The following is a 70,595-nucleotide window of genomic DNA, read 5'->3' as shown; positions in this document are numbered from 1 at the left end:
AGAGTTTCACAGGAATACTTCTCGGGGGATAGTGGTGGTGAAGGTAGAAGAAAGAAAAAGTAAAAAGGATACGAGGATGAACAAGGTTTGGAGATAGACAGCAACCGTTCCTCGGCAACGGCGCCAGAAATGTTTGTTGGTATTTCTTAACCTCACATATAGAATGCGCAAGCTCACGGAATATATTGATGTAGCACTTCACCCGGGAGTATTCTCAAGTATTGATTTCCACAGGGAACGGGTGAGTCAACTCTAAATCAGGTTCATCCAAGGACACGAAGCTAAAGATAGGCAAAAGGATAGAGAGGTTTCACTGGTGAGAAACAGTGTCTACAAAAAGCTTAACTTTAATCCTAACATGATACTTCGGGCACTGGCAAGCTCACTGCTCCCAGATATCGCTCTATTGCGCACCCGGACAGGGAGGACTTCAGTGATATTGAGGGTTGTTACCACCTCTACACTCACCTCACACCTACTGTGGGATGCGGAGTAAACACCAGAAATTAACAACCTAGACACTGCGTCTAAGTATATATACAAAGTTTTTTTTTTAACCAGCCATCAATATGTCATTTGATGATTTTGAATGAGCACCATCGAATTAGCGAGCAAATTTTGAAAAATTGGATGACGACCATCCGAGCGCAGCAGAGATGGGAGGAGAATCAAGCCCCACTGGCCGTGCCATTTTGTTTGATGAAAACAAAATAACGAACACACAAAAAATATGGAAATCCTATATTTTATTAATCACGATTCATTAACATGAATGAATACAAATACACGAGGGCTCCTGCAAGAGTTCGCCTTTTTCCTTCGCGAGGAATGCTTAATGGACAGGTATCTTGAAGGGAAATTGCATATAGTCCGCTGATTCTCGGCGCCTAACAATGAGGCGGCCAGTGAATTACATCCATAGGACGAGCCTATGGAATACCTCCGATTAAGCTACGCTTTGTGATCATCGTCTTCAAAATTGATTGCTCGCCAAAGGTTGAGGTTGGTGCAGATTTAACAGTGAATATAGTGAATATGGAAAGGATGGCTTTGTTTCGCCAAAACCCAGTCACAGTACACTACCATCACGTCGGTGTGCGGAGGGAATTTGGTGAAGGGGGTGACCTTTGCCTCGTCGGTGCCCAGTCATGTACCCCGGCCTTCATCAAACATGGATTTTGTGGTTGCTTTTGTCTCGTCGGTGCTCAACAACGGTGTATCCAGTTCCCGTCCATTTTAGATGTGTTAATAGCATAGTGACCTAGCCTTGTCGGCTCTCCGCCATGGTTTCATCTAGCCTCGTCGGTCATAGACAGATGGAATGTGTGAATGGTTGCAACCTTGTCAGCTTTAGCCAATACGTTGCTCGGCCTCGTCGGTTTTGGATGCAACGCCTTTGTAGTTAAGTCAAGAACAGCTCCCATGCATATGCATGGGCCAAAATATATTTTAATTATGAAAACAACGTCTAGACAGTCCGATCGCCAATGAGGGCCGGACATCTAGTTTTAATCATAGAAAATATCAAATGGCACTCAGATGATCCAATCGTCAATGAGGGTCGGACCAGCCTAATAGCATTGATTATATAAATGCAGTCCGATCATAGCCGTGTTTCGACTCTCATCGATATGACTTTAATCATCGAGATAGATTAAGAACATGTAGACGTTTCGATCGCCAATGAGGGCTGGACATCTACTATGTTTAATCTAGAAAATTAGTGTTGCTCACCGTCCAACGCAAACATCCTGAACGGCGGCATGTTGTCGATAAATAAATCGACTTGATGAAGGACGCTGGCTGCGGTACGTGTTTAATTTTCTCCGTAGCGGTGCCAGTCCTGCTATCACCGGCACGCTTGGATCTTCTGATTTTCCTAATCTACCATTTGAGAGAGATGGGATGAATGAAAATCATAGTTGGGTGCCTCCTCTGGCTCCAGATGGGGTCTGCACCTTATATAGAGGCAGAGGGCTAGAGGCAACGGCGGCCTCGCCTAATCCCAGCTAATCACGTGTTAAGTCTCCGGATAAACCACGCACAGGCGTGTTAATCCACCGACCTACTGCAGATAAAGTCATGTGTGCTGCTGATTAGATGATCATGGAATTAATGGTGCTTATGACAGGTGGGTCCCATGCATCACACGCGTTTGCCGAGGTTTATCTCGTTGCATATAATAAACATGTGCTTAACTTTAGCAACAAACAAAAACAATGTACTGCATGCTACCTAGTACTAGTTCATTTCCCTCATATATAAAATCTTGGGAGAATAGCTACTTTAGTCCCTAAAGTTTCTCTATAGTATCAGTTTAGTTCCTAACCTTTTAAATGGTCTAAAGAAATCCTTAAACTTTGTCATAAGGCTTAGAATAGTCCTTTGGTCCACCAAAATCATCATACGAATATGCCATGTCATCATTCATGCAAAATCTATAATGAATTGTCCAATTTACCCATACGTATATCATAGAAAAATAAATATAAGAGGAATTAGACATAACCATAGGAAAAAAATACTTCTCCTTTATGTATATTTTTACTCTTACATATACCATATATTTTTAAAAACTTTTTCCTTTTGTTTTTTATTTTCCTATGATACATGTAAGGGTAAATTGGATAAATCATATAGATTTTGCATAGGAAGGTGACATGGCATGTCAATGTGGTAATTTTGGTGGGACCAAGGACTATATCAGCCCACATGACAAATTTAAAGGACTTTTTTGGACAATATGAAAGATTAAGGACTAAAATGATCCATGAGCGAAACTTTAGGGACCATATTGGCTATTCTCCCTAAAATCTTTGTCAGCTCACATTTTCCAAATGTCATACCAAATTTAAAATCCGTTTGAATTTATGGCCTCCTCTCAAAATGTAAAACAAAACTATTCCAATATTGATTTTATTCGGACATCGTGTGATATTGGAAATTTCGGGACCCACCCATTATAGAGACATTCCTAATGTATTTAGTAAATCTGGGCTGCAAATAATATTCTCATATAAATTAACACCCAATAATATATTATTTCCACAACTATTTTTCAAAAAGCTACAGCCCCGTGGAGGTACGCTGTCCTACCGTCAAGGCGTACTGGAGTTTTATGTAAACATTTTAAACCAGTGGTGTCTACATGTGAGAGAGATGAACTCCTCTAATCTTTCAGCCAAGCACTAAAGTTTTCAGAAATTACGTATAGGTCCTAGGGCTCCTTGTCAGTGATTGATCTTGTTTTTGTAACATGTACCTCACCTTTTCCACTAATTACTGTTTGAGGCGGCGTGGCGACGGGCTACCGAGACGGCAGAGAGCGGTGCCGGCGGCGGCAGCGCTCCGGCGAGGGTGGCCCTGAAATTGGTTGAGGGAATGAGTTTTGGGGGGCTTCTAGGTGCTTTCCGGCGCGAGGGCTAGGTCCGGAACTCACCGAGGCGGCGACTCGATGTTGAGGATATGGCGGCGGCGTCCTGGCCGACGCGGGCGGCGGTGATGGCGCGGCGTTCCACGGCGAACCAGAGGTTTTCAGGCTTCAGTTTTGGGAGTGGAGGTTGAGTGAGGTGTGGGGAGTTAGCTGGCGCGAAGGCTCGATTTATAGGTGAGGGAGGAGCGAAAGGCGGGCGCGTCGAGCACCTGCTGCGACACGTTCGGCAGGAGCACGCTGCACGGCGGCAGCGGGGAATCACGGCGGGTAGGGATTCGGCTTGACGTCAGCTTTGCAGGCGTGCTCTCAGCGGGAGACACGGTGTCAGCAGAGCAGCGAGAAGGCTGCTGCGCGGGAGCTGCAGGTGGCAGGCTTGGTCGGGCGGAGCGGTGTCGTGTTCGTGTCCAGCCGCGGGGCGGTGTCGATTGGCTGAGGCCGGCGCCCGGCGCGGCGGCGAGGCCGGCTTTGCAAGCGGACGTTGGCCTTGCAGTTTCAGCGTCAGCTTTGCAGAGAAGAGGCAGAGGGCGGTCGGGCTCGTCGTGCTCATCGGCTCAGCTTGCACGCCAAGTGCTTGTTAAAATGCCTGCATGGAGGGAGAGAGGAAACGGGGGGAGAGATGGGGCACTGGTGCTTCTGGCAATCTGGCATGTGGGGTCCAGGGCTCCTGGGCTCACCGCTCAGAAAGGTGGAGAAGAAAGAGAGGAGAGGTGATTTTCCTGAAAATTTTGGTGTCAAACACCTGTGCATAAATTACTGGGAATAGATGCGATCATGAATTTCTTCTGGTGAATTTTTGAGACTTTTGTCATGTGTACTTCTGTGAAAATTCAGAGAAGTTCACTGTTTGGTTTCAATTTGATTTGATTTCGATTGTTTTGTCATATTTAATTGACGTGCAAAACTAAGTTACAAAGTTGTCAAACTTTTCCAGAACATTATTCAAGGTGTCTACTGTTTATAAAAAATCCATATTTTTATTCCTCTTAGATTTAATACTTTCACTTTTCTGTTTTTTAATGCATGCAATGCGTTATGAGGTGCATGGAAATTTCAAGAACACAAGAAAACAAATTCAAATAACAAAGACAACAATCAAATTCGTGCTAAGTCTGTCTTTTCTTTTTTTTTTCGTTTTTCTCCTAAAATTTTAGATATGTTACACACATATCAAAATATAGTCATAAGAGATCTTGGTGCTGTTTGTTTCCGCTACTTTGTAGCAACGTACACACAGCTGCAACAACATTAGCAGCTATTGAAAATTTAACTACAGCTGCAGCAGCTGTTACGGCTGTGCTGCCACAGCTAGCACAAACGAACACTCTTTATTAAAGATTTATATCATAACAAATGCAATGGTATGATCAGAGTATAAATCACATAAGTAATTTAGAAGTAATAATCATTTTATAGTTTGTTTAAAAAGTGATTACATAAACATGATTGGAATATACATGAAGAACAGAGAAAGCGCTTTGGAAATAAAAGTAGTGCATATAGTACTTGCAGAGAAGCAGACGTGGACTAACTGATGTCATTAGATGAAGCACCCGATTTTCTTATACGGATCAGGTGACCGATTACGAGCAATCTCCAAAACTAATCCTACCTGGATGGGACAACCAGCGTTTCACTACTCTGCAGAGGCCACAAACCACATCCAATCCAATGAACCAAGAACATCTTCAGGGATACAAAACTAACAGCCAGCCTAATAGCAGAGGCAAGAAACAATTATAGAGCATCAGGCAGTATGTCGACTGGTCTCAGACTCTCGGTCGTTCGAGAATCCTTTTGCTCCATGTATCCAGGCACCTCCTCTCATCAGCAATTTGCTCCATCTCTGCAGCAAAGAAACCTTATTAGTTGGTGCTTTTGGTGGTAGGAATGTAGTTTTCTGACAAAGTCAATTACTGAATATAAAAAAAATCTGCACAGCTCTGCGTCAACAGTTGTCCAAGGGATGCATAAAAAATCTGTGCAGATTATCAGTCGTCACGCAGAAGCAGAACATCATGGTGTGCTAGGTCAGCTTCTTGCATTGGGCCATGAATCCGGTTGGTTGTTAATCTCTCCTCTCTTATTCTCTTATATTAAGATGCATAACTCTTTTATGTAGTCTAAAAAAAAATCCAGTGGATCGGATAGTAGTACGTCATGGTGCCATTAGGTACCGTTGAACCTAACAGATATTTATGCATGTGTATATATATAGCTATATAGACAAAATTGGTGCCGATTATAGACCCAAAAGCAATAGGTATATATAATATAATACAGACCACACCACCAAACTAAGAATCGATCAAATAGACAAGGCATGTCTCCAAATTGTCTTAAACTATTTCCGTAGGTTCAGCCGTTCAGGAGTCGAATCAGCCTCTGCCGGCGTTTTCTTTGCACGTACGACGGACACACATGGGCATACCATATAGCTGGTCCATGACATTAGGAGAGAGAACGTACGTGTTGACCTGTAGCTGAGATATAACAAGGTTGATTATAATATCACCAAACATGAAATCATCCAAGGATGACCCATAACTGTCACTACTATAGTACTGCATCTGGTAAAAGAAATTGTATAGACTCTATTTCGAGCACTACCACATAACGCATGCAATGTGACACCCTACCTATTCACTAATGTGCCTCTTCCCACACGCTTTCCACCCGTACTGCTCACAGCTTTAAGAACCAGAACAAATGAGTAATATTAGTGTCGGTTCATGGCTAAAACCAGCACTGATGTACATGACCACATATGTCAAATGCTGCTTCTAGGCATGACCCGCTCTTACTAATACCTACTCATCGCTAGAAGAATTTTCGGCTGATAAATTTTCAATTTAAGCAAGAGTTATCCGCGTTGGTTCATAACTCAAACTGATGGCCCCAACCATATTAGTGCAAATTTCACATATGATCATAACCTTTTCATATGAAATCGGATCGAGATGAACTTTATATAAACATTGTAGCTGTCGATGATACCTACAATTTTATAGTTCACAACCTTTTTATTTCAAGTCATTTAAATGCCCAAATAGGTGTTTCAAATCTCAGATAGAAATGTTCAAAAGTAAAAAAGGTCCCTATCATAACATAATTGATATGTAAGTGAGTTGGAAAAAGATAAGTACGTGTGAGAGAGATCGGGGATCAAATTCTGGTGTAATAATGTATGTATTTCAGTCATAAAAATTGGTAGCAGTAGTTGGGGCTCTGTATATATACCGGTAAGGATGGGATGGTAGTAGAATAATTCTTTTTTTGTTTTTAGTTTTTTCTGGTCCAAAATTTCAAATTTGGATCCCTTCCTTGTACCAACTAATATTAATGAGTGTTGAGGGTAGTAGAGGTGCAACTTTACCATAATCCCTCTGTTTCAGGTTATAAGACGTTTTGACTTTAAATTTGACTAAGTTTATGCGCAAATATAGTAATATTTATAATAATACATTAGTTTCATTAAATAAATAATTGAATATATTTTCATAATAAATTTGTGTTGAGTTCAAAATATTATTAATTTTTTCTACAAACTTGGTCAAACTTGAAGCAGTTTGACTTTGACAAAAGTCAAAACGTCTTATAACTTGAAACGGATGGAGTACTTTTTTTTGTGGGGACAAGTTTACAATGTTTAATAAAAGCACAATCCATCTTAATGTTTTCAAGCTGAATATTGTAAAATTCATGGATAAACCAGCTTCTAAATGTTTAACCGGGAAAATGTCGAACGACAAATTAATATTTTTAAGTGATGGGGAGTATTAATTAAGGAGTGACAACTCAACTTTCAATATCGTACTAAACTGTGGGATTTGTTTTCTAAAATTTTATACCCTGCCAATTCACGTGTTGTAGATCTTTTTTTTTTTCACTAACAGACACCAGGTATATCAATTTTATTGAATATAGCAGCAAAAAGAATGTGTTGTACTTGTAAACAAAAAGCAAACTGTACATAAAAAAAATGCACTCCTATATAATTAAGCTCATAAAGATGCTTTGCTTCATGAGGGCCCAAGTTTTGATGACCTTTTGCTTGATCTCGAAATTAAAATTTAAGTACTGTTAAGGGAGGTCACACCACACCATCAATTTTCAGCCTGAAGAAACAGTTAAACAACGACCCCGATGACCAGTCTACTGCTCTCCACATACTAGCAGCATTATTGATCACAAAAGAAACCAAAATAAAAATCAGCAGCGAGTGTGCAGAGGGAGACAAAGATGATCTGGCGTGGATAGATCTCCCCATCCATCCTCACCCGCGCTGCCCATCACTCGCCGCCGCATACTCCATCATGTGGAGAGAGGAAGACGAGGACCACAGCCAGAGCCCGGGTCGAGATGCCACCACGGCCACAACCCACGAGCCCGGCGCGACACCACCGCGCGCGCGTGAGCCAGCCACAAACGCCCGCGGATAGGCGCGCGCACGCCGGCCAATCCTACCACATCCCCGGCCTCCGCGGCTCGCGAGCGCCGCTGCCATCCGATTAGCTAGCTAGGGAGGGTGAGACCGCTGAGTTTTGGCTATTTATACGTACCGCGGGAGCCTGTGTGCAGAGCAGTGCATCTCAAGAAGTACTCGAGCAAAGAAGGAGAGAGCTTGGTGAGCTGCAGAGATGGCCCCCTCCGTGATGGCGTCGTCGGCCACCACCGTCGCTCCCTTCCAGGGGCTCAAGTCCACCGCCGGCATGCCCATCGCCCGCCGCTCCGGCAACTCCAGCTTCGGCAACGTCAGCAATGGCGGCAGGATCAGGTGCATGCAGGTAATTACCTACTGATCCAACACACATTCTTCTTCTTCTTCTTCTTCTTAACCAACATTAACCAACAACTCAATTATCGTTTATTCATTCAGGTGTGGCCGATTGAGGGCATCAAGAAGTTCGAGACCCTCTCCTACCTGCCACCGCTCACCGTGGAGGACCTCCTGAAGCAGATCGAGTACCTGCTCCGTTCCAAGTGGGTGCCCTGCCTCGAGTTCAGCAAGGTCGGATTCGTCTACCGTGAGAACCACAGGTCCCCCGGATACTACGACGGCAGGTACTGGACCATGTGGAAGCTGCCCATGTTCGGGTGCACCGACGCCACCCAGGTGCTCAAGGAGCTCGAGGAGGCCAAGAAGGCGTACCCTGATGCATTCGTCCGTATCATCGGCTTCGACAACGTCAGGCAGGTGCAGCTCATCAGCTTCATCGCCTACAAGCCCCCGGGCTGCGAGGAGTCTGGTGGCAACTAAGCCGTCATCGTCATATATAGCCTCGTTTAATTGTTCATCTCTGATTCGATGATGTCTCCCACCTTGTTTCGTGTGTTCCCAGTTTGTTCATCGTCTTTTGATTTTACCGGCCGTGCTCTGCTTTTGTTTTTGTTTCACCTGATCTCTCTCTGACTTGATGTAAGAGTGGTATCTGCTACGACTATATGTTGTTGGGTGAGGCATATGTGAATGAAATCTATGAAAGCTCCGGCTATATATATTTATACAAAGGGTATGAGATGGATGTGAATCCTAGAGCATATGTGTCCAACAATCAATTCGTCGACAATGAAATTTGATCATGGAATTAAAAAATCATGCTTCTGTTGTTCATCGGAAATGCCTTTCTGTACTGATTAGTGGATTTCCAAACTGAATCCACAAGAAAACATATATAATTGTTCTGTTCATCAATCTACTTGTTTTGATCTAATAAAAGATAATTTGACTTGGCACAAAAACAAAAATACAGTTTGAGTATTTTTTTTTTCAAGATTGTCACATGCAAATGGGCAATAATACACTCTTTTTATAACTTGTAAGTGTTTTTTTACCTTTTTTTTTGCACTACATATTAAAGACCAAAACAGTGTATCGAAAAGCAAATCTGTACGACCAAATGAATAAGTGGTGTAATTGTGTGTCAGTCCAACAGAAGGGTTGGCAGAAGACACCCCAACGGTGTTGCGCTCTCTTTTTGTCCTTAACTTTTATTTCTTTTTTTTAAAAAAAAAAACAAGCGGTTGGTTAATAAAATAATCAACTGCTTTCTAATTTTATCCCAAAAGATTACTCTCCGGTGGCAAAAACGTAAAAGCAATTCTAAGAGTACTTACGTAGTGAAGCAGATGAGTGCCTTTGCTCCAGTTCATGGGTGCCCTGCATTGAGTTCAGCAATGTCAGATTTATCTACCGTGAGAACCATAGGTCCCCCGAATACTATCACAGTAGGTACTCTACCATGTAAAAGTCGCCTATGTTTGGTGGAGCAATGCTACCTAGGAGCTCAATGAGCTCGAGGAGGCCAATAAAGCGTACCCAATGCATCTGTCCGCATCATCGGCTTTGACAACGCGAATTTTTGTGACTTTATCAATATATATAGCAAATTCCATCATCATTATTATGGGACACAGAAATTCTTTATTATGCATACCAAATCAATTCCTAGACAAATAGAATTTGATCATGAAATTAAATTCCATCTATCATTATTATGCGACACAGAAATGTCTTTGTGTGATTAACTGGATGTGGATTGGAAACTTGAAATCATAAGAAAACATTTATAATTATAGTTTTCATCAGTCCAGCTAATACAAGATTTGTACAGTTTTTCCAAGATTGTCACATATAAATACGCAATTGTATGCTCTTTTTTAACTTGTAATGGTCTGTCTACCTTTTTGGCGGTATATCTTTAAGATCAGAAAAGGTATGTGTACCAAAAAAAAATATGTATGACCAGATGGCTAAGGGGGTGTTTTAGATCCAGGGTGTAAAGTTTTGGCGTGTCACATCGGGTATTATATAGGGTGTCGTATGGGGTGCTTGGACACTAATAAAGTAGTAATTACAATATCCGTCAGTAAACCGCGAGACGAATTTATTAAGCTAATTAATCCGTCATTAGCACATGTTTACTGTAGCACCACATTATCAAATCATGGAACAGTTAGGCTTAAAAGATTCATCTCGCAAAGTAGTCGCAATTATTTTTAGCCTATATTTAATACTTCATGCAGATGTTCAAACGTTCAATGTGACAGGGTGTAAAATTTTGTGGTTGGATCTAACCATGCCCTAACAGGCTAAAGTGGTGCAATTGTGTACCTAGCCAAAACAGCAGAATTGGCAGGAAACAGACCCTTTTTTGGTCCATAATTTCTTTTTTGAAGTACATTTGGACACATGTGTACCCTGAATATTTTGTCGAAGACATCAATCAGCCCCCAACCACGGGCACCTGGATAAAATGATACCTAAATCTGATCAAAATTGTTTTTTTTTGTTCATAACTTTTGTCCCCCGGAAACCTTTTTGGATTCCAAAATAGTGAACCCCAGGATACGAGTAGAAATACCCAATACGGCAATACAGCTCATTTTGCAATTCAAATTTCAAACACCATTTGCTATTTCAGTTCAAAACCTATAATTAAAATCATATCAATTCAAACTAAAGCAGTACACACTGAATGCCGAACTTAAATTTTCAGGTGGAGGTGACATAATGCATTTTCACATTTCCATTCAAATGAGAGGATTTCTCACCTTTTAATCGCTCCAACATCATGGCAAATGGATGGTTGTGATAGCTAGCTAGAATCGTTACATTTATATCCCACTATTTAGATAAAAACTAGTATTTTCTATGCACACCAAACCCAATTCCGATATGCAGGCGCTACCTGAGACCTGGCAGCTCAAGCAGCTCATCGAACCGCGAATTCTGCTCCAACACCACACTGTCCATGTTTACAGAAGGTGAGCACTTGGACACGGGGTGCTGGATGCTGGGGACAAGCTCCCGTCCTCCCCGCTCGAGGGCAATGGCATCCTGGATCTCCTTGAGCACCTCCGACATGGATGGCCTCTGTCTGCCCGTCGGCTTCAGGCACATTATTGCCACCTCCACGACCTTCCACACTGACTGCAGATCGTAGCCAGTGTCCAACGACTGATCAATGATGGCGTGGATGTTCCCGCTCTCGATGTGTGATGTAGCCTGCCGATTCAACTATTTATGTCAGTATCAACCATCATTCACATCAACTGCAGAACTGGATATAAATAATTTACAAAAAAACATAGAAATACAGGACTCCATTATTCATTCTCCCTCGTATTCTAGGATGTGTTCTGTACTCACCTTTCCTAACTTCTACTCTTTTCTGCACGTATGCTTCCTGAACTGTTAAACGGTATGATTTTTAAAAACTTTTCTAAAAGTTGCTGTAAAAAATCATATTAATCATTTTTTTAAGTCTTTTAGCTAATACTTAATTAATCATGTGCTAATGAGCCACCCCGTTTCCCATGCATGGGGGAGAGGTTCCCAACCCCTCCTCCCGAACACATGTAATCTGAGTTATTCTCTAAATGTAAGTCGTTTTGTAACTTTTAGTCATTATTTCATCTTGCATTTCTTGTTTGCACTAAGTAAATATTCTATTGCTTGTTATTTGCAATGTACGGAGCACAAATGGAGGGCAAGAAATCATTTCAATTAGTTTCATAATTCAGGATTAATTAAAATGATTTATATTTGAAATTTGTGGGACTACGAGCTGAGGAGTATGGCAGGGCTTACCCATGCAACAATGCTACGACAGTGGGGCCCAAAGTGGTCATCTGAGATTGGCTCCTGGCCTGAGATTAGCTCCAGTAAAATGACACCAAAACTATAGATATCACTCTTCTCTGTTAGCTGCTGTGAGCCATAGTACCTAACACACACACAAAAAAACAGAATAAAACAAGTGTTTCGAGGACACTATATATCAGATATTACAAAGGTATGTAGCACTTTAGACTGAAAAAACATGCTAACAAAACATAGACATTGTATGTTTAGGGAAAAAAGGGCCTTACTCTGGGTCTAGATATCCAAATGTTCCTCGAACCATGGTTGATACATGGGAACCACTAACCACAGGTTTCGATATGCCAAAGTCTGCAACTTTGGCTCTCATGTTCTTGTCAAGGAGAATGTTACTGCTCTTGAGATCTCTATGGATGATAGTTGGGGAACATCCTGTATGGAGATACTCTATTCCTGGTATTTTCATATTTCAGGGGAATTACTTTAGTCTTTAAAATGAAGAACCAGAGGAAATTGTACACAAGAGGAAGAGGGAAAAGAATACCTTTTGCGGCATCTTCAGCTATCTCGAGACGCTTGACCCAGCTAGTTACTTTTACATAAGCAGGTCCTCCTGTGAAGGTTATTCAGTTTGTGGTATTGAAATTATCACTGGTTTCAAGCGTCTGCAGAGCATGCACACATGTGTGTGTGGTGGCGTGAATATGGCGTGTGACCGTGTGTTGATCAGTGTGCATCCAATTGTACTCACTCTAAAATGTTACTGGTTCTTTAAATTTTAATTTAAAGGTAGAAATCAGCCAAATCAGCATATAAGAAAGGAACAACTCTACTTTGTCCCTTAACTATAGTAGATTGGTTTATATTTTGTCCCTCAACTTCAACACTGGGTAGAAATCATTCCTCAAATACCAAAACCTGATTTTTTTAAAAAAAATTATGAATTAAAACCCGGCCTCTAGACCAACAAGGGTGTACACAGACAATCAAAACCCGATAGACTTTGTCCCTCCACCTGTTTGAGAGTGGTTTTGTGGACCGCAATGTCATCTAAACTGGATGATGTGGCTTGGCCTAGCCAGCGCGTCGAAGGGATATTAAATCAAAATGCATTTAACAAAGATATTGTTTCCATTTTTATCTAGGGGTATATCAGTCGATATCAGAAACAAGAAATTGGCTTATTAACCCTGAACCTGCCTGGCACTGGAACAAAGGAAAAAAAAAGCAGACCTGCTCTGCACCCCTAAATATCCCGTGTGGTTTTCCAGAATGTGGATCCTGATTTCAATATTCGAGAATAATTGAGCATGAATTTGCAAAGGTTCTCAATGGAGCAAAGTGTATTCTCTTTCATATCAGACTTGCTAGATAGACTATCTTAAGTTCCCTGTTCTTGAACAATTTTACACATAGTTCTATTTTGTAATCATATACTACTAATAGCAGTAAATAAACAGTAGGATTCTTACCTACTGTTTCTATTTTTGTTTTTCAAAAGATCTCAGATATACGAGTATTATAAACTTCAACTGTACATGGAACATTTTGCTTATAAAATTATTGTCTACATACCAACATTTTGATGTCGATTCTGCAAACTAGATTTATCATCAGTTGGAAGGGGACTTACCACGAATGTGCTCTTTTAGTGTTCCTTCATGCATGAATTCATACACAAGTATGTTTTTCCCATCTTGCTGACTGTAACCAAGGAAGCTCACCAGGTTTCTATGATGTATTTTGGAAAGCAAAGTTACCTGAGACAACAAACCAGTCAGTTGACTAAAGAATTTGACTACTCCCTCCGTTTCATATTATAATTCATTTTGATTTTTTTCCTAGTCAAACTTTTTAATGTTTGACCAAGTTTATAGAAAAATTTAGCAACATCTATAACACTAAATTAGTTTCATTAAATCTAAGATTGAATATATGTTTATTTTGTGTTGGAAATGCAAATATGTTTTTCTATAAACTTGGTCAAACTTTAAAAAGTTCAACTAGGCAAAAGTCAAAGCGTCTTATAATATGAAATGTAGGTAGTACATTCCAAGATTGCAAACCCTGAACTAGACCAGAAACATACCTCATTCAAGAATTCTCGGGTGCCCTGATAGGAGTCGTTTATGAGAAGCTTGACTGCGATTTCTCTTCCATCTGCAAGCTTTCCATAGTATACTATGCCAAATCCTCCATAACCTATTCTTCTACCAAATCTGTCAGTAGCATCTTCAATTTCAGATAAAGCAAATCTGTGCACCGATTCCGTGGTTACCTCACTCAATGGTGAACTTAACTGTTTTGCTGGCGCTGAAACAAAAACAGTTCGTGGAGATGGCAAATTAATCAATATATGCTCATACACCATACAGATTATTCAATATTCCGATTAGGCAAAGAAAACAAACCATCTGACGGTTTCTTCTTTCTGTTGTATGCAAACAAGTAACATCCAACAGCAGCAACAAGTAACACAAAGGCCCCAATCACCACACATACAATAATTATTACAGGGTGAGTAATGGTATTGTGTGCCACATGAAGGTTACTGTTCCCTGAAAAGCTGTAGACAGGTAACAGATAAGGGCAAGTTAAGCATATGATTTTTTACATTATAAATTAAGGAAGCTCTGTATGGAAAACAAAGCTATTTGATCATGGAACTTATTTACACACACACACACACATACAATGGAGCTCACAGAGCACAAGATTATGCATTAATCATCTGAAATGCATTAAGCTATATGCTTGAAAGGAAGTAATACAAACTTGAAAATAATGCCCTTTCTGAAAAGCGCCTGTGGGATTTCTCCTGACAGTTTATTATTCTGAATATACCTGCAAAGACTTGAATCAGTAAAGGTAACTCCATTGTTTCCACCATAAATGTTGCATTTATATGAGAAGAATAGAGAATCTATAGCAATATGACATACATATCACTAAATGAAGGAACATGAAAACGTACAAAAGGAAAAAGGAAGGAATATTCAATATAAATAAGGATCAGAAATCCATATTGACTGCAGCTACGACATGAAGAGCATGGAGTGGAAAGACAGTTCACAGTAGGGGATACAACTTACAACTGTTTCAGGTTAGGTAGGTCACCCAAAGAAGAAGGCAGTGCACCAGTTAATTGATTGTCCTCAAGGTGACTGCAAAACAGCAAAAAGCAGCCTAAGGACTAAGTATAAAAATAAAATGATCAAAATGCCATATCAAATAATGGGATCCTCACATATACTGCAAATCCTGGCATCCAATGAAATCAGGTATTGGACCAGAAAACGAGTTACCATCAAGCCTTCTGGATTGCAGTAATAAGTAGATCAGATAGAATTTTTTTTTAAAAAAAAAGAGATAGGGGAGAGGAAGGAATAAACTATTCTGATCTTACAATTCAACCAGCCCAGGTAGCTTTGTTAGTTCCACAGGGATACTTCCTGTTATATTCTTTCCTGATAATGTTCTGCGGAAAAGAAAATAATTCTTGTCTTTCCAAAACTCTAAACATTGTGAAGAACAACTGAAATTGAAGTCAGATGAATATTACTATCATACATTGATAATACCCTGGGCGCTTTTTCTGTACTGCATTGTATCCAGGACCATGATGCTGGTAAGCATGGGTCACCACCCTCTTGCGCCCAACTTTCCTGAGGATACCGTGATACCAAGATAGCCATATTGTTCGCTGTCCATATTACAGAAAACCAAATTAGAATATGAAATATTTTTTCATTTATTCTACAATACAGAGACAGGAATCTGGACAATAGCTAACCATCTTGGGATCCCATAGTGAGCTGTATATATTTGTAAATTTCAACTGCATTCAAGATAGGTCCCTTCGACGAATCATCCATCTTCTGAAACACAGGCTTGAAAACAAATGGAAGTGACATATTCATGTAACCTGCTTCATACGCCCGATACTTTCCCGGAGCATTTTCCTCTACATTAACAGTCGGTGTGCTGTATTCGGGCATTTCTGGAATCGCTAACTTAAATTTTCTAGTTTCATTTGGGGCTAAATCTTCGATTTCTGCAAAATAAGCGTATGCCCATGAATTTCCTGGGGTTTCATCCAAATTAAGCCTGTAGGTCAAGGATCCATTTTGGCCAACTACTGCAGTTCGCATGACTTCTTCAGGTGGTTCTTCACCATCAGTTCTGATGGATATGTGCCTTTTAGTTGATATTCTTTCCGTCCCTGGAGCAACATCAACAAGGTAATTTGCTCTCCTCACTAAATCAGATCGCCATATTCTATCAAATGGATCATCAGGGTACCTGAGAGATTAAAGAAACAAACTGCACCTTTCAGCCATTTGTTTCCAGAAGATATTATTTTGGTGATACTAATTGACATGGAGACAAAACTAGTTTCTTGCTCACTCATAGGCAAGACTTTCATAGACATCTTGTGGGATCAGGATATTCCGTACATTATTACTGCTAGGAAAAGGTCTGTTCTTTGATTAGTTTCCATCCCTCAATTTCAAAACCAGATAAAAGATGCCATTAACTCTCAAAATCAGGCAGGCTGACCCTACACACTATTTGATGGTGGCTTTGACCTAAACTAATGGTGGGGACTGTTTGTCATAGAGGATCAGGATTGGTCATATAAGATTCAGTATTCTCCAAATACACATTTGTCATATGGGCTTGCCACTTATTCTCTTTCTATCTTTCTATGGCATGCGTGATGCGCTCCCTACATGAGTCAAAAACACTATTATATAGGGCAAAGGGGCGGGTTTTGACTGGTTTAAGGGACAAAAATTAAACATGTGCAGATTTGATAGACAAGAAATAGATATTTCCATACACTTTGGCAAGTACTTCTGGTATGAATTTCTAAACTAGTTATTTCATCCAAATGTTTTGAACCCTAATTTGAAGCTATTGACAGTAAAGGAACATAATGCCATCCAGTAATACCTGACAGATGCATTACTTTCTGCACCAAAATTTATCCTTGCAGAGAGTTTAAGAAAGAACTGATTCTCATAATCAGTTTCATAGAGGGAGCCATTCAATTGCCGAAGCTCGAGAGTGGAAATAAACGGCGCCTGTCCTGTACTGGCATTTGAGAGGCAGACGCTGAGTGTTGGAGCAGAAGCCAAGATAATTGCCTCCACCACTGTTGGGGTAGTGTCATCATAAACTACAACAGTTGTCCATGGAGTTGCTCCAAGGGAGAGATCAAACTTAGGGAATATATTGCTGTTTTCGAAGTTTCCATAGAGGAAAGTAGCTCTAACTAGGTACCGTGTTCTTTCGCTGACATTCATGGTGTAGCAATACTTCCTGTCGTCTACTGGAAAATAGCGTACGGTTTTGAGTTGCTTCGGGAGATCATTCTGGACTGAGAGGTTTGCCGTCTTGCCACCATACACAAACTTGTCATCGGAAGTCCACTGGATCCCAATGTCATCTGTGAAATCACCATCTCCCCCGCAATCCAAGCTAATGAAACCTGCACAGAAGAAGCCAATTTTTAATTAGAGATCCACATATTTAGTACAAACCGTTGCATCTAAGAACATATAAAATTCGGAAACTTAATCTATTGCTTGGTACGAGTAGCATATATACATGAGTTTTTTTTTCTTTTTTTTTACCATGTATGGCCCTTTGAATCGATTATGCTGCCACCGCATAACAATGACACATGGAACATTTAGGTGAATAACAATGTAGCAACAAATAATCGAATCCCAATATGTGTGGAGAGGTAAAACTGCAATTCCTCCAGCCATGGAGTTGGCCTCCTCACTTTCCCCTCAATCACAGCGCCGCCCCTTCCCAGCACCCACTGTCCCCGGCGACCTCTCCTATCTGTGCCTGCCTGCTAGCTAGATGGAATCGTGCAGGTGCAGCGGGCCGGGAAGGGGAAGCGCTAGTGGTAGTGGAGGAGGCTAGGGCAGCGCCGGTTGGAGGAGGTAGGCGGCGTTGGAGGCTCTACGGTGACCGGTCTCCGGGGGCTAAAGGAAGCGCCTGATGGAGGCTGGGGACGACCCGGATGAGCAGCACCGGTGGCCGAGGGTGGAGGGAAGGTCGGCAGCGGTAGGGCTAGGGAAGGGCGGCGCTGGTCGCCGGAGGTGATGTTGTCTAGCGCCGGTAGCCTTGACTTGAGTGAGGATTTTGGATGGCGGCACTGGTGGTGGTCGGAGCTGGAGGGAGGGGTTGAAAATGAGAAATTTGGGATTACACCGTCGCAGTGGTTTCGCTGGAATGCCATCGCTTCAAAGTTATTCACGATAATGTTATCCTAAACTGAGTGGTGTTTACCAAAATAATATTTTCGTTCTTTTTCGTGAATAGAAATGTTTTTGCTCAATTTTATTTTTTTCCCAGACCAAAATACCCCTGACACGGCCCCATTGTCATATTCTCTCCCCCTCTCTTTCCCCTCTTCCTCCCTCTCGAGGACAGCCTCAGCTAGCGGGCGTGGCGGGCAATGGCCGATGACCGGCGGCAGGCGTGGCGGTGAGGCGGGCGATACGGTCGGGGTATGGCACGGCGGCGGCGAGCGCCCAAGCGGCGAGGTGGAGCATACATCCACAGCCACCGGAAGTGAGAGAAGGATGAGGACAACGACGATAAGGAGGAGGAGGAGGTGAGAGTCGTGGAGTGGGAGGGTGACACGGGGGGCGGTTGCGGTGGGAGGAGAGGAAGGAGGCGACGCCGCCCCCATCCGCGGCAGCCGTGGCATCATCTACGATGCACATCGCCGCCTGCAAGTTCCAAGCAGTAATACTGGAAGGCGCCACTTGTGAATTGGGAGCTGTTGTCAGTCAATATCTGATTTGGGAGCCCATATCGGCAGAATATCTCTTTGATGAACTTGACAGTGTGCTCGAATATCTCTTTGATGAACTTGATGGTGTGCTCAGCTTTAATTTCTCTTGTTGGCTTCGCTTATATCCACTTAGTGAATTTTTAATAGCCACGGATAAGAATTTTGTAGCCACCTTGTCCTCATGGAAAAGGTTCGAGGATGTCAAGCCCCTGGCACAAAAATGACCAGGACAGAGGGATGGTTTGGGCAGTTTGAGTTGGTAACTTGGTGTGTCTGCTATTAAACTAATAAGCTTCACACCGTTGTACCATGTCAGAAGTGTCTTGGGAAGCTGTTGGCCAGTAAAAACCTTGTCGGAAAACTTTCCCAACCAGTATTCGCCTGTCGGCGTGTACCTGTAGATTCCTTCATGAATGTCGAGAAACAACTCTTTGCCATCGTCAGAAGTGATGCACTTTAGCAGTACTCCATTCGTGGCCTTCTTGTAAATATCGTCCCTAATCATACAATAGGCCGTGGCTTGTCGTGAGAGTTTTTTTTTTCTGTTTCTGTGTCGTCTTCCAGTAACTTGTCAGTGTTGAGGAAATCGATAAGTGGTGTAGGCTAGTCCTGAGTAGTCTAGATGTTTGCATAGATTCCGTCAACTTGAGTAGTAGCCCCCGAGCCAACATTGGTGGTGCTATCGATATAGTCGTCTAGGAAAAACCTTAACTGATGGACTGGTTAATACTTCTAGAAATGTGCCAGGTTTCCACCAGCTCTCGTCTAGAAGCTAATCAGTCGAGGTTGTCAGTGTCAGCATTGTCTTTGCAATAGACATGGTGCACTTCGAACCCGTCAAACCTATGCTCCAACTTTCTTACTTTCTGCAAGGTACTTGGACAATTCAGGATTAGAGCATTTGTAATCCTTGCGTACTTGGTTGGTGACTAGTTCTGAGTCCCCTTTCATAATTAGTCATTTGAACCCAAGTGACGCGGCTGCTCTTAGTCCAACGAGATGTCTTTCGTACTCTGTAGTGTTGTTGGTTGCTCGGAAATCCAATTGGATCCAGCTCCTACTTCTTGACTGTTGAATGCTTCGTCGAAGGCTATTGTCCTTCACTTGCTATCTGTACAGTCAACCTTGCTGTCCTCGAGGACGATATGGTTGGCGATGAAAACCTACGGTCAACCTTGCCGTCCTTGAGGACGGTCTGGTTGGCGATGAAAACCTATGAGTACCTGAGACTTGATAGTCGTTCGTGGGACAAAATGGACATCGAATTGGCTGAGCTCGACGACACTCCGTATAATAGAGGTGAAAGGGGACTAAGAGAGAGCAAGCGTTATCTCCGTTATCCAAATTTGCATCATCCATTCATCGCTCTTCAAGGACATCCTCTGTTATTTCAAGGAAGTAAGGACATGGGACTATCTACAGAAAAAAACCGGGATCTCACCTTGGTAGGATATGGAGATGCTGGGTACCTGTTAGACCCACATACAGCCAAGTCACAGACTTGCTATGTTTTCCTATGTGGAGGAACAATAATTTCTTGGAAATCGTCAGAGCCAATTAGCAACTTCAATGAACCAGTCAGAAATCATCACACTATACAAAGTCTCTCACGAATGTGCATGGGTCCGCATGATGATTCACCACATTCAGCAATTATGTGAATTGAACACTATCTAGACCCCTACAATTATCTATGAGATAATGCAACCCGTGTTACGCAAAGTGCAAATTGGTTACGTGAAAAGCAATCTCACGAAGCATATGAAACCTAAGTTCTTTTATGCTCACGAACATCATAAGACAAATGTAATTAAAGTATTGCATACCGTGTCCTTTGATAATCTCACAGATTTATACACTATTCATTATCGTCATCCTTTTTTGAGAGATGCATCTAGGGGATCGGGATGTTGAGATGTAGAGAAGTGCAAAATTCAAGAATAGAATTTCGTTGACTCACTTCCCAAACTTAGTCTGGAATGACAAAGTTCCCAATAAGAGTAATTGGTTGGCTTGTAAACTTTTTCCCTTACATAAGTTTTCTTGTAATTTCTTATAAAGGTTTATAACGAGGTAATCCGTTATCTGTGTGTAATTTCTTATAAAGGTTTTTAACGAGGTAATCCGTTATCCGTGCAACACATAGAATGTATGCTATGTACTCTTTCTCCAAATTTTTCCCACTAGGTTTTGATGGAGTTTTAATGAGACATAAGCAATATGTGGTGAAGGATCAAGGGGGTATTGAGAAACTGAGGTTTTGGCCCATCAAGGCTAGCTCAATACACTAATTGGACGTCACCCTACTTTCTATATACTAGGTGAAACCCCACGGGTTGCTAAGAAAGTTTATTATGATAACAATAAGTAAAAATAACGTGTAAGATAGCTAGACAATATAAGCTTATGTAAGTTGATATGTTTTGTGATAATTTAAAGTTAAATAGTATATAGAATAATGATTCAAATGTAAAAGTAAGGTGATGTGGTTTTATGAGAGAAGAAAATGATGAAGATACTTTAGACCATAAATTAATCATCAAAGGGCTTAAAAATAATTGAGGTGATATGACTTAATGGGATAAAAAAAGGAGGGAGATAATTTGGATCATAAATTAATTATCTAAAGTCTAAAAACAATTTATGTGATATGGCTTAATGAGAGTAGAGAGAAATAACATTAACTAAGTGATAATGAACTATATAGGTATATAGGATATTATAATTAAAAAATGATGAAGAGATATATTGAAATATCATGTGAATTATGTGGGATAATAATTTAACATGCTTGTATTTTAAAAGCTCTAAAACTTAATAAATTATAAAATTACAGATAATATAGCATAGCATGTTGCATGATTTTTAAATATAATAATTGTTTGTCGATGATGATGTGACATATTGGCATGTTAAGCTTTAGTATTTAGTGAGTTGTAACTTCATACTAAGATAGGATAAGAATTGGCTATACGAAAAGGGAGGAGAGGAGAGGCTTTGTGTACAGTTGAAAAACGTGAAGAGTACTCCGTCCATCCTTATGTCTTTTGTTTTCACTTTTGTCTAATGTTACGCAACCCTTTTAGACTGCTATAAATATATATACCCGTGTCTCAATGGTGCACTAGCTCGTCCCAGTTCAAGCGGTGGTCGACGTAGCCCGATGCGAAGCTGCTCTTTAGACTGGAGTTTGGCGCTATGCTTCTGTGAGTAGATTCACCCCGTGATTTTACTGCTTCTTCCTTCCCTTTTTCTTGATGGGTTGCGTCTATTGTGAGAAATCGTACGTGTGATAAAAAAATAAAAAAGAAGCCTTCTGAGCACGTATTCACACCTGCAAAACTCAATGTTTAGACCAGACTATCACTGCCGGTTCAGTGATAGCTAGCATCAGCACCAATTTTATGATAGCTATTTTATGAGGTGGTGTACTGTGACTTATGACTGCATTGTTACTCTAACCGGAGAAAATGAAATTCTGCCAACACCCACTCCACTGCAGGTCCATCCAGTCTCAATTGTAAAGGCCGTTATATCGGTTCGAAAAGGAGTCCCAAGTAAATTAAGGACTGCAGAAATGAAGTAGTTTCCCTAATGGTTATATTCACTCACCATTGGCTGCATATACCGTTGTATATAGCTGAGGCCGGGTTTTATATATAAAAAAGAATCACTCACCAGGCTGAGCAGTGGAGAGCGATATCACGAGCAGCAGCTGGAGCTGGAGGAGAAGAGCGGCGGCAGAAGAGGACGGCATACTACTAGTACTGCACCTACTCGATCAACGCAGGAAGTCCTTTGGTGTGCTTATTTGCTTTGATCTATCTCTTGGGATGGGTTCGCAAATTTAAAGAGCGCAGCAACTTGAGCTTGCCTTGTGCACAAGTGGAAGAAACGTCCAAACCCATTGAACCCAAAATGAGAAGAGTTTGTCCTGCCCAACCTTATCTGTGAAAAAAAAAATATCAGCTCATTTGGTTCTCTTGGAATAAAAAATAAAGAGATCGAAGGAAAGTAGCAAATGGTGTGGTGTATAGTCGTGTGTGCATGGCTCGTAGAGTATAGCTTAGTAAATCATAGTGCCCACGAATATTATTTATATATGGGTACACTTTTAATATGATTTTTTAGGAGCTTTTAATAGTATTTTAGTGAGGCTAGAAGTTGTCGTTGATATTCTTTTTAAGTGCATGCGTTATGAGATATATTTACGGATGTGTGATCGATGTTTGTAGGCTATATATACGTATAGGAAAATTAAAAAATGGAAACAGGGGAAAATTAATTGACACATGGTTGAGCAGACTAAACAGGAACACTTGAGGGACTTAAATAGATGCTATCACGCTGAAAGCCTGAAAGGGATATAACTTAGAAGCAGCCTAGCTTCCCAAATGCTTCAATTTGTCAGACCAACAACTACTTGATGTTGCTTATCTATCAATCGGTATCACCACGACACTGTATTAACTAAGTAATCAATTTTCCCATCTGCTAACTAACTTAGCCTCCAAGGTCAGACCTAAAATAATTCAATCAGTTGGACGATGTTGATGAGGATACGTCCGTTTTTAACAAACCACGGCCAACATGTTCTGCAGGCTGCTCATGAAAATGCTGGTTACGGATGGTTTAGCGTTTTCTTCAAAACTGTCATTTGGGACAGTTTATTTTCCAAATATCCATAACATAACAAAGTATCTTAAAATAATATTAAAACATTATGAGTGTATGAGAGTTGGCTTTTCAACCATGTGCAGCACCCACCCTGACCCCAGGAATTAAGTGGGTGCATAGGCATAGCTAGGAGACAATATTTAGATCTCCGATAAAACATTTATAGTCTTGCTTGTCTAGGGCAGGTGTTTGGTAAGTTTTTGGAGGTGCTTCGGTGAGCTAGGAAATCCTTCTCGGCAGATAAGAGTGGCTTGGTTCCCCTTCGAAGACAAGATCGTTGTGCTTGAGAAATTGGAGGGCCTCTAAATCTGTGCGAGGGGACTAAGCCACGCACGTATTAGCACAATTAGCGTCATGGCCACACGCTAACACCCCCTATTTCCTTTTCTCTCTCGAATTAGACCCTTTCAATTACCTTATGTAATAAAAATCCAAACTAGTCCCATTTGAGTATCAACATATATGCCCCTTGTCTTTTTGGCAAACTTGTGAGCCAAAAAGCACTATCAGGTTTATGCATTCGATGATGACGTGAGAATAAACTTTGAGAGACCTCCTTTTGTTCATATTGTGTTTTGCTTTGCCTCACCACCTTCTTGTGTTGATTTTTTTTGTGACCGATTCTTTTTTGTCAACCAGCTATGAGATGAGCATGATTGATTACTCAAAATCGGATGATGTGGCCATTCCCATAATAGAGTATAATATGATATATAGATAGGCATCATCCACATAACATTGAAATTCAATTGTGGATACCAAGGGTAATACTGTAAAGGAGAAGTGTGTTGTTGGGATCTTTCCTCACTCGTTTCCTACCATGCTTGGTGAATGATCTTGATTCCCTTGGCCATTTCAACCTTCTCTGACTCTTTGTATCTCTTGGGACTTTTGGCTTGCTCAATTGCCCCCCGCCCCCACCCAAGCATTGAAGTCTTCAATGTGATATTCTCCTTATCATCGGGGATCTTCCTCTCTTGAAATTCAATAGTGCATACAGGGAAACATTGCTCATTTATTTGCATAGCCACAAACTCCAATCATCCTTCATGAATGGCCGGTAGGATTTGTCTTTTGGATATATTACAATCATTAGTAGCATAAGAATTTGAATTGTGTCACTTAAAATATGTTTGTTGCTTAAACTCCATACGTAGTGGTATGACATGGCCTTCGACAATTAAATTTTCTTACGCTCTAACAAGTAATCGAAAATCTGATCGCATTTGGCCACATCAAATGTGAATTTTGTTTTGCCATGTCATTTTTAGGAAGAATCGTGCTAAGGATAGAGCAAACAAAGGGTTCGGTCCTAGAGCTCCAAGTCCATTTGTTTGTATGCATGTCAATCGTCTGATCGCCCGAAGATATAACCACATTAACTATATTTTCACGAGGATGAACATGCTTAGCCTTTTCCAAGATCTTGGCATCTTTGGCTTGACTTTTTTGAGCTGGATTATTTTTAATTCTAGTATCTATGCCAAAAATGTTTTTGATAACTTCGGCAATCTCGCCACCAAGGCTTTTGGGTTTTGTACGTGTATTAGTCATAGGATTACTAGGAAACAACCGATGTAGGAGACTGTCCTAGAACACTCATCGATTATGGTCTTACCGGTATGACCCCCCAATTGGACCGGTCGTTGCTACCGGTCTGATCGACGTACTACGTCACATGGATGAATTTAGGATCTACCATATTGAGAGGAATGTAGATACTTCTGATTAGCCAATCTTGTTGTTCAGAAAATTTTGGTATATGAAAATCTGATGGAATACCATACATATGCTCCTTGTTTTAGGAAGTAGATGCACCACCTAGGAACTGGCTATCTGTAACTCACTTATGTGAGCATAGGTTTTTTTCCAAGGTAGTACTCATGATTTTCTCAAAGATGGTACTAAAAGAAGTAAAACAATTGCTTAAACTAGCAATAATAGCACCATGTACTATTTGAGCAACTTTATATGTAGGAATAGGGTCATTGCTATAATCAGTAGGTAGCTTTGATTTGTCGTCGACAGACAACGTAAATTCTTCTTGCTTGATGATGCCTTGCCTCGTCTTATAGTAACATGAAGCCATCTTTCACCGCATTTTTCAAGTTGAGCCTCAAACACCCGGAGGATCAACTTCTCACAACTCTTCATAATCTATGGTCCGAATGTTGTCTTGATCAAGATCAGTGTGATAACTCATGTTGGAGAAGTAGGATTTCGTCTATAGTAACTGAAATCATTCCCCAACGGAGTCACCAAAAAAGTGTGTTGGCACCAGATCACAACGCCACACCTTGAGCACGTTTTGTGCGACCCGCAACGGTACCCAGATATGCGCTGCCACAGGAGGACGTAGATGATGCCGAACGATCACCCGAGAGGGACCTCGACAAGGTAAGTGCGTGCCATTTGTCCTAGGCTCGGCGAGACAGCTAGGACATTCTCTAATGTCGTAGAGATGAGACACAGGAAGCAATTGAGGGATTGAGAGGTAAATAGACTTGGTACAAGTAGCAAGAAGTAGTGTGATGTAGAATCCGCCGCCGCCACCACCATCTCGTACAACCTCCTCCCCCAGCTGCTGCCACCACCACAGGTGAGTCGCCTCTTTCCATTCCTTCCCCTCCCCTCTCTCCTCTCCATATTATCCTCCTCTTTTTACAGGCTAGGGTTTCTTTTTCATATTTTGTTGCAGATTCTTGGAATTCATGAATAGTTTGCTGTGAGGGATGTGATGCCATGTATTTAATTATCTGCAATCGGATTCTTGTCAGTGCTATTAAGGTGAAATTTCCCCTGTTTTGTGATTATGTATCAGGGGAGGCTGATTCAAAATGCATACTATTTGGTAGAGGCTTCATGGCTACAAGTTACTACATATCCTTTTGGCCTAAATTATGCATATGCTTATCGTTAATATAAACCTGGGTGATGGTGTTTCATATTTTGAGACCTAATTGCAAGGATATGTGCAAAAATAGGAGTTTCAGATCCAACTTTGGGACTGGTCTAGTTTATCTAGTGACCTAAGTAAATTCTTGTGCTATATAGAAGAGTAATTTAATTTATACTATAAATAAACTTACTTGTCCTCAACTAGCATATATTTCTACTTTGTTTTTAAGTACTATACTTAGAGTTCACATCCCTGTTTCAGATTATTTACTGATTACAAGGGAACTTCTTTATGTGATACAATGGAAAGAGTTGATTCTACATCAAAAATTTCAGGTGATAATCTTCCAGTTAACCTTTCACATTGCTCGGAAAAGAAAGGGGGCTAGGGTTTGGGAGCATATCGAGTCATATTTTATTGATGGAAAAGAAAAGGCAATCTATAAATATTGCAAGCTGAAATTATCTTCAGAACCTGGCCAAGGAACAAACCATCTCAGTAGGCATATTGGAATGTATTGCCCAAGTATTCCAAGTGGAGAGAGGAACATATTCTTACTACATTGGAAGCACCCTTATTCTGATGGTGATCATCCCATATTTGACCCTCAGGTTTGCTATCTTCTAATTGCCAAATCCTTCGTTAGTGCTGAAATTGCATTTTGGAAAGCTGATGATCCAAATTGGAAGAATTTGCTAAACTACATCCACCCATCTTTTTGGACAGTTGGACGACAATTTGTTAGATCATATTGTCTTGTATATTGTATGAGGAAACTAAGAAACAACTGTATCGTAATGTTGAACAGTTGTGGTCCCATTTTATTTTGACTGCTGATCTTTGTGCGTCTAATTAGAATTTGGGTTGCATATGTGTCACTACGTACTATGTCAATGCTGAAATTTGGTTGAAGAAGTTCATTATATCATTTAAGCAGATTACATATCCACATTACACCTTATGTTGTGGAAGATGGACTTACCTCTTTCTGATTGAATGAGATCTAATTGACAAAACATTTAACTTGACATTGGATAATGCAAATGTTAATGACAGAGCTGCAACGGATTTGCACAATACCTTGGGTGCTGAGATGTTTTTCAAAGCTGAATATTGTCATGTGAGGTGTAATGCACATATTCAATATGGAACAAGGTTGATTACTTCTACAATTGCCAATGTGAGAGACATTGTCAATACAATCACATCAATACTTCCACGGATGCAAATATTTAATTCCGTTGTCCAAAGAGCGGACCTTACAACTAAGGTTGTGTTTAGATCTAAGGGTGTAAAGTTTTGGTGTGTTACATTGGATATACGGACACACATTTGAAGTACTAAACGTAGTCTAATAACAAAACAAATTACATAATCTGCATATAAACCGTGAGCCGAATTTATTAAGCCTAATTAATCCGTCATTAGCAAATGTTTACTGTAGCACCACATTCTCAAATCATGGCGCAATTAGGCTTAAAAGATTCGTCTCGCAATTTACACGCAATCTGTGTAATTAGTTATTTTTTTCATTTATATTTAGTACTTCGTGCATATGTTTAAATATTCAATGTGACAGGGTATAAAATTTTGTCATGAGATCTAAATAGGGCCTAAGTCTGGACTAGTAGTTGTTATCCCACATCGCACTAGTAGTTGATGTCCCACACCGCTGGAATGCTACTTATATTTGATACATGAATCGTTGGGATACAAAGCTGTTGTCAACATATATGCTACTGAACAACACCATGAAGCTCCAAGTGATTCGGATTGGGGGCAAAACCGAGTCTCTCCATGGGTTTTTGCAAGCCTTCAGTGATGCTACCAAGGCATTTTCAGCAGATAAACATCCAACATTCCATCTCTTTTTGAAGATGGTATTGGCCATCTGCGATGCTTTACTTGATGAAAGGTGGGAGCAAGATGAACTCTTGCAAGAGATGGCCAATGCTATGTATGTCAAGTTTCGAAAGTATTGGAATGAATTATCTCATGTTCTATTTTTACACAATTGGATGAAATGATGAAGAAAAGATAAAAGAGTTTCTCACATGCTTAAACATTTCCTATGTTGACATCGTTTTATCAACTATATTCATTAGGTAAAATAAAATTTCCTCTTTTAGTTGTATAAGCACGAACGGTTAGATGTGAATGGTAACTCCTCAAGGATGGTAAAAATCCCCTTGAAATAACTAAATATAATAAATTTTCTATTTTACAAAGTCTAATTTAATACTACATTCTTTTTTAATATATGACACCGTTGACTTTCTAACAATCATTTAACCATTCGTCTTATTAAAACTTTTTATGAAAATATAAAAAAATTAAGTCATGCTTAAAGAACATTTGACGATAAATAAGTCACAATAAAATAAATAATAACTACATAATTTTTTTGAATATCAATGACGTCATATATTAAAAAGGAACCAGGTGAAATTTGGTATCTTTCGGTGGTATAATAAAAAAAAGTGAACTTTCGATGGTATATACCAATTTTTCCTATTAAAAAACTGAGGAAGTGCTTGCTAACTCTATTTTATAGTCACGTCCTTTTTCTATTCTAGTTAGATTCTCTATGATATTTATAATGGTAGTAGAAATGTGGAGGGGTATTTTTGTCCAGGGAAAATAATGTGTGGAGGGGTTAAAGTCTCAAAGTATTTTGCCGCTGCCCCAAATCGCTTCCGCTGCCGTCCCCCTCCGTCACTGTCTCCGTCGCCTCCCAAGTCCCAACCTATGTTGCACCGATACTTCACTTTCTTGCCGTATACCGGTATCCGATACGTATCCGGTACGGCGATACGTCCGATACTATATTGATACAGTATCGGAGGAGTATCGGTCATTAAACAAAAAAAAAGAAAAAATAAATATCGATACTCACACGATACATATCAGATACTTAGATACTTATCTGATACCTAGCAATGTAACCTTCTTGTTCAATAGCCCATTAAAGACCCAATGCTATACTTCTGATATATTTATAACTTTAATATACTTGCTCTATTTGTAATACATGGATATATTTGCTATATTTTTTTATAATAGGCAACAATACATAGAATATTTTTAAAGATAATCTTATTGCTTTACCCTTTTGTAGTTCCCTATATTTTATTTTTAAAAATATTTTTATATATACTCGCCGTATCGACGTATTGATGTTTTTTAAAAGATCTCGTATCACCATATCAACGTATCCGTATCGCCGTACCAATATCGCGTATCCGTGCATCATAGGTCCCAACCCTCATGGCCTCATCGCCTCAGCCGCTCGTCCCCATTCCACGCAGCCTTCCCCGCCCCGCCCTAACCGACACCGTCCTCGTCGACTCCGCCGACTCATCAGTCCTGGCAGCCATCGTGAACAGTTGGAGTAGATGTGAACAGTTCCTTCCCTGAGTTTAATTAATAGTGCTTGCACGAGAGCTTAACAGCGTTGGATTGCTAGAATAATCAAGTTCACGTTTGTTCCAGCTTCTGTTGCTGTCGATCTGACTGTTGCGACACATGGGAATGAACTGAATCTCTCACACTTTGGAAGTCGATCTGAATATCTCCTTCATCTATGCACCTACTACCTACCTGCGGTAATGCCCAGCATCAATGTTGCTACAATTGAGAGCTGGGTTCGTGAAGAAATTAAGAGCTCATCAGTGATGATAGGTCGTCTATCCACTATCGCACTCCTTGAATTCTGAGTTCAGGAGCAGTACTGCGTTAGCTTCTTTCTTCTTCTTTTTTCTTTTTTAATGCATGGAGACACACTACTGCGAGAAAGGTTTTTTCGTGCTGTCAAAACCAGTTTTTGCGTGCGGGTGGGCAGCCCGTACGCACCCAGGGGTCTGCAAAAATCACGATTTTTATGTGTGGGTGGCACACCCGCACACGAAAATTCGGATTTTCGCGTGCTGGTGCTTACGTCGCCCTCACAGAAAAACAAAAATCCGAGAAAAAAATTTCAAAAAAATGAAAACCTAGAATCTGGCGGCGACGCCGCCGCTCCCGGCCACCGCCTCCTCCTCCTCACCGCCTCTTCCTCCTCATCGTCGTCGTCGTCAGCGGCGGCGTCCCACCCTCGTTATCGTCAGCACCGCCCGCCACCGGCCTCCGAGCTCCCCTCCAGCCGCACCGCCTCCGACGCCCCTCCCCTCCGCCGGATCTGGGGAGGGAAGGAAGGAGAGGGAGGGGAGCCGGATCCTACGGGGGAGGGCAGCTGGCCGCCAGAAACGTGCGGGGACGACGGCCGCCGCTAGATCCCTACGAGGGTTGGCTGTCGTCCTCCGGATCCCGCGCGTTGTCGCCGCACTGCCATCGGGACTCTGGAGGAGAGGAGAGGAGAGAAGAAAAAGAGATAGAGAGGAGAGAAAGAGGGGAAAAATTTTTAAGTGGGTAGGAAGGAAAGAGACAATGGGTATTTTTGCGTGCGGCTCTCTTAGTAGGTCCGCACACGAAAATAGGTGCGATCCCTCTTAAATGAACCGCACGTGAAAATGAGCTTATTTTCCTAGACACGACCATAACGACCAGTTATGGTCTATTTGCAATCTAAATGGGTCCCGTACAAGAAAAGTCGTTTTCTAAGTACTAACTACTAATTTTAATTCACCGGTCTGAATCCTGCAAGGACTGAGAATTTACATCTCCGACTGAAACAAAGTATACCAAGCAACAACTCATTCACTCTCGTATCAGGTTGAGATATACTTCCTCCGTTCCACAATATAAGTCATTCTAGTATTTCCCATATTCATATTTCCAACAATATGAATGTGGCTAGAATGACTTACATTGTGAAACGGAGGGAGTACCCATTAAAGCTGGATAAAAATAAACATTGTGATGATATGATGCATGAAGGAGCAAGTTGGTCGTTAAATTGAAGTTGTACTGAAATGTGAAAAAATATATATGCCAAATGCAAGGTAATTCATTAATTAATCATGCTTGGAGCACAACGCTCTTACAAAAAGATAAGCAGCAAAATGCTAAGTGCTAACCAATGTTGAGAAGCCACTTCAGTAATCTTGCCAAAAAGAAAGAAGGAAAGAAATTAAACAAAAACTCACTTCAGCTTGTATATATCTTTCTTTTACAACCATGAGTCCATGATCGATAAACTTATCAGTAGCAATTAAATCACTGCAACTGATCAGATCTCTTTGGCTGGAAATAAAGGAGCAACGGGCATATTACTTCGTAATCATCTCTGAAACTTGTCAACACGAGCAGCTCGACGACTCGAACGTGGAGACCTTTCGGCGTTTGCTGCCCAGCAGCGACGCACTGGGTGCGAAGTCGAAGCCTGAGCTGACCTTGGCGAGCACGGACTGGAGCGCGTGGCGGACCGAGGCTATGGCGGCGGCGGCGTCGCGAGACCCGCACGATACAAGGAAGGCGAGCCTGACCCGGCCGCCCAGCGTGGTGACCTCCGAGCCGACCACCTCCAGCCCGAGCCTGAGTCGCGCTCTCCACTGCCGTTCGGTTTCGATGGATGAGGAAGCGGCAACTCTGCTTTGCGACGGAGAGGAGCGAGTGAGCGAGCGACGCTGACCGTGGGACCCACAAGGAGAAAAAATAGTGTCAAATTTACCCTAATCAATCTTAATACTTTACTAATCTACCCTTAAAAATAAATAAACCGTTCCGATTAGTTCTACTGGCCTGGCAGCTTAATACTATCGGTAGAGAGCATCGCCCTAGAAGAAAAATCCAGAGATCTCCTATCTTGTACTGCACCACATTCGTCTACCCTTTACATTTTCTCATCCAGCCATCTGAAAGACCTTGGTGTCATAGATGGCACAGTTCGTAGTCTCGTGGATGGCAGCATGGTGTCATGAAGTCCTGGAAGGAAGTGGAATGTTGCAAAGAAGTCAAATGTAGCGACATGGCATTCCAAGAATTCTTGAGGAGTTGAGGAGGACCAAATGAGGAGGTAGGCAGTGTGTGGTCGATACTTCCAGATTCATTGATACCAAATCATACCCCTCTTAAATCAATGGCCAGATGTGATTGGTACCTCGTGGTTCCTGATACCTCGTGGTACCTCACGGTATCTCCTCAAGAGTGGTAAAATATCTTCCAAAAAAAACTTCGGAATACGACTCACAAGTATCTGGATTGTCCTGAAATGATGTAACTGATATAAGAAAAAAGAAGTAATATATCAAGTCTTAAAAAATAAAAGTCCATGAGTAGCAGGCCGGTATAACCCTAGTTCTTTGCTGTTGTTCTCCAATGTTTCCTCTACTAGTAACCTAGCTTTTGTGCTAGTTACCTTGTTAGTAGACCATGGTAAGAAATTGTGACCTACAACTAAATAACCTATAAACATCTTTTTTTTTACTTGTTGTCATGGGCATTGGGCTGTAGACCTGTAGGTAACCCATATCAATTAATTAGAGATAAGATTGGATTGAATCCTTTCTTAGGCTGTGTTCGTTTCCCTGTGCTCCCAACCTCTCTCACTCGTGTTCTGCGCGCACGTTTTTTAAACTGCTAAACGGTTTGATTTTTGAGAAAAGTTTCTATACGAAAGTTGCTTTAATAAAATCATATTGATATATTTTTTGAAAAAAATAGCTAATATTTAATTAATCATATGCTAATAGACCGCTCTATTTTTCGTGCGGAGGGAATGAGTTCCCATCTCAGAGAAACGAACTTTGCCTTAGGGGGTCAAGCTATACCAACTATATAAGGATGGGATTGTGTATATTATCTGCAAGCAAATAGTCTAATCTATCTGTCCCAATAATATGTTTCTCCCTTATTTAAATCTATATCCCTTCTCCAGAAGCCAACGTCGCCCATGTATCTTCTCAGCAGTGTTTATCTCGTCATTGCCTCGGGTCATGAGACTTGTTGACATACATACCTCGGACTTTAGTAAAAATCGGTGCTTGCTCTGTTTGTTAAGCTCTGTTTTTGTTCCTGCGCGCTATCTGCCGGCGAGTAATTTGTTTGCTGTTCTTTTTTCCAGACAAAACCTTGATTCTACTGCCGGTTAGTACTTAGTAATCATTAATGTAGGACCAGTCCATGTAACCGTTGATCCATTATGAGTCCAACCCTTCCGTTGGCCTCCATAGCCCATACAACGATCTCTACCATACCAATTCATTTGTTGGTAGTGTTAAAATCTAAAGAATTTTTTACAGTACCAATTGGTAACGTAGAGTTATGTGGCTTAGGTTAGAAATGAGTTTAATACAAAGTCAGTGGCGGAGCTAAAAAAATTAATGAAGTTTTTACTGGCGAGCCCATGTATGAAGTCAAAATTTGATATTGTATTGAAGTCTGTGAAGAAACTTCTAAGATTTAGCCAAATTAAACATAGGCACTACTAATTGGTTGAGCTTAATCCCACATTTACTATTTGGATCGTCAAAAAAATAGGCAAGACACATTTTGACATCAATCCAAAATGGCCCATCATCGAAGCAGACCAATTAGCAACAGGGTTCACTATATCAGTTTAGGGTTTTTGATCGGGGGTCACTGAAATCCCGAAATTTCAGAAATTTTAGAAATTTCGGTCCAAAATTTCCGAAATTTTGAACAAAATTTAGTTGAATTTGAACAAATATTGCCCAAGTTCATGAAAAAATTGAAAAATTTAAAAATTTCGGCCGAATTAATATCGTATCGGAGGAATTTCGGTCCGAAATTTCCAACCCTGATTAGCAGTGAGCGAGGACGCTCGATGGATTGACGTGAGTGGCCCCTGATCAGTGATCACTGACAATGGCGAGATGCGCCGAGTACGTTCAACCAAGAAGAGAAATCCAGTGCAGACTATACCGGATTTCTTTGGTATTAAGATACACGTAGGCTACGATAGCATAAATCAAAATTTTCTATCGCGTAAACCAGAAACCATGCAAGTATTAGATCATAGATCGTTACCACTCGACGCGCTGTGCAGTGGAAGAAGACGCTGAGAAGTCGAAGGAACTCTCGCGAAGTAGCGCGCATCGATGTAGAGGAAGTAGTTGATCGCACCAGCTCGACCTTCTCCTCCTCGTGCGTTCTCCTCGCCGTACTCCCACGCCGATCAGCACCGCAAACCAGCGGCGCCTCTACCGGTATCCACACGTACAGGGACGGAACGCCACGCGCAGATGTGCTAGCACCCGCGCGCGGCTAGGGTTTACTCGGGGAGGGAAGTGACGGCTAGGGTTTCTCACGTGATGCAATACCTCTGCCGGTCACACCCCTCACGAATATATAGGATCTATCACTCGGGCCTCCAAGGCCCGTAGGACTCCTATTCGGATCCCTATCCGAATTAAGCTCATATTGGATCTCTATCCAATCCCCTTATTCTGGCCCATTAAGCATGCGACCCTGTAGGTTCATATATACTCGGCTATAACCCGAAAACTCCTTTTCGGTCCACGCGTCAACAGCGGCCCCTAGCAGAACGTATTGACCCACCGGGCATACATAAAGATCATATCGGCTGAACCTCTAGTGTATACTTGTATGAACCCCTTTGCCTCACGATATCGATTAAGCTCAAGGCTAGATATGTGTCATCCTCTAATAGCTCAATCATTCACTCGAACCTGTTGATAGATTATATAACTTGTGATTGACTCATCAATCACCTTTGCCATGGCCATGCACTTCCATAATCTACAACATCGAGGGGCCCAGAGATATCTCTCCATGGGAGGGGCAAATCCCATCTTGATTATTCATATCCCACTACATGTTTCATAGCATACCCAAAAACTACTTTTGTAACTACCCAATTACGGAGTAGCGTTTAGCAGTCCCTAAGTAAGCTACTACACATGTTAAGAACCATGATAATCTCAGGTCTAAGGATTTAACACCAACACTCAATGAGATCACTAATGACACAACATATATGGCTCTTGCAGTGTTTCATGTTGGGTCTATCCAACAACATGTTCACCAACATGTATCCACATTATTAATTTGGTATCTCTATACCATGATCCATGAGACATGATCATCAATTAATACATGTGCTGATCATCTAAACATATTTATTCCACATATGATATTTGATCAGGGATCCTTTAGAAATAGCAACATACAACATAAAGGGTCTCATGAAAGAATCACATATTCATTAACCAATAAGGAGTTATCTATTTCAAGGAACAATATCGGATAAATGTGTAAACATAGTATGTGATACAATTATCTCTATGATTGCCTTCAGGGAATATCACTAACATTTGGCGGATTCATGCAATGCACGGATCAGCTCGGACCTACATCACCGTTGAGTGAGGTTTGTGAGAAGACTCTGTCGGGGTCACCTAGCCTGGGTACATATTACAAACTGTGTGGAGCGGGACTGAGCTATTCGTTAGAAACACGGGTAGTAAATTACAAATATAGACGCCCATATTGCTCGTAAATTTTGTATTTTTATGTAACATATATATTCTATCTCTATTAATATCTTCGAAATATTGAGATGTCATAATTTAAGTTTGGCAAAGTCATCACATGAATCTCGTTATCAATGGTTATGTTACTTATCACCAAAATATAATTAGCCGTAAATGCGAGACTCGTACCAAATCTAGCAACGACTTGAACCTGAATATACTGGCTGGCTATTTTAATTTGCGCAGCTACATTTTGGCAAAGTCATCAAAATTTAAAACTTTCAACTCACTTTTTAAAACTATATATTTTTTAAAATCTATACAAAAGTTTCTTCAATAAATTAGAAACCAAAATTATTTTTTGGGGTTTAAATATTAGTGAAAATATCGTTTGAATTTCATCAAATTTGATTCAAAGTTTTTTATTTTAAATTTATGATCAAATAATTTAATCCCCTCTGATTTTACAAATGAATCTTGTTTGCATTTTTTTTATTTTACGCTAGCACAAATAAGTATGAGAAAGGAGCAATATTGTCATTTTGAAAGAAATGGAATAATGTACCAACAGAATACAGAGAAGATCCAAATGGAAACTCAAGTACATATAAAGAATTGGTACATAAACATTTTTCTACTATAATTAATGGTATGGAACAGAGGAGCAAAGAAATTTTTTTAAAAAAAAGTGTTTCTAGAAAAAAAAGGTTAAATGGAATGGGGCATCAATGAAATAAAAAAATAGAGTAATTTTTTTAAAAAAACTACAAATAGTAAAGATACAGATTTAAGATGTTATATCACAAAACTACAAATTTAATACTCACTCCGTCCCAAAATATAAACATTTTTAATGGCTATATTTTGGGACGGAGGTAGTATTATATTTATAACAAAACAATAGATTTAAGTTCAAGTATCATGAAATTACAGATTTAATAAAAAAATCTTATCACAAAACTACTGGCTTCGAATCCATTTAATCACAAAACTATAACACTTATAGCCCTATATGACATCAATGCTAGAGATCTGAACTATAAAATCTATAGTTTTATCATAACTTCAATATATATCAAATCTTGTGATAAATTTAGTGTTATATGTGATACAATGTTTTAAATCTGTAGTTTTTTGATAGTTCGATAAAACGTATATATAGTTTTGTGAAATTTACTAAAAAGAATATATTTGCATGATGTTTAAATGGTACGGAACGGTGGAGCAACGAAATTTTTTAAAAAATATTTGGATAAAATTGCAAGGTGCATTTGGTAAAAATTGGAACGGTGGAGCAACGAAATTTAAAAAATATTTGGATAAAATTCGGAACGGTGGAGCAACGAAATTTAAAAAATATTTGGTTAAAATTGCAAGGTGCCTTTGGTAAAAATTGGAACGGTGGAGCAACGAAATTTTAAAAATATTTGGATAAAATTACGGAACGGTGGAGCAACGAAATTTAAAAAATATTTGGTTAAAATTGCAAGATGCCTTTGGTAAAAATTGGTCCCGGCGGGGCTCGAACCCGCGACCTTCGGCTCATAAGACCAACGCTCTAACCAACTGAGCTACGGGACCAAACTGGGTTCAAGTGAACATTACAAATTTTATAAATATTGAACAATGTGACCAAATTGAATATTGCTGACCACTTATACCGTACGTCTTATAAAGTTCTTTTTCCACGTATATTTTGGTTTTCTCGCCTTGTATACTAAATGGAATTGGCACATTATAAAGATTCATTAACAAAAACAGGACTTTTTAAAAATTTTACTATACAACATTTTAAATTTGTAGATTTCACTCTAGAACACCACATCAAATAACTTTTAGAACACACTTTGTCATTATGATTATTTGTCAGCAGACATCGAACCTATTAAATTAGTGTTTTTGTGCTGACTAGTGAGAGGGGCCCATTAAATCGCCATGCGTGTTTTGCTTAGGCTAATTGCATGTGGCTCCTGTTCTCTTTCTCCTCGTCCTCTTCATCTCTCCTCCTCTCTTGCTTCTCCAGACAATATTGTTGAATCTCGACTAAAAATATTATACATAATTGATGAGTTGGTAAAATTATATATAATTGTTGGTTCTGGAGTAATAAAAATACATTAAAAAGGGAAAAAAGCAATAGAAGGACGATGATGAGGGAGGCGCCGTCCAACACCACTGGTTCGTCAGCCACCCACCGACGATAGCGTGAGCAGATGTAACTGTGATGGTGACGAGCAGGAGCAGCCGATTGGGAGTCAGGGATGATAGGTGCGAGTAGCTCACTCCGGATCAGGTGTTAGGGATGGCCATCATGATTCGCCGGTGTCGGGTCGGTCAGGGCGTGAGTAGATCTGATGATAGCGTCGTGCGGACTAGCCAAGCCAGCGGCATTGACTGGCGAGGCGAATGGATTGAGGGGATAGTGACTTGGGGAAGGCCATCCGGCAGAGATACTTACGATTTCGTCCCCGCTCCTCTGCCTAGGACCTTGAGAGAGGAAGAGGAAGATGGGACTAAAACGAAAAACTTTCTTTGGAGGCGGATGTCTTTTTTATTTTTTATTCTAAATGCAGGATCAATATGGCCATGCCGTGTAAAAAAGTAGCTAGGCCCTCTCTCGCCTTGTCAACACGAAAGCATTAATTTAATGGATGCAGTATAGCTTGATAAATAAACCATGAAGTCGCAAACTCGTAATGTCATGTAGCAAAAATTAACCTTTTTGATTTTTTTTTAAGTAAAACCGGAAGTGGTCGCCGCTATGTCGATCGCAACGCCTTTTTCGGCTGAGGCACCCCGAGTCATTTACTTTAACCTCCACCAGTCACCGGCCCAGCCACACAACACAATACAGTCTGCTTGCGTTTTCCCGTGATCAGTCAGAAAATTTCACGAGCCGGCATGCATCCACGACGGATCGATCATCTTCCAACCAACCATATTATATTACCTCTGTATATATATATATACACACACACTCCTCCATCCATAAAGACCCATATAATCCGTCGACGCCACAATGCAGACGAAAGCTAGATCACCTCTAGCGGTACTCGTGCTTCTCGTCGTTGCCATGGCGGCGTCGCCGGCGTTGGTGGCGTTGGCGGCGGCGGCGGCGGCGCAGCAGCAGCAGCTGGTGCCGTGCATGTACATCTTCGGCGACTCGCTGGTGGACAGCGGCAACAACAACAACATCCTGAGCCTGGCGCGCGCCAACTACCAGCCCTACGGGATCGACTTCACCGGCGCGGCGCCGCCGGGGCGCTTCACCAACGGCCTCACCGTGGTGGACATGCTCGCCGACATGCTCGGCCTCCGCCCGCCGCTCATCCCGGCGTACGCCATGGCGCAGCCCGGCGACTTCGCCCGCGGCCTCAACTTCGCCTCCGGGGCCGCCGGGATCAGGCCCGAGACCGGCAACAACCTGGTAAGGGAGTAGTACGTACTGTACAGTACGGATGTGTCAACATTGGATTCAGACATGCATGTTGCTCATGTAGCAAATAATGACGACTATGGTTTTTAGTTCGTTGGGTGTATATTCTCGAAGTATACGGACAGAAATTTAAAAGTATTAAATCGTAGACTAATAGCAAAACAAATTACAAATTTCGTCTGTAAACTGCGAAACGAGTTTATTAAACCTAATTAATCCGTCATTAGCAAATATTTATTATACCATTACATTGTCAAATCATGGCGTAATTATGCTCAAAAAATTCGTCTCGCAATTTACGTGTAAACTGTGTAATTGGTTTTTCTTCCCCTACATTTAATGCCTCATACATGTATCTAAACATTTGATGTGACGTTTTTGGCCAAAATTTTTTAGAATTTAAACAAGGCTTATGGTTCAATAATATTACACGTAAACCACCAATATTTTGAGGAGTAATACAATCGGTTTTGGAGATTATGTTCGAAATTTTCGGACAAACTTTGAAATTTCAGCAAAATTTGGCTGAATTTCAACTAACTTTGCTAAATCGAAACATTTCAACCGCAAGAGAATATCCTCTCGGTGTACTGATAGACCCGAAATTCAGTCTGAATTTTGGCCCAAATTTAAATTTTGGATGTATTTGCACTATATTTTTGACAAAAAATGAAATTTGAGCGAATTTAGGCATAATTTGAACAGAGATTTTGAATTATTTTAGAAAAAAAATGGCAGAATTCTAACAGATTTGACTTCTTTTAGGAAAAAAAATTTGGATATTTTGGCAGGAAAAAAAATCCTACAATGGGACTAGCTAGCCGATGGAACCAAAAAATTTTCAAATTCAGCCAAAAATTACTCATTTTCAATTTTTTTCCAGAAATTTCAGTTCTCTATGGAGCCCTAATGTTTATGATTTCCGCAACGTTAAAACGCCCTCTTCATCAAAGTACATGTGGACGCACGCATGCATGCAGGGTCGACACTACCCATTTTCGGAGCAGGTGGAGCACTTCCGGGCGGCGGTGCGGCAGATGGGGCCGAACGCCGGCTCGCCGGAGCGGCTCGGCCGTTGCATCTTCTATGTCGGGATGGGCAGCAACGACTACCTCAACAACTACTTCATGCCCAACTACTACACCACCGCGCAGTCCTACGACCCGGCCGCCTACGCCGCCGACCTCCTCCAGGAGTACTCCCGCCAGCTCGCCGCCCTCCACGCCCTCGGCGCCCGCAAGTTCGTCCTCGCCGCCGTCGGCGACATCGGCTGCATCCCCTACGAGCTCGCCCGCATCGACAACAACCAAGACGACGATGACGCTGCTCCTAGTAGCGATTCCGGCACCGGCATTAGCATCTCTCTCGGCGGCGTCGGTCTGACGGTCGGCGGCGGCGGCGGCGGCGGAGGGAGTACGCGAGCGGCGAACGCGAGCAGGAGCGGCGGCAATGGCGGCGGGGCGTGCAACGAGGAGATCAACAGCGCGATCGCCATCTACAACAGGGGGTTGTTGTCCATGGTGAAGCGGCTCAACGGCGGAGGCGGCGGGGGGAGGATGGCGGGGGCGACGGTGGTGTACCTGGACACGGTGAGGACGGGGAGGTCGGTGGCGGCGAGCGCGGCGGCGCACGGGTTCGAGGTGCTGGACCGCGGGTGCTGCGGCGTGGGGCGGAACAACGGGCAGATCACGTGCCTGCCGATGCAGCAGCCGTGCGGCGACCGGAGCAAGTACGTGTTCTGGGACGCCTTCCACCCGACGGAGGCGGCCAACCGGATATACGCCGCCAGGGCGTTCAACTCCTCCGCCGCCGCCGGCGACGCTTACCCCATCAATGTCAGCCAGCTCGCCGCCATATGAATCCAATGATTAATCTCGCTGACATATGATCGATCATTGATCAATGCATGCACTTACTTACGGAAAGAGCAGTGTATCTCGGTTGGAAAGAATTAATGTTGTACTCCCTCCTTCCCTAAATGTTTGACGTTATTAACTTTTTTAAACATGTTTGACCATTCGTCTTATTCAAAAACTTATGTGAAATGTGTAAAATTATACCTCCTTCCCTAAATGTTTGACGCTGTTGACTTTTTTAAACATGTTTAACCATTCGTCTTATTCAAAAACTTTTGTGAAATGTGTAAAACTATATGTATACATAAAAGTATATTTAACAATAAATCAAATGATAGGAAAATAATTAATAATTACTTAAATTTTTTTAATAAGACGAACGGTCAAACATTTTTAAAAATTCAACTGCGTCAAACATTTTGGGATGGAGGGAGTATTGTAGTAGTATATAGGTATTATTATCAGCTACTCCCTTCGTTCCATAATATAAGGGATTTTGGTAGGATGTGACACATTCTAGTACTACGAATCTCCGGATTCATAGTACTAGAATGTGTCACATCCTACCAAAATCTCTTATATTATCCGTGCTAGCTTGTATGGATTTAATAAGTGTGTTCGGACGAGAGAAATCATTGAAAAACTTTCAGCCAGTAAAGGGTTTGCGGGCGTGAAAGCATATATGAACTAAATACACAAAAGAAAATAAATGTAGACAAACGCACTTTATTAATGACATTTTTCCTTGTTTACATGGAACACGTACATACATCACGCTCACGCGCAAAAAAAAAAACGTCTACTTAAGACGGAGGTCAACGGCAATTCAATGAACTCACTAAAATCCTATTAAAAGTATACAGTGCTACAAATAAACCCCTAATAGAGACTGGCTAATAAGCGTGAGCTTATTTAAAACCGATACGTATTAACCGTTTTCCAACTTCACAGGATGTAAAAGCTGGTACGTAGTATAGTAATGGTTTTTTAAAAAACTGACACCTATAAACTTTATATATATTGATTAATTAAAAATCGGTATTTATAATATATTATAGGTGCCAATTCTTTTAGAAACCTGCACCCACAAAAACCAAGCCAAGTTGATCAAAGCCTAGCCTTATCCTCTCCCTCCTACAATGCTCCTTTTCTTCGTCCCCCTCCCGTCCGCCACTCACCAGATCTCCCCATTCCTCCTCTGCTGCAACGCCACCTCCCCTGCCATCATGCTACGCCTCTTCCGCTCTTCCTCCACCTCACCTCTGTCGCCTCCCCGTTGTGGCCGTACTCCACCTCCTTCCTCGCCCGCATCTGTCTTCCTCACACGTCGCCCTCTTCCCGAGCCTCCTCCACCATGAGCAGGAGCAACATCGTCCAGGCTCATCGATGGAGCTGGGCATGGAGATGGAGAAGGACACAGTCACCTCGGGCATGCCGGTGCAGGTGACGCAGGCCGGGCAGCATTTGCCATCGTTCCTAGCACCGTCCAGGCTTACCGATTGCCTCTCTTCCACCGTCCCTTCCCCTCTCTTCCACCGCTGCCTCACCTTCACGGCCTCTCCGCTCACTTCCGCCACCTCCACACAACCATGAGCAGGAGCAACGCCGACAAGCTTTGGTAGTGATGAGCTCAAGGGCGACCAAAGCCGCCATGAGCTTAGGGGAGTTGACAATGAGCAGGAGCAGCGACGATGACGACGAAGGTCACTACCATCGGTCTCCCTCTCCCCTTCTCCACGGCGGCCCTGCTGACGGATCTGATGATGGATTGGCTACAGGTGCATGTACAACTTAGGGCATTATTGATGGTTCATGTGGGATGTTGTTCTTGTTCATGTTGGATGTGTTGTTCATCTGTTGATATGAGATCTGGAGATTATTTGTTGTTTATGAGTTGAACTATTGATATGAGGAATTGGGAATTGATATGTGTTGATATGTGGAAATTGGGATGTGTTAATTTCTTGATACATTGTTATTAGGTGGATTTACGCTAGGGTTGGGGTTGCTCGAAGTATCGGATCGAGCCGACTTCTTTTCTTTTGGCTAGTGGATTCCACGTGGTTGCCGGTTGTTAATCGACTATATCTGTTTTTTTAATATACTATGCCGGACCATGCTAGCTGTGACGGGCCTAAACCATCACCTCTGACGGATTCGGCCTCTCGTCAGAGATTAGTGGTCAGTGATGACTCTCTTCACCTTTGACGGGTGAAGGACCGTCAGTGGTGACTAGCCCCTATGACGGGCCACATATAGAACCCGTCACAGGTAACTATTATCTCAAATGGCCCATTAGTTTGTGAGCCGTCAGTGATATCTATAATCCAGAAAAAAAAAAGAAAATTAGATTGCAACCCGTCACACGTGTGAAAAAACCCTAGCAAGAAAATTGGCGCAAGCTGCCATGGTGGTGCTTGCTGTCATCAAACTGACCACATCACAAAAACTTCAAACTGACCAATAGTTCATTGTCCTCCATCACCGCATCACCATCTCATATAGCAATCATTCACAAAAGGGGATGGCAAGAATTTATCATACAATAATATCATATCATTCACAAAAGGGGCACACTGGCCAATAGTTCGTCGTCCTCCATGACGAACCAGCTACGGGAGACGCAGGTGGAGGCGCCGCACTCGCAGTCGCCGGGGAGGCGGCGGAGGATCTCGAAGAGGCACTCCACTGCTGTTGCACCACCAAACAAAAATCAAGAAACAAGAAACCACCATTAGAGCCCACATTCTCAAACCAAACACCTCAAATCAACAACAACAACAACAACAACAACAACAACAAGATTTAAGTAAAAAAAAACAACAAGAAGAAGAAACCTCACCGAGATGGCCGGTGGGTGGGCATGGAGGAGGCGGTACCTGGCATTCAGATCTGCGCATCCCCGGCCTTGTAGAGGTCGGATCTAGCGGCTAGCGCGGTCGGTGGTGGAGCTGAGGGAGGCGTCGGTGGCGTTGGCGGCCGGGAGGCGGGGGGAGGCGCCGGCGGAGGTGGAGGCGTAGGTGGCGGCCGGCTAGTGCGGGAGGAGGCGAAGGCGCGGCTGGAGAAGTCGCCGGCAGCGACGGCGGAGGTGGAGACCGCTACCGCCATCGGGCCTCGGCCGCCTCCCCTCCCGCCGTCAGCCGCCACTGCGCCACGGCTCCAGATCCGTCGTCCGCCGCCGCGCCTTCCCTCCCGCTCCTGCCGGATCTGGCGGCCGGGCCGCCGCAGCCGCCGCCGCCCCCGCCGGGCCGGCGCCGCCGCGCCTCCCCTCCCGCCCCTGCGCAGAGAAAGAGAGGTGAGATAGAGAAGAAGTGGAAGAGATAGAGGAGAAGTGGAGAAGAGGGTGCCGGCAGACCTTATCTCCTCCTATGGGCCCCACTGGGAGAGGAGATATATATATAGTGGCAGAAGTCATCTCAAACGGGCTAGGACTTAAAGCCGTTTGAGGTGAGTAAACCTCATCTCTGACAGGCCGTCCGTCTGCGACCCGTCACAGGTAACTAGTCACCTGTGACGGGTTAGGACTTCAACCCGTTTGAGGTGAGGTAAACCTCACCTGTGACGGGTTCTATTTTCAACCCGTCACAGGTGACTAGTTACCTGTGACGGGTCGCAGTCGGATGCCTTACCGATGACAGCATCCTGTATGACCCGTCAAAGGTGACGGTCATCAGTGACCATTTCGTTTGCCTGTCACAGGTATCCCGTCAGAGGTGTGAGGATCTGGTGTATGATAGTTGACACTGTTAACTTTTTGTTACACGTTTTATCATTCGTCTTATTAAAAAAATTTACGTAATTATAATTTATTTTGTTGTGATACTATCTATTAGAAAATGGAGCATAACGCATATCTATCGCACCATGGCCCCCATCCTACTCGGAAACTAGGAAGAAATTAAAATTTACTCCTACGACTCCTCCTATTCGGAAACTGGTAATTTGGGCATGGAATTAAACCAGAGCGGATAGATCGCAGAGGTTTTGCTCCTCGTAACGCGGCGTCCTCGCGCGGCCAACGGATTGCATTGCTCGATCCCTCCCCCTACCAAATTCACCTCCCCGGCCGATAGCGCCGCACCGTAGTCCTCCGGCCGCCGGCCAGTCGACCAGTCGAGTCGGAGGCGGAGTGCATCGATCGATCGATCGATCGGTTTCCATCGGAAATAATCGGAGAAGGTTTCGTTTCCTTCATTAACCCGGATCGATCGAGAGGAATGCGAGGAGCGTGCGTTGGGTACGTGAAGCCGCTTTCGCCGGAGATGATCCCCGGGCAGCGCACGGTGGAGATCCGGAGGATGATATACCTGACGATCATGTCGACCATCGACTTTGAAGAAGCTGGCCACAAGCTCGCTGAAATCAAGCTCGAGCCTGGCCAAGAGGTAACAACTGCAGTTTGGTTCACTCGTTTCTTCTTTAATTATTAGAATTGTCTTTTCAGTTTTTATTATGGTAATTTGTTAATTTCCTTATTAGAAAAACAATACCCTTGATGCGGGCGCAAACACAAGCTTAGGGTAGCTATGCCTTGAGCTAGACTTAGTCTACTAAATTCCTACTCCCTCCGTCCCATAATATAAAGGATTTTGAGTTTTTACTTACACTGTTTGACCATTCGTCTTATTCAAAAATTTTTAGAATTATTATTTATTTTCTTTATGACTTACTTTATTATCCAAAGTATTTTAAGCACAACTTTTCGTCTTTTATATTTGCACAAATTTTTTAAATAAGACGAGTGGTCAAACATTGCAAGCAAAAACTCAAAAGATATAAACAAGATTCTCTCAAAACTCAGTGAAAATTTTGAAAAAAAAAATTAAAACAAAAGATATAAACAAGTTCAACCCCCCTACGGAGATGGGTGTGGATCCCCTGGAGTTACGACCAAATCCATTGGGTGGATTTCACTTAATCCAAGCCGTCCCTTTAATTTTGATGGCTTTGATTAAGCCGTCTCTTCTTCCATCACAGTTATCTTGTAGAGCCTATTTTCTTTTTAAAAAAATATTGTACAGCTTATAAAAAAACATGGATTCGAATCACTCGGGTGGATGTCCACAGTTTCCCCTCACTCTTGAAGATTTCCTGCTCTGTGCCTGATAGCCTAGTTTCTCAAAATTGATACTGTACTAGTTAGTACTTGGTCATTAAAACACTATTGATATTTCAGTGCGTGGATACATATCAGAACACTTTTGTAGTGATAATAATGCATGATTTCACGAACTATTTGGGTAGCCAGCTCCTGAACACCAGATGATAATTTGTCAATGGAAAAAATAGTGAACCAAGTTGTTAGTAATAATTGTTAAGGAACAATACTAAGTACTAGTACTAACTACGTGAGCATTAGGCATTTCAGGTTCAATTGACTTATTTAAATTATCAGGTAGCTGATTGAAATTTGCATGATATGGTTTTTCCCCTATGCTAACTGTTGCCTGTTTCATTTCTCAGATGGAATTATGCATTATGCTCTTCGAGTGTTGCTCTCAAGAGAGAACCTACCTTCCAAATTACGGATTACTAGCACAAAGATTGTGCCTAATCAACAAAGTTTACCGAAAGAACTTCGAGAAATGTTTTGCGCAACAATATTTGATGATCGATCGTCTCGACACAAATAAGCTGAGGAATGTTGCCAACTTTTTCGCGCATTTGTTGGCCACCGAAGCGCTTCCATGGCATGTTTTGGCCTACATCCGTTTGACAGAGGAGGATACCACGTCGTCTTCAAGAATTTTCATAAAAATATTGTTCCATGAGTTATCAGATCACCTTGGAATTCGCCAACTCAATAAGAGACTGAGCGATCCTAAAATGAAAGATTATTTTGATTCAATCTTTCTAATGGATCATCCGAAGAACACAAGATTCTGGATCAATTTCTTCACCTCCATCGGTCTTGGTGGTATCACTGAGACGCTGAGAGAGTACCTAAAGACCATGCCTGCAATGCAACAACAGAAGTCAGAATCAAGTTCTGATGAGAGTGGTAGAAACCCAAGTAAGAGAAGGAAGATGTAAAGAGACGGATGGAAGAAGAGCTCCATGAAAATTCAATTGTGCTTATGGGGGATGCAACTGTTGTCACAATCGGCATCGTCAGATTTGTTCAGTGCGATTGTTTTGTTGGATCAATCTTCCACTATATGTGTCCATGTGTAATATCAGATGTTGTTTGCTGCATGTCGAATTCAGGAAACCAACCATAGCAGATGTTTTCTGCAATGCAAGTTTTGTGCCTTCATAAACGGTTTATTATTGTTTATAGGTTTGACAACAGTGATGAAGAAATAATTTTAAGGATAAAATGCTATAACAGGCAGCAGCTAAGCAGGATTAAAAATGATGTACCTTTTTTATGTGAAATATGTTTTACCTTTTTGTAGATGAAATATTATGATATACATTGGAAACACACGTAGGTTTCACTTAAAGTATAAACTTTTGCACCCTCTTGTTATATTTCTCGTCTGCATAGATAAGTGGTGGAAATGAATGGTAAGAAAATTAAATCCAGCAGGAAAATAACATCAAACATGTGTACAAAATAACAGACAAGATTTCACAGAATTCAACTTTGGTTGATCTAGAATCCCCTTTCAGGCCACTCAGTTGCTGCTCCCTGTCAGACATGGCATGATATGTGGCAAGTCATGGTAAAAGCGTGGAAACCCATATACAGCCGTTGTGCTTGGCGTCTGACCAGGAACAGCCACAAAAAATATGTCCCAATTTGCAAGCACAAATCACACCGTGTTCAGTAGGGCAGACTATCAGTAGCTCCTGCTGACTTTCACACTGGAAATGAGCAGCAGATCACCCACATCTGAGTTCTTACAATACCAGGCGTGAGGTCGAAATGCAAGCAAAAACTTGTTGCTTTTGTTGACTAGTAAGATTTCATTGCCGTATGACCGGGTGCAGGGGAATTCCATGAAGAGGACGCAAATATCACATTCAAATCAACTGGACCAGACACTCCATCATGACTCGAATGACAGAGATAAACATAATACTACTACAAAAAAGAAAAAAAAAAGGAAAAGAGGATCAGTATTTTCTTCTAACAGTAGTCACTATATAACATGATCCGAAGTGTCATTCATGAGCAAATATATACTTTTGCATATTACATTTGCATCCATTCATTCACACAGAAAAAGAAGAAAAACAGAATGGCTGAGCCCAGGTTTCCTCCTCCTGAAACTCTGAAGATAGCATTGCTGTGCCTTCTTCTCTCCTTGTTCCCACCAGCCACAGCATCCATCCCTTCTGCTGCATCGACGTCGTCGGACCGGAGCTGCATCGCCGATGAGAGGGCTGCGCTTCTCGCCATGAAGGCAACCTTCTTCGACCCGAACAGCCGCCTCGCATCATGGCAGGGCGAGGATTGCTGCAGCTGGTGGGGTGTCAGGTGCAGCAACAGAACCGGCCATGTCATCAAGCTGAGACTCCGTGGGAACACAGACGACTGTCTCAGCTTCTACGGAGACAAACTCAGAGGTGAGATGAGCTACTCTTTGGTCAGTTTACAGAAATTGAGGTATCTAGATTTGAGTTGCAACAACTTCAATTGGTCACAGATACCAGTGTTTCTTGGTTCTCTTCCAAGCCTTAGATATCTCAACCTTTCACATGGTTTCTTCTATGGAAGTATACCACCACAGCTTGGCAACATCTCCAAACTTTCCTACCTCGATCTGACCTCTTACAACTATCCATACAACCAGCTATACTCGGTTGACCTTTCATGGCTGTCACACCTATCCTCACTGAAGTATCTGGTCATGAACTATGTGAACCTTACCACTGCAATGGATTGGGTTGATGAAATCAACATGCTTCCTGCTCTGAAAGTACTCTACCTGCAACAGTGTGGGCTGAGGAAAACAGTTCCTTTCCTTCGTCGGTCCAATCTCACGGTGCTCGAGGTGCTTGACATCTCATGGAACAATTTTCGTACCACAATTGCACCCAACTGGTTTTGGAATATAACTAGTCTAACTTTTCTTAATATCCGGCCATGTGGTTTCTATGGTTCAATTCCTGACGAAATAGGCAGGATGGCCTCTCTTGAAGAAGTCTATTTCCAAGGGAACAATCTCATGTCAACCATGATACCCTCAAGTTTCAGAAATCTATGCAACCTGAAGGTACTGGGTCTACAAGGTACCAATACTTCAGGGGATATCAGAGAATTGATAGAAAGGTTGCCAAACTGTCCTTGGAACAAACTGCAACAGTTGGGTTTATCTCATAATAATATTGGTGGAACCCTGCCAAATTGGTCAGAACCTCTGGCCAACTTAACTGTCTTGCTTCTCTCCAATAATAATATCACAGGAGCTATACCATCATGGATATGGACTCTCACAAAACTGAATTTTTTAGATCTTTCTTCCAATAAACTCAATGGCATAGTCAAGGAAGATCAACTAGGAAACCTTACAGATCTACTGTTCTTAGGGTTGGGAAATACACATCTACAAATTAAGGTCAGCTCAAATTGGATTCCTCCATTTAAACTGCAGGCAGTTCTCTTACAATCTTTGCAGCTAGGACCAGAAGTCCCACCATGGCTTAGATCACAAACAAGCATTCAACACCTTCAAATTGCAAACACAAGCATTACTACAATCCCAGATTGGTTTTGGATTGTGTTTTCAAGAGCAGAATTTTTGGATGTGGCATATAATCAGATAATGGGCAAGCTACCAGCAACGTTGGAGTTTATGGCAGCAAAAACCATGGATCTGTCCAACAACAGATTTACTGGTATGGTTCCAAAATTTCCAATAAATGTAACATACATGTACTTGCAACGGAACTCATTATCAGGACCACTGCCATCAGATTTCGGAGCCCCGTTGTTACAGTCACTTACTCTCTATGACAATTTAATATCAGGCACCATTCCATCTTCACTGTTCTCACTGGAACACTTGGAAATATTAGATCTATCTGGAAATATACTTGGCGGGGAAATTCCAATTTATCAAGAAGATTCAAATCCACGCACAGGACAACTCATTGTCGTAAACTTAAATAGTAACAACCTCTCCGGAGAATTCCCATTGATTTTCAGAAGTTACCCGCGCCTAGTTTTTCTTGATCTATCCTATAATCAGTTTTCTGGAAATTTACCACTGTGGATGGGAAAGAAGTTTCTGCCAATTTTATCATTGTTGCGTCTACGGTCAAATATGTTTTCGGGACACATTCCCACAGAACTTACAAAGATTGATCAATTACAGTTCTTAGACCTCGCTGAAAACTACTTCTCTGGAAGCATACCTGACTCTTTGGTTAACTTGAGTGCAATGGCTCGCACATCTGGATACAGTGTTCTTCTAGATGAAATCGTCTTAACTGGTCAAGGTGCGATGTATGATATAATTTTTTTCTATGAACTGGTATCAGTTCAAACAAAAGGGCAGCAACTTGAATTTTCACGTGGAATTTCCCGTGTGGTGAACCTTGACTTGTCGAAGAACAATTTTACTGGAGCAATCCCTCAAGACATCGGTGCTCTTGTTGCACTAAAAAGTTTGAACTTTTCTTGGAACCTCATAAATGGGGAAATCCCGGAGACTATTGGTCAGCTCAAACAATTGGAATCTCTTGACCTATCTCACAATGAGCTTTCTGGTGAAATCCCTTCGAGCATGCAGGATCTTAACGCTTTGGGCACCATGAACCTCACATACAACAATCTATCTGGAAGAATTCCAAGAGGAAACACTATGGGATCATATGACGCGTCTTCCTACATTGGAAACATTGGTTTATGTGGTCCTCCTTTAACTAGAAACTGTTCTGGAAATGCGACAAGCAAAGACTTACCTGGAAATCATGTTGATTTGGAACATATATCCCTTTATCTTGGCATGGCTATTGGATTTGTCCTCAGCCTCTGGGTGGTTCTTTGTTTGCTGCTGTTCAAAACTAGTTGGAGAAAATCCTATTTCATGTTTGTTGATAGACAGCAGAAGAAGATTTCTGTTAGTGTAAAAATTAGATGTGCCGTCTTAAAGAGGAAGTTAGGTGCAAATAATCGTTGATATATCTCTAGTCTCTAATATATACAAGAATCTAGTGGTTGATGTGGGTGTTGAGTCTGCTTATTAACCACCATGCCTTGTGTTGGTAGCATCTTCTATGTATAATTAATCATTTGCATGTATGGCTTGTAATAAGATAATTGTGTGATACACATATGCAATATTGTTCAGTTCACAAACTTATGGTATTTTATCTGAGTTTTGCTTCTCTTCTCTTTATGTAACATAATGTGGTAGCATTTTCCTTGTCATATACTCATAAGTAGAAAATTATTCAGTGATTAATTCAGTTGATTCCATGACACCAATCTATACCTCCTTTTTTTTGTATTACAATTATTTTTCCCCAATTTCAAGCCCTACAATTGATTCAGTTTGAAATTAAAAAGATGGGCAATGTGTTTGTGAGACTTGTGAAAGGGGATTCATTTCAGAAATCTTACCGGCCGTGCTCCACGGAGGGGAGGGGTTTCAGGGGCTAGCCGGCGGCGAGGGGGCTGGCCACCTTCGGGCTCGGGGCTCCAGCCTCCGCCGCTCTTGCTGCCGCGAGACTGCGAGAGCTTTGGCATGGACGACGGCGTGTGTGTGACGTGGCGTCCGCGTCGCGTCGGCCGTCCGGGCGGCGGGCAAGGCGCCGCCGAATTTTGGGGGAACGGCGACCGGCGGCGGCCGCCGGCTGCTGACTTGTTGGGCCATTTTGCTGGGCCTGCGGCTGTCAATTTGGGCTGACTAGGGGTGCGTGGGCTGCTAAAAGCAGAGTCCGTCCGCCGTCCTCTCCCGTCGTAGTTCCCGCATATAAAGAAACTGCATTAATAATTTTTAATTATTAATGCAGTTATAAAAAAAGGTTTAGAAAAATAGCACCCACCCAAAAATCAGTGTTCTCACGTAAAAATCAACCAGAAAAATCCTTTAGTTTCAATCTAGTTGAAAAGAATTGTTTAGTCCATTGAAAATGACTAGTAACTTACCCGTGCTAACGCTACGGTAACATTCGGTAAATATCTACCTTTAGAGGCAAATAAGGATTTTATCCCATAACATTTGAATAAATAATAAGATTAAAATTACATTTCCATTCATAAATAAAATGAGTTAGGTAAAAGTTAACTAAAAAACCGCAATATCTATCCATCAAGGTGACAGAAAGACAAATCCAAAAATAGAAATACATTCTCAAGCTCAAAGTCTCAAACCCGCAAGACCATCAGAAACATAGATGCAATCCAATGATCCATTGCCAGGCTACACGCTATCTATTCCCCTCTTCACATCACTTTCAGCAATGCATACATATATGACGGGGAAAAGAGAAAGTGGAGTTACAAATAAATTTCAACTGATTCCAACAGCATATCCAAATTACATATTCATCAGGGAAAAAAAAGAATTCGAGGGCCTGTCTTGCTCACAATTTCCATCATAGGAGCAACTTCTTCTGACCACAGCATATATCATACCCTCTTCACTCCATGTTTGCCATCCTCACCGGGCTTTCTGTTCATCCACCGTGGCAAAACATACCTCCGATCTTTCACTTTTCAAACAAATATTGTTCATGAGAACAAGAAATGCATAATTCACACTGCCTGATTAAAGTTGTCATCGGAGGAGTTGAGTTCCAAATTAGAATGATCCTCGTACTCACAGATATTACAAACATTTTGTAACTCTCACTGATATCATGTTAGGACTCCGTTTTAGGTCAAAACAATTCTTCTACTCAAAGATTTTATACAAAATTTAGCCCTAATTAGAAAGAGTTGTTACTACAATTTTTTTCAAATTAATCTCTAAATAAAATGATCCTCACCTGAAATGAAAGAAAGTATATGCATAAAGAGGACACATAATTCAAAGTTCAAACCTGACTGGTCAAAGTTTTCAATCAGAGGAGTGTGCTTCAAATTATAACATGTTCGGTACTCACGTATTCTACAATTTTTTTAACTCACTGATCAAGCTCTAAACTAGAGAGCTCTGTTTCAAATTAGAACAATTCTGTTAATCATAGAGTTTGTACAAAAAAAATTAGCCCTAATCAGGAAGAGTTATTATTCCTTGCATGGTTATAAATAAATATGGCCAAAAAAACTATGTGGTACTTCAATAGTGCTGTAGAAATGCTTCAAAAGGGAAGATTCATACCTTATCACAGATTTCCCAATTACTCCCATATCAAGTTATCAACCATATACATCCAATGATATGCAAATTGCAAACCTGCGCACATTCAGATAACCAACCTGGAATAGCAATATGCCTATCTTCATTGAGATTTGAGTCATTGATCATGCAGGAAACAATGTATCTGAATAGGAAGAACCAAACTCAGTTCCACTAACTGCAAACAAAAGTAGCACGAACTGATCAAGACCAACTGCATAGTACAAAATTCACCAAAACAAAAAAGGAAAACTGCAGCAGGATAGTATTCATTAAGCAGGATATCCATTCCACGTGCAATATGCAAAAATGAGCAAAAAAAAATCAAATTCAAAATTCTAGAGCTTATAACTGGATATCTTATATAGAGCAATTTATTTGGGGAAGGAGTAAAGAACAGAGAGTTGCACACGTCTGAAATGATAAAACTCACTGGACCTTACTATGCAGTGTCCATGTAAAAGGTTGTTTCAGGGAGAGCCTTGACCTATCTGCAATCTAGTAGTACTCTTTTGATGCAAAAATCCTAATCCTAAGAACCAAAATACCAATAAAATCTTGAATTTAATTCCTAGGATAATTTATCTTACTTCAGATGTGAAGTAACTGTAAGCATGGATTTGGATTTTAATCTGACATTGTCCTAACTGTACATGTACTTCAAGATGTCATTAATCAAGGACTGCACAAAATCATTAAATTGCATGGTATTGGTGATAGACAAATTTGCTGTACCATATATCTATAATCATCATTCCTGTACATCTTACTAATGCTTCCCATATTATCAGTAATCAACAGTATAAAATAGGTTGTGAATATCTGAAAATATAATACATAAAGCACAATAGAAAACTTCAGGAAAAGTTTATTTGAGTACTATTACATATATTTTGAGCTATTAAGATGTGAGATTTGTGTCAAGTTTCATATATTTTCAGCAAATATACCACTGGAGAATTGATAACAGGAATTATTGTAACTATAAATGAATGCCAGTCCAGTTACTCTAATGACATGCGAATCCAAATGGCATGTAATTCTGAACATACATACATTAGCACAACTTGAAAAGAAAAAAAATGAATCGATCGTTGGCTATCTCAGGCTAGATAAGTCCTAATAATTTTTAGTCATGGATACCAAATGAATGGGATGAAAACATTGATTTTATTTGCACAGTTTGTACTACACTTTAACCATCAGAAAAACAAACACCTCGGAGAAACTTGACAACACTTCAATCAGGGGAGAAGGAGGCGGCGACAACAAATTGGGGATCGGCACCGACTGAACCCCGCGGCGCTCCCGACAAGGAGGGGGGAATCGGTGGCGTGACGGCGCGACGGAGGCAGGGGATCGGCAAGGACGGGGCAGAGGAGATGCGGGATCGGCGACAGCGACTTGGGGACGGGGGTTTGGCGATGCCGCGACTTGGATCTGTGCGACGGAGGCGGGGGATCGGCGAGGACTTCACGCGACCTTCACGCGACGATGACGGAGGGGCGGTGCGGGAGAGCATAGAAATCGTGGATGGGGAATCGGCGACGCGCGGGTGGGGGCGACATCGGGTGAGTGCGAGAGAGAGGAGAGAAGAGCGAGAGAGAGAGAGAGAGAGAGAGGAGGGTGGATGCGGCGTGATTTCGGGAGTGAGGGGTGCGAGAAGGGGAGGCGGGGGAGACGTGGGGCAACAGGAGCGGTTGGATTCGATGATTTTCATCCGTTAGATTTGATGAATGAAGTATGAAGGATGTAAGAGGTAGTTGGTGAATTATAGGGTAGATTCAATTTACTCCCTAAGGCCTTGTTTGGTTTCTCCTCATGAGAAAGGGATTGGAGTGGATTTATTCCACACCTATTGTACTATGGAATTATTTCCTATCAATTCCCTCCAATTCTTCTCAATTCATTTCAAACCGAACAAGGCCTGATAGGATTTCTTTTTCCCTCCCTATAATAGTCAATTTTATTTTGATTCACCTGATGTTCCGCTTAATTTAGACTAACAATTAACCGATATTTTCATTTTTGACTATGTAACTTATCTTTTTTTATTGTTCCGTTAGCAACCCTCCATTAATTAAGTGCTATAGGATGAATAATGCATTTAACGACGTGTGATAGACAAAAACCCTAACGGTGATGGCATTTCTGGAACAAAATCCCTTTGTAAAATAACATTATATGAAACTCACACTTATCGATAACATTTTTTGAAATTGGACGCCTGTTAATGACATTTCTTGGGTTTTCTCTAAAATTAATTCCCAATCTTTAATTCCATATCCAATATATTTACATACATTCTTGTAACTGAACAAATAACCCACATTGGAACATGCATTACAAGACAATATATATGGTTGTGTATACAATTATTCAACACCTTGCTAAGCTACGCAGTAGGGTAGGAAGGCTGCATGGCAAGGCCACACATACCCCTCTTGTCATCAATATCCTTCTCCATCCTCAGGTACCCGGCCTCGCCCCACGTCGTGCCCCACGAGTTCTTCACCAGCCAATACTTGGTGCCATCGCTCGCCGCGCCATAGCCGATCACGGTGACGCCGTGGTCTAGGCTGGTGCCGCATTCGCCGGCCATCACGCCGCCGCCGTAGAACTGGAACTTGGACGCGTCCACGGCCACCGACACCGGCTGGCCGGCGACGGCCTTCATGAGGCTGGGCTCGTCGTTGGCCGGCACGTCCTCGTAGCCCCTGATGGACGCGGCGACGCTCGCCGCCGCCGTGGTCTTGCACTGACCGTCCTCCGCCGTGTACGGGTAGTTTGCCTCGGCTGTGAGGCCGCCGTTGCTGAGGATGAACTGGAACGCGCCGTCCATCTCGCCGCCCTCGCAGCCGTGGTCGTTGCCGTCGACGTCGCAGTCGACCAGCTCCTGCTCCGACAGCGAGATGAGCTTGCCGGTGCTCAGCTTGACGATGCCCTCCATCGCTGCCACGGCCGAGAACGCCCAGCAGCAGCCTGCACTTGTGATTATGGTAGATGCTATTATCTAATGAAAGTGAGAAACTTCCGGTCTCTGCATTAATTAAGGATGAAAAACAGCCGACGTGCCACCTTGTTCACAAAGATGAAAGATGGATTATTTTTTCATGCTTTGACCTTGGTTCTTTGTGTACTTAAAATGAGGACAACCAAGGAGGTTATTTGTGTACTTAAAATGAGGGAAAGTATAAGGATAACTATGGAGAAACTTGATTATAAAATAATTAGAAGGACTTGTGAGTGTGTTCGGAATTAAACACGAAACGTTAGCGTTCAAACCACTCACCTTACCACTGTACTACCAAGTGCATCTGTTATTTGTGTACTTACCACATTGGCCTTGGTCCTTGATGGGAGTGACGGCACCTTTGGTCCTCCAGTCCACGGATGCAGGCAAAGCATCGGCACTAACATTCTCGTACTTGAACCCAGTTGACACCCTAACACCATTAGGAGTACTGAACCCCTTGTTGTTGGTCATGGTGGCCTTGAACTCCTCGCTGGTGAGATCCGCGAACTGGTTGACGCCGAGCCAGTACCTGTTCTTCCCACCGGCATTGAACGACTCGATGAACGCGACGTTGGCCTTGAACACCTCGAACCGCCGCGCCTTCTCCGCGGCGTCCTTGTACACACGGCCGTGCTGCGCCATCCACCTCTCGTGCCTCGCCGCCATGGCCGCGCCGCCGCCGAGCTCACGCGCCGCCGCGACAATGGCGCCGCCGCTGCTGCTGTAGAGGCAGACGATGCAGCAGAGGATGGCAAGGAGCAATGGCTTGGAGATGGCGCCCATGGTGAGATCAACCAGATCAGGATTTGTGAGTTGCTTGCTGCTTAGTTACAGCTACTACTGTGTGTTTTGTACTGTGTTTGGTTTGTCCAAATGGATTGGATGGTATGTGGTTTATATAGTGCTGCTCCTGCAGGTGTTGATAGGGACACTCCAGCGTAGCCGTGAAGCTAATTGATCACAGGATTATTACTAGTAATTAAAAACCTGCAATTAGAACGTACGCTAGCTTCTCCTGTGACTTATGAATTAAATAAGAGGTTAAAAAAAGCCGGCAAAAGAGAAAGGAATTAACAATGAGCAGCCGGGCGGGCAGTGCAGGTAGGCTGCTGGATGAGGAATTAAAAAACGAAACAGACAACATACGACGTTCTGGGTTCTGCACATTAGAAATTTAGAAAATGAACATCATAGGATACTCGGATTACATGTTTACCATCCCCAAAAAGGGTAGTTTGAACATGTTACATGTGCTCGTGCTATTGAGATAAAAAAAAAAAATTCACTGCTCAACAACACCTCTGCTTATTTTCCAAGCTAGAAAATGATAGTCCCAATTACAATCAGCAAGCCTAACTCGAGAATTAGATGCGTAGAGAGGCATCCTCTAATACAGATTGGAAGGGCAAACATAACTAACAACATTAATACAGATTGGAAGTACTACAAAGACAACACAGCACAAGAAGATAAGAATCAAACAAATAAGCTATTATTTACTAGAAGCCCTAAAATCGCCGGAGAAAAATAAAAGAGATTATATAATCTAACCCAGCCTTCTGAGTGGAAAGCAACATATTTGTTTGTCTTTGGATGCTTCTTTGCTTGTTGGGTGTGCTTGACTGTTGTTGACACCTTGTGAACTCTGCATTTAAATTTTTGTTGTCAGAGGTTGAGATCTCAGAACTTTGACACAAATGTATAGAGCCAATTGCAAAGCGGAGAAAATGAAAATACAGATCGGTGATTCTCCTTTTACATCTGATTTGTATAGACAATTCACAACTGATAAATACACAAAATAAAACATCGATGTGAGCTGCAGTCATGAATTAGTTCAGAACTTCAGATCATACAAAAGGATAGTGTTTGCAAGAAATGGAAAAACTCCAAAACAGAGAAGTTTTTCTTTGTTATTTATCATCCATTTGCATTACAATATAGACCAAATGCTGTTACAATGTAAATATGAGGTCTAATTCCTTCTTAGAATAAATGCAGATGAAAGACTAAATAATTGGATTTCAAAATCAGTAATTCCACATCTGAAGTTACAGGTCAAACATGAAGTTAATAATCAGTGAGATTGGGTACCAATTACATTCTCTATTTCTGCTGCTTAATTTTGCCCATTCTGAATAATATGCACATATTATTCTTTTTTGAACAATTATGATTTGCAATAATAGATGAGTCGTTCAGCAAGGCTCCTTTGCTCAATGATGCAAAGTTCTGAACTTGTTCCTATTGACTCCACCAATAGGTAAAAGGAACATATGAAATTGGCACACCACTTGTTCTCATGGATGGATCAAATTGATCTTGACATCTCCAAAATGTTCATCAGAAGTGTGATGCAGGAATACACAGGAAGAAATGTGCAGCGTGGGTGTACCATAATATCCAGTAACTGATACCATCATTATGAAGGCATAATGATGATTATCTATAGAGTGATGTTGATCTATCTCTGGTTCTTTCTACGTTAGGGACCATAGATACCTATCACATACAAATTAATTTACACATCATTTAGACGAATACCAAACAAACATGAATTTATGTTGCCAAAAAAAACCTTACACGACAAATTGGAGGAAAAATCACACAATTAACGAACATAAGAGGAACTATGATTTTCACCAGATATGTGAAGTAAACCACTATGTTACTTGCCAGATGCACATATTTGATATTGGAAAGTTTTGACTTGAGAATGTTTGTGCTCGTCACTATGCATTGTTCCTCACAAATGTTCACACACAAACCTCCAGATTTCATAAGGAATAATAACATATCGGTTTACGGTTCATTTGGAAGTATGTTGATTCAGTTAGTCTAACATGATTTCGATGACACACTCTCAATTAGCACAACAAATTGGAATAGACTTGTACCTGGTGACTTGAATCCTTTGCTTGCTTATTTCTACGATAAAAATTTGGCAGTGGACGAGCCTTGAAGCTTTCATTTTGGGTTTTTCCCTGCATAAGAGTAGCATGTAAGGTTATACCTGATCTACAATATCTTTTCAATCATTATCCGTTATCTTGAGAGTGATTTATTATGATCTTTGAGAAGGTATCACAATTTTTACATTAATTTATGGTACCTCAACATTAGGATGGTATGGGAAGTATAACAACAAATTAACATTGTAAAGTATGGTATCTCATGGTACCTCTTCAAGGATCATAAAAATCTCGTCTTGAAAACATGTAGTTTATAAAAGTATTATTTACTAGACAACCATGGAACTTCTATTTGGTATGTCCTTGATATTATTTTGATATTATTAGCTGGTATTTTAGTATCTGGCAATTCCTACCAAAATATTAACAGCATGGAACTTCATAAAACATATCAAAACAGAGCAGTGCGGCTATTTCTATCATATTGCATTCACTCGGTCAGGTACTTTAGTATTTACCTTCTCTTTACGTGGTGTATTGGCTTTCTGATGCGCTGATTGTGAGGTAAAACCAAATAACTTTTCTTTCACCCTCGTTACATGTGAGGACCTGATGATGTTAGAAGATGATGCAATCAAGTCATTCAGGGAAACCAAAAAACTCCACTATCTCTTTCAAGTAAAAAAAAAAAAGATGAATTGGCGTACTCTACATTATAATGTCAAAAATGTTCATTTACATCACACAAGGACGTAAATTCTTTCAGTATAAAAGTCTAATGTTCAGATCAATCCCTACACGACTTTGGTATATTCAGGCTCTCACAACTCTGCTGTCAAACGTACCTTTGTTCTTCCAGTTGGGATGTTCTCGAGGTAATTTCCGACACATCTTTGGGAAATGCCTGAAATGCCGTCAAACAAAATTAGTGCAACGATAAAAATTAATTGAAAAAAGTTATGTTCATTCCATGAATTAGGCAGCTTCAAACCTCTATTGGTGGCTTGACTTGGCTCAGTGCAGAATCAGTGTGTTTCACAGGCCCAGTTGCAGATTCCAGCTGACTAATCCTTGCAGCAATTGTGGTGCCAAGATTTTTAGAGCTCGAGGCAGCATTGCCTGTTTCGCACCTACCAAAGTTCTTTGACTTCTGAAACGCTTCCAAGATGGACCGATTTTGAGGCACTGAACTTGTTGCCTGCTGGTCGCTTTCGTTGTTAGGAGGTGAGCTGTTCTCCTTTGAAGAATGCAGACGTGACCGTCTTTTTGCCGATGAGGCAGGCCCTTTGCTACCAGAGGAAGGAGAGCTGAATTTGGCCGGTTTCTGAAGCAGAGATGGAAGCCGTCTTCTCTTTACAGACTCGGCACTTCCCTGATTAACAATGGAACTTTCCTGAAAAGAACACAACATTACAGTACAGGGTGGTATGTAAAATGCCCAAACATTTGATTCCGCTGCACATTACGAACAAAATCCCCACATAATTTGATGAACAGAAATGTCACCTTCAATGGTTGCTTGTCGTCTGCATCAGCAGGCACGGAATTGTCAGCACAAGGATCGTGAGTAGTACCCTTCTGCCTCTCCATCGCTTGCAACACATCTCTCGATTCACCAACAAGGGCACCATCCTGCTTGTGATGCGCGGCTTCATCCGCATTCACTCCGCAATAGGAGCCAACCCCACCATCGGTGATGACATCCAGCTCCACCATCTCTTCCACCGGCCCAGCAGCGACAACGCCCGAACCGACGACGCAGCTCGTCGTCTCCTCCGCGGCGGGCTCGTCCGTCATACACGAAGAGGAGGAGGAGCGCGCCGACGAGACAGCGGCGGCGGCGGCGGCATTGGCCTCGTCAGGGTCGACGTCACTGCCGGTGGCGTCGGCGTCGGCGTCGGTCTTGCGCTTCCGGGCGTAGTGCGCCTCGAAGAAGGCCTTCTTCTGGGCGACGGAGCCCGGGCGCGACTGGTGCGCCGCCTCCTCGAGGTAGCGGTTGTGGGCGAACGCCGACCACCTCCCCCACTCCAGCGGCTCGGCAAGGAACCGCCCGAACGACACCGACTCCCCCAGCGCCGACATCATCTCCGCCTTCCAGCTCTAACCCCACCATTAGAAACCCAGTTAATCTCACCAAAATCGATCGATTCGATCTCTCCGACAATTCGACGAACAGGAGGAAGGCGGGGGGCGGCACCTGGTGGTCGGGGGCGAGGATCTCCGGCTCCGGCGACAGCGCGGGCTCCGGTGGCGGCGGCGGCGAGAAGTCCAGGTCGGCTCCCATGGCGGCGAGGCTGGATTGGATCTGAGCTTCTGGGGTGGTGAAAAAAGCTTCGCTGGATTGGATTGCCTTTTGGAAATGTGGAAGGAAGAGGAGGAGGGGAGTATGATTGCTTTGGGGAAGGGGGGGTGGTGGTCACAGGCGCTGAGCGTGGTGGTGGGATTTGAATTGTGGGGAGGAGGAGAGGGGTCAGGTGTACGTTGGGAGGAGCTGGGGTTGGGTCGGGGGCCTACGGGTGACCGTTACACAGTGTTTGACCTGAGTCGCACACTGCGTAGGGTCAGAGGGAGAAATGTTTGTAGCGGCTATAGTAGATTTACCTTTTTTTTTCTTTTTCAGCACATATCATAAGACCAAGTTTAATACTCCATCCTGTTTTTTCTAAGATATAGATTTTATCTTTGGTTTAAATTAGCAAAACGATTAAACATTGTACTCCCTCCGTTCGAAAATATAAGTATTTTTAGCATAGTGACAAGTCAAACAATTTTAACTTTGACTATTAATAAAAAAATAAAAAAGATCAATCATGTACTAGATTTAAGTAACTCATTTTATCTAAAACATCTTAATTTTATACATATTGTTGGTCAAAGTAATATCTCGGAGATCGTATCAGAGTCAAAAATGCTTATATTTTAGACAGAGGGGATACTTATTTGTTAAAGGAAATTTAATATAGAATTTGATTTAAAATATCAAATAAATCTATTTATCAAGTTTATAATAATTAAAACTCAATTAACCATACGCTAATGATTATCTTGTTTTACGTGCACCAACTTCATTTTTATCTTGATTTGTATTAATCTATCTTATTTCCTACCTCCATCTATGTAGTTATTTCAAGCTACCTTCTCCAAAATAACACTATTTTTTCACCTGTATCCTTGTCTCGAACAATCACAGTCGTTCTTCTCCACCAACTTTCTCTTCTCAACCAATCATACACTTCCTCCAGTCATTCCCACATACTTTCTGTTGACGAAAAATCCACGCTCGGCCAATGACTGGACAACAATATAATCCAGTAGAAACCAATTGGCTAACAATGATACGATAGAACAAGTATTCGATCCAAAGGTTAAATCATACATCGGGTGAAGGTCTGATGCCATAAAATCCACGAGATTAGATAAACAGTGAAATGTCATCGGCTAAATCCAACTTATATGATATCCTTGTAAGCCGATACAATTTCTAGATACCTTATCAGCTGAAACCCCAATGAAACCCTTATTAGCAATCAAGAAGCAGGCTATGGATTATGGTTCTAAGCACAACTTAGTAGATCAAACTCAACTGATGCAGCACTGAGTGTGAAAAAAAACATAGGCTGTATTTGTTGCCCCTGTTCCCAACTCCCAACTCTCGTTTTTCGCACGCATGTTTTTCAAACTGCTAAACAGTGTATTTTTTGCAAAAAAAATTCTATACGAAAGTTGCTTGAAATAATCATATTGATCCATTTTTGAAAAAAAAAACTAATACTTAATTAATCACGCGCTAATGGACCGCTCCGTTTTCCGTGCGTGGGACATGGGTTCCAAACCCAGTCTGCCGAACACAGCCATAATATCACGATCAAGCCCTTGACTAATTTTTAGGGTGGTGGGTGTCTTAGCTAATCCAATCTGGTAAAGTGAATCTCAGCCGATACAAGTAATCGAACTACCAAGCTAGATTAATTAAAATATATGATAGTAGGTGCTTTAGATTGACAAGATCAGAGTGTCGAAGCCCTAGCCCCGCCAATGCAAACAGCCATGACAAGTATAAACTCGTCGGAAAAGTAGAAAAGTAAAAAAGGGTGGTGATGGTCGAATTGTAGTGCTCGTGGAGATAGTTTACAATAACCCCGGGTGTACATATTTATACCCATGGGTAGATAGTCCTTGTTGGACAAGAAAGAAACTTTTCTAAAGATAAAAGGAAAGCATAAAGTCCTTATCGGACACTAAACACACTTTTCTAAAGATAAAAGAAAACTAATAAGCTCTTCCTAATTAATAAATAAACTGCCATGCAGCATTCTTCTTAAACTCGGTCACTTCTAGATAACCTTCCTTTAGTAGATTAATTTTCTTAACCGAATATAGCAAGAATCCGACTATTGGAGACTTGATAATTCTTATCGTCAATTCTAGGACTTTAAAGCCGATACTGACTCTAGACCGATGATGACTTCGGTGCTTACCAGATTTCGCTGTTAACACTTTCTTAATACCCATGTCAACCTTAAAAATACGTACATTTTGGGACAAAGATAGTAATTAAGATAGATTAATTAGATTAAGATAAAGATGAAGTCAACACACGTAAAACGAGAAAACCATTTGCGTATGATTAATTGAGTTTTAATTATTATAAAGTTGAAAAATAGATCTATTTGATATTTGAAATCAACTTCTGCATTGAATTATTTTAACACTGTTCAAAGTACATTATTACACTCTCAACTTTGGTACCCTCTTCAAATACTACACTACAGTACTACACTGCAATTCGGAGCGGCTACGGCTGCGTTCGCTTCTACTAACTTGGATGAAGATAAAATGTACGTTTGAGAACTTCACTCCCACACACACACACACAAAACAGAGTGGCTCATTGGCAGATGAGTTAAGTATTAGTAGTAAATTTTTACTTGGAAATAGATTAATATGATATTTTTTTAAAGTAACTATAGATTTTTTTTTAAAAAAATATACCGTCTAGCAGTTCGATAAACGTGCCTATGAAATAAGAGAGTAGAAGTTGAGAAGGTGGAGAAAAGAACACAACCTAAGTTTGTGTAAATGTTTTATATTATAAAAGTTTTTCAAAAAGTCAAATAAATATATTTTTGAGCCGGTAATTGTGAATACTCAATTAATCTTGTGTTAATAACCTATCTCGTTTCACGTGCCCTATACGCCTCGCTCTCTTCAGCTATTGGTACTTAGATTATTGCAGACATTCTTTTCAAGTCTTTTTTTTACATAAAATTAAAAACAATACCTTTTAAGTTTATAATAGTTAATACTAATTAATCATGCGTTAATTGACTTTCTTATCTTCTAAGCTAACCGGCTAATTGCTCTAACCTCACTTCCGAATAGGGCCTTAGCTAATTTGTCAAAAGTTTACTTTTAGGTATGAGCAAACTTCCGAAAACCTTAGTATCGTACATCCGATATGAGACTAAACTCCGGAGGATCATATGGACTCACAGTCGAAACCCATCATTTCCCCAACCTTATCCTTATCCCACCTCGTCCCCAACCTTATCCTCATTCCGGCGTCCCCATGCTACACACGCGGCGGCAGTGTCATCAGGCGGTGATGGTGCCACCGCCGCTGTAGACGGCGGGCTGCCGTCGCGGGTGACTGGATTCTGGCTGTTCAGCCACACCCCTCGTGTGCTGCACGAGTCTCTGGAGGTGTTGTTCTGGGCATTGCCAGGGGAGGAGGAGGGCCTCGTGACGGTGTTCCCGCCACCGGCGACGTTCGTCGGGGGCGTCGTGTGGCAAGCGTGGGGCGTGGTGGCCGTGTTCCGGGTGGCACTAGCAATGGAGGCGCTGGGCGGCATCTACGGTGACGGCCGCGCTCCGCTGTTCTTCACCTTCTCTCCTGGTGGTGGTGTACGGATGGAAGAGAGGGAAGAAGCGTGGGGTGGTGCTTGTCGTTGGCGAGGACTACCATGCGTTCGCGCGGTAGCCGGTGTAGCAGTTCTGGCGGCTAGATGCGGTGAGCGTCGGCAACCATGTTGGCAGCGACGGTGCAGCGTAACGGAAAGCTTGAGGCGCCATCACCTGATAGGGCTCTGAGCTCGGCAACGAAGGTAAGGAGGCTTGTGGCAATGTTGAACTAGCTAGCGAGGATTGTTGCACATCACATGTTTTTTTTTTTCACATAGTGTGTTCGTGATGTTGCAATCCATCTTTTCTGAATGTTTCTTAAATCGGTACTGGATGTTGCATATATTGGGTTTTTGTTGTCACAGACAATCTTCTTGAGTGTTGCATTCGATTGAAACATCTTTGATAAAAGCAGTGAAATATCTTCGATAAAGCGGTGAAACATTCTTCAGTGAAAGATGAAACATCAAGAAACAATTGATGTTGAAACATTTTTTTTGAGCGATGAAACATTGCAACATTCATTCAACATACAGAGAAACATCATCCGGAGATTTCATGTGGAAACATTTTCTTCGAGTGATGAAACATTGCAACATTTATTCAACATACAGTGAAACATCGTGCAAATCTCCAGACGTCCAATGCGTAGCGCTCTCCGCGAACTTCTCATACATGGTAAAGAAGGAAGGTGTCGGAGGGTGAACTCGTCAAGCGGGGGACTGTGGGACCCCCTTTCCGGTTCAGACCGGGGACATGGGTGAAGAATCGAGGATCAACGGAAAAAAAAGGAGAGGGTCAGTGTAATAATAATAATAATAATAATAATAATAATAATAATAATAATAATAATAATAATAATAATAATAATAATAATAATAATAATAATAATAATAATAATAATAATAATAATAATAATAAGTGTGTTAAGCTTAGAGAAAGAAAGAGAATGGGGATGACAGTATTTACTGACCAAAGTGGATAGGATAGACATGCACCAGTAGTTGTTGGAATAAATGGGCTAGGCCCAATTTAATTCAATTAAAATCTCAAAGGGTCCACAATTAATGTTACACTACTGGAAAAATGATCTTTGCTGGGTCGACCCAAAACCACAATAGTCCCGGTTCCGAAAAGAACCGGGACTAAAAATGATCTTTAGCCCCGGTTGAAAACTCCACAGCCATTATATGATCTTTAGTCCCAGTTGTTGTTACTAACCGGGACTAAAGATGGTCTTTAGTCCCGGTTCATTCCCTGTCAGAGGCATGTCAGGGGGCGAGGATCTTTACTCCCAGTTGGTGACACCAACCGGGACTAAAGATCATGTAGATCTTTACTCTCGGTTGATATTACCAACCGGGAGTAAAATTCAACACATTGTATATAATCCTATCCCTTATCTTCTCCTCCACAATCGCAACCACTCAGATCCTCCCCTTCCTTATCCCCTCCCCTCCCCTCCTCCTCTCCCAGGAGACGGACGCCCTCCTCCCCTTCCTCCTCCCCTCCCCTCTCCTCCCCTTCCTCCTCCCTCCCCTGGAGACGGAGGCCCTCACTTCCTCCTCCCTCCCCTGAGACGGAGGCCCTCCTCCCCTTCCTCCTCCCTCCCCTGGAGACGGAGGCCGCGCGCCGTGCGGACGCGTGGTGGATGGACGGACGCATGATGTACGGTTGCAGGGCGCGCGCGGTAGTAGTGGCGCCGTGATTGGAGCTTGTTTTCTCTCTTTTTTTATATATATTTTGTGATTCACTAATATGTATAATTTTGTGATTGATTGTATGGGTCTGAGATGTATAATCTGTGATGTATTTGATTTGTGTATATTAGTAACTTTAAGATTTGTGACGTGGATTGGGATGTTACTTTGATTTGGGGATTTGGGGTTTGATTTAGGATGTGCATGCCACTCGATTCGGGAGAAAATAAAAAAGAAACAAAAAAAAGAAAAGGGACCATCTAGACTGCCGCTATCCCCTCTTTAGTCCCGGTTGGTAACTAAAGATCTTTCTCTTTCATCCCGGTTTTTGCTACCAACCGGAACTAAAGATCCATCTTTAGTCCCGGTTGAAATTATTTCAACCGGGCATCTTTAGTCCTGGATTCCTACTCCCGGTTGGAAACCCGGGACTAAATGGGGTTACCAACCGGGAGTAAAAAATGTTTCTCCACCAGTGTTAGGGACAATAATACCACCTTGGAGATTAAAAGTGGAGTATCTCAACTTAAATAGCGAGTTGTTAGAGATTCCCTGTTGACTAGTTGAGGTGGGGATCGGATAACCACATGCGAGTGCCAAGCTAGGCCAGGCCGTGGTGAGGCGAGGCGAGCGGCTGCAACTGCTCTCTCGTAAGTTTTGCAACGGTTGGCAATTGAATCCAAATAATTCAGCAGAACGATCACTTCTGTAACTCAATTCCTTGATTGATTACGTTGTTACTGCGGTAACTGAATTAATTAGATCGATTCTCTTCTCCCTTCCCACCTGTGCACTATAATGATTACGTTGTTACTGCGGTAAAGGAATTAATTGGATCGATTCTCTTCTCCCTTCCCTCCTGCGCACTATAAGGGATTACAGGGACAGACGAGAGATCGAACTCTCTGATCTCCATCGCCGGTTCATCCTCCCTTTGTTGCTGAGCTGCTTCTGTACACCCCGGTACTGATCGCTTGCGCGCACAAGAGATCGGGACGAGCAAGGACTGTGGTAACAGAATTAATTGGATCGATTCTCTTCTCCTTCCCGGAATTAATTGGATCGATTCTCTTCCCCTTCCCCTCCTGTGCACTATAAGGGATTACAGGGACAGACGAGAGGTCGAACTCTTTGATCTCCATCACTGGTTCATCCTCCCTTTGTTGTTGAGCTGCTTCTATATACCCCGGTTCTGATCGCTTGTGCGCACAAGAGATCGGGACGAGCAGGGCCTCCGGAACCACGCCTTGTTTTAGTACCTGCACAGGTAGGCGGGCGATTAGGTTTTTGGGAAGTGCTTCCGCACGACTGCTCACGTTTCTTCTTCTGTTCGTCGGTGTAAACATCTTCTGCTCCTGCTGTTCGGCGACCATGTCAACGGACAACACCAACAGTGCGCCCGGAGACGACGCTGCGAACATCAACACCAACGGAGGCAATACTGCCTCAAACACCAGTGGAGGGCCATTCTCAAGGTATAACTCTATTTTCATCGTGTTCATGTTCTTTTCTCTTACACTACTATTAGGTGCAATATTTTCATTGCACTCCAATGTGACAAATGTTTATGCTTATTCTATATTAAGCATGATCTGTAGTATGTTACTTTTGATTAAAACTTGCACTAGTTTATTCCCTGCTAATGTCATACTTATTGTCTTAATATTTTGGATTAAAATATGCTGAATTGTGACCATATTTTCAACGGTAGTGACCAGTAAAAAATAAATAAATGTCCGGGAGGTGAAAACTATCTATTCCTCTCGTAAACTAGACAGGTGTCTCCTTCGGTCCGAAGGAATACTACTCGCACCGTAGACGCCAGCGTGAACCAAAACCTAGGAATACTACTCGCACCATAGAAGCCAGCGTGAATCAAAATGTGCAGTCGAACATCTATTAAATCCTCCATTAATCATGTTGTACATAATTAAGAGAATTTGCTAAATCAAAGTACAAAATTTACAGAATTTTGTAAATCAATAAAGCGAGAAAGTAGAGTGTGTCTTGAAATAATATGCAAAAGGCATTTTATTAAGACAACCAATAAATTTAGTGAAACAGGGTATTTAAATAAATACCTATGTTAATTAACACATAACATCAGCGGTCTATAGGATCGTTACATAATACTTTGTACAACTGATGAACTATTTCCACTAAATTATATAAAACACAGGGACTAAAATGAAATTGCCGCTGAAATAAAAATTAAAAACTAAAAAAATAAAGGGTAAATAGGTGGTGGGCTGAAATCAAAAGGATTTGGCCCACCACCTCTCATGCGGCCGGCCCATTCCAGCCGCCCCGAAGTGAAAAGGGGCGCACCGGGGGGGAAGGGCGTGGGGGAGGGGGGGTTAGTAACCGCCCCCGCAAGATGTGCCGCCGCCGCCTCCTCTCCCTGTTGCGGCACCGACGCGAGATGCGCCGCCGCCACCGATTCCACTGTCGTCCCGCCACCACGCAGCCATTTCTGCTGCATCCACCGCCGCCATCTCCCTGTTGCGGCGCTGACGCGAGATGCGCCACCGCCGCCACCGTGAAATGCGCTGCCACTGCCGCCGCCATCCACCGCCTGCAACCACCGTCGCCATCCACCATCCACTGCCGCCTCGGCCACCCCTCCGTCTGCCGGTGGTTAACCAGCCGGGTTAGGCCGACGGCCCCCACTCCTCGTCGGAGTCGGAGGCCGGCCGAACCCGGACGTCATTCCCCGGCACCCCATTAGGGAGTGTACGTCTAGGAGAGCCGTGGGGAATGGCGATGAAGGTGTGGCAGAGACCGGGACGGCGAGTGGCAGTTTCACCGGCGTGAAGGCGGGACGAGGATGGGTTGAAGAAGGCCGGCTCCCCCATGCACACAGCTAGGGTACCGGTCCGGCCGGACCCCGGTGGCGCGGGAGTGGGGGAGCGGCGTCGGTGTCGGCTTGGTGTCAGTGGAGGCAGGGAAGGAGCGGTTGGTGGTGGCGGAGCAGCGACGAATGGGGCCGGCAGCAACTGCATCTCCAGTGGAAGATCGCACGGCTCGCAGGGCAGCGTCACCACTACCGTCCATCCATGGTGGGCATAGTACTGTACCCCCTGCACACGGATATGGCCAGGCGCGTCGGCAACCGAAGGCGAAGGAGGAGGAACAACCGGAGTAGTGGCCACCACAATACGGTGGCGAGGGTGGTGGCGACGGCCACCAGCCCTAGTCCAATGCTGATGGTGATGGTGGCGACCGTGGTGGTGGCGGCGACTCCTCTCCGATCGACGGAGAAGAAGATGGCGAAGACGATGGGCATGCTGATAGTGAGGGAGGCCGAGAACTGCATCCATGATCGAATGAAAGGTAGGCATCCCGTACCTTCTATGTTGATTTTGTTCGCTTTTCCTTTAGATCAAAAGCGATGGTGTTTCCTTCTTTCACTTTGCGATCTCCTTCGCGAGAGCGAAAATGCTGATAATGTGTTTAAAGTGGATAACATTGATTGGAGTGAGAGAGAATTGTAGAGCGAATGAGCGAGAGAGAGTCCTTTATTGATCATAGTGGTTACAATATATAGGGGGGAGAGAGGTGGCAACCGAAGGCGCGATGGTTTGGGAACCATCGCGTCCGTTGCTAGGATCGCCGTGAGGGTGAGAAGACATGGGGCACGACACAACCGTCGTGTACCGTAGTTGGTTGCCGATCTATCCATATATATGGATGAGATCATATATCTTGTTTC

The 70,595-nt window shown here is 42.3% G+C and overlaps 7 protein-coding genes and 1 non-coding gene across 11 annotated transcripts; 4 read left to right on the top strand and 4 right to left on the bottom strand.

Moving 5' to 3' along the window:
* Positions 1 to 7,997: 7,997 nt before the first annotated feature.
* LOC127757543 (ribulose bisphosphate carboxylase small subunit, chloroplastic) lies at positions 7,998 to 8,941 on the top strand. Its single transcript, XM_052283076.1, has 2 exons — positions 7,998 to 8,217; positions 8,310 to 8,941. Exons 1-2 carry the CDS (start codon positions 8,071 to 8,073, stop codon positions 8,688 to 8,690), a joined length of 528 nt encoding a protein of 175 aa, XP_052139036.1. The 5' UTR covers positions 7,998 to 8,070; the 3' UTR covers positions 8,691 to 8,941.
* Positions 8,942 to 10,677: 1,736 nt separating this feature from the next.
* Positions 10,678 to 22,651, bottom strand: LOC127757595 (probable LRR receptor-like serine/threonine-protein kinase At1g67720). 3 transcript variants are annotated; one of them, XM_052283140.1, is made up of 15 exons: positions 22,534 to 22,651; positions 16,992 to 17,529; positions 15,829 to 16,337; positions 15,606 to 15,738; positions 15,442 to 15,513; positions 15,283 to 15,351; positions 15,128 to 15,199; positions 14,811 to 14,879; positions 14,447 to 14,601; positions 14,125 to 14,348; positions 13,669 to 13,795; positions 12,580 to 12,648; positions 12,305 to 12,488; positions 12,024 to 12,159; positions 10,678 to 11,438 (listed from the first exon to the last, which is right to left on the bottom strand). In XM_052283140.1, the coding sequence occupies exons 1-15, from the start codon at positions 22,610 to 22,612 to the stop codon at positions 11,118 to 11,120; spliced, it is 2,757 nt and encodes a 918-aa protein (XP_052139100.1). In that variant the 5' UTR covers positions 22,613 to 22,651; the 3' UTR covers positions 10,678 to 11,117. The 3 variants fall into 3 exon arrangements, with proteins under 3 accessions (XP_052139100.1, XP_052139102.1, XP_052139101.1); XM_052283142.1 differs by lacking the exon at positions 22,534 to 22,651 and adding an exon at positions 21,962 to 22,291 and having other exon boundaries at positions 10,679 to 11,438; XM_052283141.1 differs by lacking the exon at positions 22,534 to 22,651 and adding an exon at positions 17,675 to 18,326 and having other exon boundaries at positions 10,679 to 11,438.
* Positions 22,652 to 37,330: 14,679 nt separating this feature from the next.
* Positions 37,331 to 37,404, bottom strand: TRNAI-UAU (transfer RNA isoleucine (anticodon UAU)). Its single transcript has one exon. It is a non-coding gene; the product is annotated as a tRNA-Ile (tRNA).
* A 1,430-nt stretch (positions 37,405 to 38,834) lies between these two features.
* LOC127757892 (GDSL esterase/lipase At1g33811-like) lies at positions 38,835 to 41,308 on the top strand. Its single transcript, XM_052283483.1, has 2 exons — positions 38,835 to 39,250; positions 40,240 to 41,308. Exons 1-2 carry the CDS (start codon positions 38,843 to 38,845, stop codon positions 41,116 to 41,118), a joined length of 1,287 nt encoding a protein of 428 aa, XP_052139443.1. The 5' UTR covers positions 38,835 to 38,842; the 3' UTR covers positions 41,119 to 41,308.
* A 3,813-nt stretch (positions 41,309 to 45,121) lies between these two features.
* On the top strand, positions 45,122 to 47,358 carry LOC127758110 (uncharacterized). The gene is made up of 2 exons (XM_052283736.1): positions 45,122 to 45,500; positions 46,579 to 47,358. Exons 1-2 carry the CDS (start codon positions 45,333 to 45,335, stop codon positions 47,146 to 47,148), a joined length of 738 nt encoding a protein of 245 aa, XP_052139696.1. The 5' UTR covers positions 45,122 to 45,332; the 3' UTR covers positions 47,149 to 47,358.
* An 854-nt stretch (positions 47,359 to 48,212) lies between these two features.
* Positions 48,213 to 51,603, top strand: LOC127757468 (receptor-like protein EIX2). Its single transcript, XM_052282977.1, has one exon. The coding sequence runs from the start codon at positions 48,213 to 48,215 to the stop codon at positions 51,186 to 51,188; it is 2,976 nt and encodes a 991-aa protein (XP_052138937.1). The 3' UTR covers positions 51,189 to 51,603.
* Positions 51,604 to 55,749: 4,146 nt separating this feature from the next.
* On the bottom strand, positions 55,750 to 57,380 carry LOC127757470 (senescence-specific cysteine protease SAG39-like). Its single transcript, XM_052282980.1, has 2 exons — positions 56,691 to 57,380; positions 55,750 to 56,336 (listed from the first exon to the last, which is right to left on the bottom strand). Exons 1-2 carry the CDS (start codon positions 57,151 to 57,153, stop codon positions 55,750 to 55,752), a joined length of 1,050 nt encoding a protein of 349 aa, XP_052138940.1. The 5' UTR covers positions 57,154 to 57,380.
* A 227-nt stretch (positions 57,381 to 57,607) lies between these two features.
* LOC127757469 (protein WVD2-like 7) lies at positions 57,608 to 61,718 on the bottom strand. 2 transcript variants are annotated; one of them, XM_052282978.1, is made up of 7 exons: positions 61,480 to 61,716; positions 60,789 to 61,382; positions 60,274 to 60,675; positions 60,128 to 60,186; positions 59,801 to 59,891; positions 59,268 to 59,354; positions 57,608 to 58,015 (listed from the first exon to the last, which is right to left on the bottom strand). In XM_052282978.1, exons 1-7 carry the CDS (start codon positions 61,564 to 61,566, stop codon positions 57,917 to 57,919), a joined length of 1,419 nt encoding a protein of 472 aa, XP_052138938.1. In that variant the 5' UTR covers positions 61,567 to 61,716; the 3' UTR covers positions 57,608 to 57,916. The 2 variants fall into 2 exon arrangements, with proteins under 2 accessions (XP_052138938.1, XP_052138939.1); XM_052282979.1 differs by lacking the exon at positions 57,608 to 58,015 and adding an exon at positions 58,022 to 58,872 and having other exon boundaries at positions 61,480 to 61,718.
* Between the last annotated feature and the right edge of the window lie 8,877 nt (positions 61,719 to 70,595).

The sequence above is a fragment of the Oryza glaberrima genome, chromosome 12 (genome assembly GCF_000147395.1).
Source record: "Oryza glaberrima chromosome 12, OglaRS2, whole genome shotgun sequence".
In the NCBI taxonomy this organism is placed as follows: Eukaryota; Viridiplantae; Streptophyta; class Magnoliopsida; order Poales; family Poaceae; genus Oryza; species Oryza glaberrima.
Note: the sequence above shows the minus strand (reverse complement) of the source record. Positions and strands in the feature narration are given on the sequence as shown.

Coding starts and splice junctions, on each gene's coding strand:
- LOC127758110 (XM_052283736.1), top strand. CDS start 45,333: ATGCGAGGAGCGTGCGTTGGGTACGTGAAGCCGCTTTCGCCGGAGATG. Junction 45,501..46,578: donor AGCTCGAGCCTGGCCAAGAG/GTAACAACTGCA, acceptor TTCATTTCTCAG/ATGGAATTATGCATTATGCT.
- LOC127757595 (XM_052283140.1), bottom strand. CDS start 22,612: ATGCCGTCCTCTTCTGCCGCCGCTCTTCTCCTCCAGCTCCAGCTGCTG. Junction 15,739..15,828: donor CACTATGGGATCCCAAGATG/GTTAGCTATTGT, acceptor TAATATGGACAG/CGAACAATATGGCTATCTTG. Junction 12,160..12,304: donor TTTGGATATCTAGACCCAGA/GTAAGGCCCTTT, acceptor TGTGTGTGTTAG/GTACTATGGCTCACAGCAGC.
- LOC127757469 (XM_052282978.1), bottom strand. CDS start 61,566: ATGGGAGCCGACCTGGACTTCTCGCCGCCGCCGCCACCGGAGCCCGCG. Junction 60,676..60,788: donor ACGACAAGCAACCATTGAAG/GTGACATTTCTG, acceptor TGTTCTTTTCAG/GAAAGTTCCATTGTTAATCA. Junction 59,892..60,127: donor TCCCAACTGGAAGAACAAAG/GTACGTTTGACA, acceptor TAACATCATCAG/GTCCTCACATGTAACGAGGG.
- LOC127757892 (XM_052283483.1), top strand. CDS start 38,843: ATGCAGACGAAAGCTAGATCACCTCTAGCGGTACTCGTGCTTCTCGTC. Junction 39,251..40,239: donor CCGAGACCGGCAACAACCTG/GTAAGGGAGTAG, acceptor GCATGCATGCAG/GGTCGACACTACCCATTTTC.
- LOC127757470 (XM_052282980.1), bottom strand. CDS start 57,153: ATGGGCGCCATCTCCAAGCCATTGCTCCTTGCCATCCTCTGCTGCATC. Junction 56,337..56,690: donor CAAGGACCAAGGCCAATGTG/GTAAGTACACAA, acceptor TCACAAGTGCAG/GCTGCTGCTGGGCGTTCTCG.
- LOC127757468 (XM_052282977.1), top strand. CDS start 48,213: ATGATCCGAAGTGTCATTCATGAGCAAATATATACTTTTGCATATTAC.
- LOC127757543 (XM_052283076.1), top strand. CDS start 8,071: ATGGCCCCCTCCGTGATGGCGTCGTCGGCCACCACCGTCGCTCCCTTC. Junction 8,218..8,309: donor GCAGGATCAGGTGCATGCAG/GTAATTACCTAC, acceptor TTATTCATTCAG/GTGTGGCCGATTGAGGGCAT.